The following is a 71,392-nucleotide window of genomic DNA, read 5'->3' on the forward strand; positions in this document are numbered from 1 at the left end:
TCAAGCAGGCAATAGACTTGACTGCTTACCTCATGCAGTGGCAGTTTCTTCAGAGGTACCACAGGAAAGAAGGTCCCTGTCCAGCTCTGTATGTCTGTTTTTGTTCTATGGAGTCCTCCAGAATGATCTTTCTGGATTGCTGTAATATTGATTGAGCGATAAGCTGAGCTATTCAGGTGAGACTGTGTTACTGTGTGTGTCTTAAGGGACTCAGGGGCAGCGCTAATCTTCCAGGTCAGCTGGGGAGCCTGCCCCACCCCTCCACAGTAGTTACAGCGCTAGCGTCCCACCCAAGGAACTGTCTGCAGATTTGGGCCAGGAGCTAGGGCTGGGCCTTAATGAGTTGGGCAGAACTGTTTTTTTTTTTTTTTTTTTTTTTTTTGTCAGTAGAGTTGCATTTTTTGTTTGAGGACTATAGTGGCCTTGGCTTTCTCCTCAGGTGTGGCAGTCTGGTGTGTAACCTCTGACTATGGTTGTATCCATAGCTAAGCTTGACATTTCAAGTTCAGGCCCTGACACTTGAGAACCTCCTTCTTTCCCGGGGCTCTATTTGGCATTGAAACTAGAATACCTGTGCTCTTGGAGCTTTATTCTTAAGGCCCATGAGAGGGGACAAGGAGTCTCTACAGATAAGCCTGTATGTGTCTGGCAGTGTCCTGGGCCAGCCACAACCCCGGCAGCTTTGAACTGGTGCTTGGCAAGATCTGAAAATCAGGTCTTCTCTGGAGCCCCCAACCCCAGTCACAGTCTCCATACCAGCTCCCTGGGGCCCAAGTCTGGATGCATGTTCCCTATGCATGAGGGCAATAAACAAAGAATAGAGAATCCCCAAGTGCTCTTCTGAGCCCGCAGGACTCCTGGAAGTCCCAGGCACGGCCAACAGAGAGAGGATGGGTTAGGAATCTGATCCGTTCATTGATGGTCTTTAGCTAAAGAATCAGAGGAACTGGCCCTAAGACTCCACATGGACATGCCCATCACTGGACCAGCCTGGCTGTGATCTGGACCAGCCTTTGAGGGTTTATTTGGATCTCGAAGGGACAAGAAGAGCTTTGGCAGCTTGCAAGGCAATCCCTGCAAAGTCCAGTGGGTGTCTGCACATATGTCTCCTGGACCTCTTTCTGCCAACTCCTGCATCCTAGAAGAGATGCTTGCCTGGAGAGACGTCCTTACAAGAGATGTCCTACCTCCTTATCATGCCTGTTGGCCTATACAAGCAGTCATCACTTTATGGATGGAATCCCAGCCTGCCTGGGCTCAGGGACAGAGGCCCCTAGGTAGGACATTTGGCAGCCAGAGGTCCCTGAACTAGGAAGATGAAAGACATAGCTGGCTTGGCCTGAGGTTTGGGGGTTGTATATCCTGGGCTTTCTTGAAGTACCTTTCTGCCTCATCTGATCCTTCCTGGGTGTGCCTAGCACCAGGTGCTAAAGCCACAATGGTGAATGAAGCACATTCTTCATCCACACAGTGGTTTACTGAGTGTGAACCAGCTTTCTGTCACAAGGATACCCTAGAAAACTGACTTACGAGGAGGAAGGGATTATGTGGGGTGTCATGGGCTTCTGTCTCTGGTTGGTGAATTGTGGTGTTCCACAGGGAGACAGCTTATCGTGGTTGGGAGTTCGTACCAGAACAAACTGGTTTCATGTCATAGAAACCAGGAAACAAAGTCAGAGTGACAACCAAGAGTTAGGGCCCCCACATCCCCTTCATGGACACACCCCATGATTAACTCCCTCCTACTAGGCACCTTCTAGAGATCCCACCAGCTCCCATTAGCACCGCAGGCAGAGGAGCCTTAACCACAGGTCCTTGGGGGGGCACCCCAAATCTCAGCTTCAGCAGGTGCAGGTAGTGCGAGCTACGGGAAGTTCTCTCCTGGTGAGGTTTATGGGGAGGACCACATTCTGGGTTTACATCTTTAATATTCCATCCCATTGTCCTCCCAGTTGGTTGCAGTGTCCTAGAAAAGCTGGTAATTCTGAAATCAGATTCCATCTGCCAGACGGTTATTTATGCCAACGAGCAGCACAGAAATCTCCATCCTGTTCTGTGTCCTAGTTGCTGCCCCAGACGCTGTGGTTTCCATCCAGTGTTGGCTTCAGAGTCAGGCTGTGTGGCGGGGGTGTGAATGGCAAGAAGGGGAGCAGCTGTGGCCTGGGCTCTGAGGACTCCAGACATGTGCACTCTCGTCTCCAGAAACCCGGTTCACCCCGTAGTTAGAGGGGGGCCCTGTCTGCTGTTCCAGAGGAACACCTGGGCTTCTCTAGCCTCTGTGCAGGCTGCAAAGGCCCCCAGATGATAGGATGTGACCTTTGTCATCTCATCAGGGATAGCTGGAGTGGGCTAAGAGCTGGGATAGGATGGGGGCAGATAGGAAAGGGGGAGGCTATGGGCTGACTTCTAGCCCTCGAATTCATATGCTATGCTCGAACTCCCAGTGTAACTGGGTTTGGAGATGAGGCCTTTAAGGTTAAATGGGGTCATGATGATGAGCCTTCTTTATCTGAGAGAAGGAGGGAGAGACGTTAGACATATGTGTGCACAGAGAAGGGCGGTCACAGCTGAAAGTCGGGAAGAGGGGACTCATCAGAAACCAACCTTGACAATACTTTGCTCTTGGATTTCTAGGCTCCAGACCTGGTGTCTGAGCCCCTCAATTCCATGGTATTCTGTTAGGGTGGCCTGAGCAGCCCCAGTCCTGGATGCTGCAGGTGACTCTATCCAGGAGGCTAGCAGATGCTCAAGCTGTCTGGAGGGTAAGGTGAGGGGTTGCCCCCTGGGATGTATTTTTTTATCCTTTCTATTTATTTATTTATTTATTTATTTAAGATTTCTGCCTCCCTGCCACCGCCTCCAATTTCCCTCCCCCTTCCCCAATCAAGTCCCCCTCCCTAGTCAGCCCGAAGAGCAATCAGGGTTCCCTGCCCTGTGGGAAGTCCAAGGACCACCCACCTCCATCCAGGTCTAGTAAGGTGAGCATCCAAACTGCCTAGGCTCTCACAAAGCCAGTACGTGTAGTAGGATCAAAACCCCAGTGCCATTGTTCTTGAGTTCTCAGTAGTCCTCATTGTCCGCTATATTCAGCGAGTCCGGTTTTATTCCATGCTGGCCTTGGTGAGTTCCTGGGACGTATTCTTGAAGGCTTCAGCAGCTCAGACTCTGTCCATTGGCTGTCTGATAGGCAGCCACAGTGTGGAGCCGAGGGCTCCCTTTTCAGTCCTCTAGGTCACAGCGTGTGTGTGTGTGTGTGTGTGTGTGTGTGTGTGTAGACATCCCATGACTGCTTTTCTGGATGAAAGAAGATCTGACCTTCCAGGTGGAAAGCATTCTGGAATTCACCTCTTGGACATCAGAGGCTGGACCCACAGGTAGGTCAGCTGCTTGTGGGAACACTTGGCTAGTGACTGCTGCCACCACGCATGGTCCCTGGTCCTTGCTTTATCGTAAATGCACGGACTCATACTCCTTCACCAGGACACAGGCCTTCGTCGTCACATCTCCTGGCTCTGACCTCCGGCCTCTTGTCAAGCACCACTGTGATCACATGGAAGCCGCCGAGATGCTCCAGGCTAACCTCCCCATCTCCAGATGCTCAGCTTAGTCACATCTGTAGTGGGCCTTTGGCTATTTAAGATCATACATGTAGTGCTCTGAGGGATCGGAATGTGGGCGTCTTTGGGGGAGCTTACTCAGTCTGGAAGCCCTTTGTCATGAAGTTCATGTCTAGGGTCTCTTCTTGAGATCCAAATGGTCCTAGGGGAAAGTTTATGTGGAGATAGAGGTTCCCCATCCACCTGCCTGTGACCTCCTCCTTGGGTGGGATGACAGAGACTTACTTCTTACAGAGACGTCTCTGGGCAGGACCCTTCTCTGTGGCTACCTCGACCACCTCATTTCTCCATTCTCAGGGAGAGCTACGTCTACAAAGACAAAGGGAAGACTTGACTTTTAAAGCGAAAGACTTGGACCAGACTCCATCATAAATGGGCAGTGGAAAGAAGGAACCGCTTCAAAGCCCTGGAAGCTAAGAGTTCCCTTCATGTCCTAGGACTGTCACCTGCGTCCAGTGTGAGGCTGGCTTTCATGTGGGCAGGGAACTGGTCACCAAAGCTAGAAATTCCAGATGGGAGTACTGCCTGACACTAGCTTTACACACACACACACACACACACACACACACACACACACACACGGAAATATTCTGGGCTCACTGTAAATAGGTATCGTGTGGGATTTCTTTTGGTTACAGGTGGTATTGTTTAGCTGTAGAAATAACCTTTAAAGTTCAGATAAATCTGAGTATGTTAGAATGAGTTCAACGCATTGGGCTGTGTGACCTTGTCCTTCCTGGGCCTCCATTGCCATGCCGATAAAATTGAATCCACAAGAATTGTGGCAATGGTATCCCTAAAGTGACCACGAGGCAGTGGATGTGGAAGTGTTGTGTACAGGAGGGTCAACCTCGGAGGAGAGTAGCTATCTGTGAAGAAACACAAACAGGCCAGAAGCTCTCAATCCCTGGGAAGTTGGCGACCAGGACAGCCTGCACCTTGGTGGTAGCACCCAGGGACCACTTCAGTGTGGTAGGCAGTATTTTCACATAGTGGGATGACCAGCTCTTTCTGTTTTAGTCTTCTCTTGGAGGACCCAGCACTACGTAGGCAAATGAGAGCAGCCTGTAGGACACCTTACCCCGTGAGTAAGGCACAAAGGCACCACTACAGCCTTCCTGAATGGCCTCTGGCAAGCCTTTCGTTATCTCTGCCTTAGTGTGGGCTGGCTTCAGCGACAGGCTGGTAACCAATAGGAAAGGCAGCTCAACAGGTCATCACCTCTGAAGTTGGGTTGTGGGGGCCTCTTCCATCCTTTCTTGCTGAGGAGGCAAGAAGAGTGTTGTGAGCTGCCATGTGGCAGGGCCGTTGTGGCGAAGCTCTGAGACTGTCCTCCAGCCCACAGCTAAGGAACTTGCCCCTTCAGTCTGTGAGCCTGGAAGTCCTCCAAGCCAGGCAAGCCTCGTGGTGACGTCAGCACAGGACAACTGCCTGGGGACACGGGTAGTATTTGTGAGATGGAACTGTGCTCACAACTGCCGGGTCATTTTCCCCAGCCTCTCACGTGTTAATTTTGATGCTGTGGTTCAGAGCCTGGTCTGTTGCATCTGTGTATCCCAGCCTGATATCCTCCAGCTTTTTTGTGTGTGCTGGGGTTACAGGCCTGTGGTGCCACACCTGGCACCAGGGGTCCCTTTCTGAGAGGGCGAGATAGGAATCAGGACATTGAGGAACTAAGATGGACTCAAACAGTTAAACGAAAGCAGTTTTGTCTTCACAAATCACTGGTGGGAGCCGTTTTTAGAAACCATCCAGTCTCCTGGAGGAGAGCGGAGGACAGAGGCCCCTCCCTCTGGCAAACATTCCAGCATCACTCAGGCATTGCTCTCCCTTTCCTTCCTCCCAGGCCCTCACCTGTCTCCTCTACGCTCCCTCCCAAAGCCTGAGAGGCACCAGGCATTCTTATTCTCAGTACCTTAAGAGGTGACCTTTTTTTGAGGTCAGCAGGGTGGGGCCTGATTCAGTATGACTGATGATCTACAAAGGGGGAGATTTGAAGCCAGAGAGACAGAGAGAGAGAAAGCAATGTGAAGACACAGAGGGAGAAGACAGCTGCCTACAGGCCCAGGAACCAACTCTGTTGGTACCTCAACCTTGGTCTTGGTGCCTCAGGACTGTTAGACAAGAGCTTTTGTTATTAAGCCCCTAAACTGTGGCTTTCCCAACATAGCCTTAGCACGCTGAAATCGACACCTCCCAGAAGATGCAGACCACACATCTAGCCCCAGGAAAGCACAAGTCCTTTAGGATAGTGGAGGGGCTCTCTCTCTGTTCTCTCTCATTTCCTCTTTGAGCAAATGCTGGCTTCTGGTGAAGTACTCTTGGCAGGACCCTCTCAGTGGTGGACAGCAATGACATCAGGGAAGGCTGCCAGGAGACACGCATGATTCTCTGAGCTCTTTAGAGGCTGCTACATCACCATGAAAGCGGGGCGCGTCCTCCAGCTCTCTGAGCAGCAGGGGTGTTGTGAGGACTCAGTGGATAACAACATCTGTGGGATGGATACCTCGGATCCACAGCATTGAGGATTGCTATGGCTATGCCTGTGCTAGGACGCTATCTGAGAATGATGTTGAGGGTCACAGGGGAGTGGGAGGTAGGCACTCCTTCAGGGAAAATCTGGAACTGTCTTAAGGGGCTCAAAGATGGGAGGCCGATGGCCATGCTCCAACCTGTCGCTGGGACTGTCCTGCTCTGAGTTCAGGTTCATGGTTACCAAGTGACAGGAGGGAGCACGCTTATGTTTTTAACCTTCTCCTGAGAGCTCATATGAAAGGAAAACAAAACAAAACAAAACCCAAAGGACCACTTGCTAGTGCCTGTACCGTGAAAGGACCTTTATGTTTGATTTATTTTTCATCAGTTTCTATTATCATAATAGAATATCTAATCATAATATAAAGTAAAAATACTTACTCGGTCTCAGAGTTATAGAATTTTCAGTCCATTATCAATTGTCTCTGTTGTTGTACTTGATGGATGGAACTGTGACAGAGAAAGCCCCATCACTTCAGGGCCAGGTGTGGGTACAAAATAAGGAAGAGACTGGCATTCCATAATCTCTTTTGAGGGTACATTCCCCAGTGGCTTAAGTTGACCCCAAATCTCCCACCTTCTGAAGTTCCAACCATCTTCCAGAGCTTCAAGCTGGGGACCAAGCCTGTGACACATTGGGCCCTTGGAGGACAGGCCTGATGCAAACATAGCAACATCTTATTTAATTTTCTTGTAATGAGTCACAACACAGTTGGCAGGGTTAAGTCACAAGAGTTGGAGTGCCTTGGCCATAGCCATTCACCAGAGCTGAAATTTTGAATTTTGATCTGTTATACAAAGCATTTAACACACGCATTCACACAGTGTGTTAGGAGAACCAACATGGCACTTCCTGCTTGGGTTTCTCTAGCAAACACAGTGTTCAAGTTTTTATTAAAACAAAGCAAAGCAAAGCAAAGCAAAACAAACACCACCCCACCATTAAAATGATTCAACCTGAAGAGTTCCTGTTCAGAGACCTGCAACACGGATTAGACCTGCACTCTGCATTCTTCTCCAAGAAAACATTTTCCTTTCCTTTTCTCCTTCTTTTCCTCCACGTCTCTATCCAACTCCAAGGAGATGGTTGCACATTTTGCTCTTTCTACTTATTTACACTTACAAAAGGATCCTCTACTTTCTTCATATGCAATTTCTGGCATCCTAGCAAGAAAGCTTCCCTTTCTAGCCTGTCTCCCTGCTCTCTCTCTCTCTCTCTGTGTGTGTGTGTGTGTGTGTCTCCTCTGTCTCTCTCTCTGTCTCTCTGTCTCTCTCTGTCTCTCTCTGTCTCTGTCTCTCTGTCTCTCTCTCTCTCTCTCTCTCTCTCTCTCTCTCTCTATCTCTCTCTCTCTCTGTCTCTGGAAACAATGCCACAGTGTAAAGTTAAGCCTCCTGACTTCTGTCCTCTGGACATCAAAGACCATCTTTTTGCCTTTCTTGCTCCATCCAGAACTTCCTTGACTTGTATTTATGTTCAACATTGAACCAGCCCCATACCCAGGCTTTAGAGTCTCTTCCAGTTGGTCGTAGCCTTCAATTCTACTCCCTCATGTCTAGTGATGACCTACGGAAGGCCAGTGTTGCTGCTTCAGAGGTGGGGGTACAGGAGGGGCAGGCATGGCTTGGCTTCTATGAACACACAGGGAGAGATCAGGAATTAGAAGGGTAAACTTGCAAGGAGAGACCTCCTACTCACAGGGAAGGTGGGAGTTCCTGGATCTTCTGTAACTTATATCTGCTTTTTCAAGGGCAGAGAAGCCTCTCCTTGACTGCCTCGGTAACCCGGGAGACAGCTTGTGCATCTGGTCATAGCAGGAACCTGGAGGATGTTTGAGGAAAACAGTAGATTCATGTCTCTACTCTGACAAAGTTAGTCATTGGCACACTGCAGGGAACCAATATTGTTCTGCTTGGACTTTGAGGGAGAAAATAGAGAATTTGGGGCCTGCATACCAAATTCAATGCCAATAAGTTACTTAAAATCAAATTTTCTGCTTAGGCCTAGGGTTGTAGTTTAGTATAGAATGCTTGCCCAGAATGTAGACGGTCCTGGGTTTAATCTCCAGTACTGCTTAACACTGGCAGTAGTGGTGCTTGCCTATAATCAGCACCATAAAGGAGGAGGGAGATCAGGGGTTCAAGATCATCTTTGGCTATGTAGCTTGTGCTACATGAGACCCAGAGACCCAGTTTCAAGAAAACAAAACAAAACAAAAAAATGGCTCTGAAGTTATCTTCATTAGTAAAGTGCTCCCATAAACATAAAGCTTGATCCCAAGAACCCACATTGAAAAAAAAAAACAAAGCTAAACAAAACAAGAACAAAACCAAACCAAAAAGGCACGCTAGCTCAGACCGGTGGTCCCAGGGCTAGACAGGGAGAAACAGATACTTACCCGGGGCTCCTTGACTGGCCTGTTCAGTCTACTTGGCAAAGAGTTTCGGGTCACTGAGAGGTTGTGTGAAAAAAATCAGCTCCTGAGGAATGACATTTGAGGTTGACTTCTGACCTACACACACACAGCATATACAATGCATATTCGTGTACACATCACTTGCACATACATGTGCAAGACACACACATGCACACATACACACCACCACCACCAAAACGAAAATAAATGCTTTTCCAAGTACGTAGGTCATAGTTAATGTCAGTTTGGGAGGCATGGGGTGCTTGGGGTGGGAGGCTCTGATTTGGTCCTTCCGTGTCTCAGCCCTTCTTTTCTTTACTAACTATCATGTACCCAGCACTGTGCTGGGGTTATAAGTCTCGGAGACACAGCTGTCTTCCCTGGAAGGTTCACAAGTTACAGGAGGGCTTTTATCCTAAGCTCTGCCCACCACCTACAGAGTCTTTATCTGTCATTTAAGGGTCAAGACACCCTTTGCTAACTCGGCTTTTGCATGGCACCCTTTGCAACTTGCTAAGAGCCTCACAGAGCACCCTGTTTAAATCTCATGATAATCTTACGAGTATGGTGTATTATTTCTATATATTTATATTGGGTGCACACAGGGAGCAATGGGGGCTGGAGAGGAGGGCTCAGCCCTCACTCCTCTGGTTCCGAGGAGTACAAGATCATCTAGAATTCCTAGGGAGAATCACGCCTTCTCTCCCCGAGCCACTGACTGACACTTTGGCCATGGGAGTAAAATAGCATTCATTATCTCGTGACATTTCGAAGGAAGCCTTTACCTCCGCTTCCCCTGAGATTCCATAACAAAAGTTTGTCTGATCTGCTTCTCCCCATCGCCGTGCTCTTTGCCATCCCCGGCTCCTTTTCATCTCTCTGTTTGAGGGCAAACGTTCCCCTGACAGCATTCCCGGGGGAGACCGGGCTTTCTTCCTTTCCCTTCAAAGGGCCTTTGAGCACTCCACTCCGCCGGGAGGATGGGGTATGTTTCATCTTTCAGTGGGCTCCAATCAACCGCTGAGCAGGGAAGGGCACCTTGTGAGTTTCCTTCCCGTCCCCACGCCCTGGATCCCACAGGAAAGAGTGGGTCCCTGGTTTCTGGGTCCCGCGTGCTCCCTGTTCCTGGGGGAGGGCTGCTCTGTTCTTTGGAGCCTGCCAAGGTGGGCAGAGGCTGCTACAGGTGCTGGGCAGTGCAGGAAGCCAGGGCTGAGGGCCACACCCTCTTGAAGCAAAGCCCTGGAAGGACTCTGCAGGGCCCCCAGAGAGGCCTTCATGGCGGTTTGGGTTTCCTCCTCCTTGCCCTCCTGAGTTCTGCCTGTTTGTCAGCGCAGCCTGGGGGCTGGCTAGGGTGGAACAGGGCAGGAAGCTGTTCTCTAAGCCAGAGAAGGACTCTGTGGACTCCTTCCCTGGTTGAAAGATCCCCCCCCTCACTTAAGAGAGCCACAGACTCCATGGCAGTAAGTGGTCTGATACACCAGGGCGCAAAACACAACAAGAGTGTCTCGGGAGATACATTTCCTGCCCCAGTCTGGCATAACTATTTCTGTAGGCAATCAACAATACAGTTTTGCGTACCTTTTGTGGTAGTGTTTCCAACCCAGGCACCAACTCCCTGCAGTGAGGTCAGGAACCCTAGAGGAAGCCTGGAGAGGTGGCATCTGGGAGGGCAGCATCCACTTTTTGTACTTACCTGGGTGGCCTGTCTTAGGATTCCATTGCTGTATAACCACCAAGGCCAAAAAACAACTTGGGGAAGAAAGGGTTTATTTGGCTTATGACAGGTTATGGGTCCATCACAAGGAGAAGCCAAGGCAGGAGCTCATAACAGGAACCTGGAGGGAGGAACTGGGGCAGAAGCCCTGGAGGAACACTGCTTTTTGACTTGCTCTCTGTGGCTTACTCAGCCTGCTTTCTTATGCTGTCCCAGTGGTTTGGGACCTCCCACATTAATCTTTAATCAAGAAAATGCCCTACAGACTTGCCTACAGGCCAATCTGATGGAGGCCCTTTCCCAATTAAGATTCCCTCTTCCCAGATACATTTAAGCTGTGTCAAGTTGACAAAACCCAGTCAGCTCCTGACGCTCTTCTAACTTCCCAGTGGAAGCAAGAGATTTCAACATTCCCTACCACACACAGGTCAGACATACATAAAAATAAAAATTGTAAAAATGTGTCGCATAGATATAACATCTGCATTCAATAATGATTAGGATTTCGGGGCCCCTGTTTTATGTATTTGCAGGTGTGTGTGTGTGTGTGTGTGTGTGTGTGGTACCTGCATGTGAGCGAGCAGGTGCCTGCACCCACATTCATGCAGAGGCCAGAGCACGACACTGTCTTCTATTGCTCTCCACCGTGCTGTCTTGAGCCAGGGGGAGACTCTTCTTTTTTTGGCTAGGCTGTCTGGCCAGGGAGCTCTCAGGATCTACCATATTGTATCTCAGTTTGGTCTCTTTAGGGCAATTATGAAGGAGAGATTAAAGAGGCAATTAATTCAATAGATATTAAATACCCACTGTATGCTAAAAACAGGCACTTTGAATATAACTAGATTAAAACAAAAATTCCAACTTTTAATGTTAACATTTGAAATGAGGAATCAGCTGACAAAGGGAAATATATATATTTATATAAAATATAATCTATATTGTGTGTAAATATAACAAATATATATATATAGACACAAATATTTACATATATACACATGTAGTCTCTGTTTTGGCTCAGTGGGATACAGCTGTGAACTGAGGGCTGAACAGTCTCCCTGTTCTATGGAGAATGTACTTCTCAGGGTATATGGAGGCTGCCCAGCAGAGCACGGTTGGGAGGAAGAAACAAGAGCTCTGATGTGGACTTTGAGTCCCCACCCTGCTCTTGGCCTTCATCTTAAAGTTCCCAGGACTGAGAACTGAGGCTCAGTCATGGGAATCACACAATTGTGTTGCATGCAGGGGCTGCTTGTTTTTCCCGGCCGCCTGGTCAGCTCAGACCCGAAATAATCACACAGAAACTATATTAATTAAATCACTGCTTGACCCATTAGCTCTAGCTTCTTATTGGATAACTCTTACATATTAATTTAATCCATTTCTATTAATCTGCGTATCACCACGAGGCCGTGGCCTACCCGCAAAGTTTCAGCACTTCTATTTCCAGTGGCGGCTCCATGGCGGTTCCCTGACTCCGCCCTTCTTTCTCCCAGCATTCAGTCCAGCTTTCCCTGCCTACCTAAGTTCTGCCTTGCTATGGGTCCAAAGCAGTTTCTTTATTCATTAGTGGTAATCACAGCACACAGAGGGTAATCACACATCACAATAGGAAACAAAATTGGTTTAGTTTGGGCTGCGATTCTGTCACTTGCCTAATATACTCCTGCCCCAGCTTGTGGACTCCCATTGAGGACTTGAGTAAGGCAGAGTAGGCCACGGGGGACAATTTCCAACAGGCCTGTGAGGAGCACAGGGCAGCTGGCTGTGTGAGCAACTGTCTTAGCTTGAGGCCAAGGTGCCAGGCCATACTGGGTCTGTGCCCAGGTGATTGTGATTCAGTCTTGTAAAATGCCCTTCTCAGACCAGCAAATACTAGAGTGTCCCAGAGAGGGTCTCCAACCAGTGACTCCAACTAGTCTGTCCAGTGCCCCAGGACCTCAGGGAGTGAGCAATGCGGGACTATGCCATAACACCTTTGGTTTGTACAACACAGCGTTAGATTTCTGACCAAGGTGAGGGAGAGGATAATTTGGCTATTGTCCACATCTGCTGATTTGTGCCACAGGAAAAAAAAATATTACTTAGTCTCTTGAAGACTTAGTTTCTCATGAGTTAAGTGGAAATAATGTCTACTGTGTAGCAGTTAAGATGAAATAAGAACCACCCATGTAAGCAGCTAAAGCAGAATGGTTGCTTATTATTCACGATATTAACCCAACCCTGACTACAGACTGCATCCTACATTGGGTAATTTGATTATTTTACATGTATGTGTGTGTGTTTTTGGATAACTTCCATGCCACTCTATTTTTCTTTTTTGAGATAGGGTCTATCATTGTCCTGGAACCTGCCAAGTAGGCTGACGAAGAGTGTTGCCTGAGTTCTAATTAGTCTTAATAATAAAAAACCAGAGCCAGACATTGGGGCAAATGCTGAAAGATCAGAGAGAGAAAGGAGCAAGCCACAGACAGCTCTTACCTTGTTAATTCCTCAGCTGACAAAGGGCTGAGCGCGTGTCTCTTTCTGCCTTATATTCCTCTCTCCACCCAGGGATATCACTTCCTGTCTGTCTGTACAGACCTCCAGACCTCTGTGGTTAAGTAGCGGGTTACTCCACCCTCTGATCTTCAGACAAGCTTTCTTTGTTAGAGCACAAATAAAATCTCTACACAGGGAAGTCCCAGGAATCCGCTGCCTCTGCCTCCTCAGCACTGGTCTTATCGGTGCACGCCACTACACTGGATTTAAAAAAGCAAAACAAAACATGGATTCTGGGTATTGAACTCGCATCTTTGTACTTACAAGACACTTTATTGACTTACACATCTCCCAAGTCCATGAAGCAATTATATTCTGTTCTTAGACTCAGTTTCCTTCTGCTGAGGTCTGGATCTGACTAGGATTACAAAGGCAAGTTCATTTGGTAACTGTTAATCAGTTCCAAAGGAAAGCATTTCTAGAGTGACAACTCACTAATTTATGTTGAACCCTCCCTACAGATTGGTGAGGCAAGTGTAATTCAATCCACTTTTTATATCTAGAAGCAAGTTTGAAGACATAGAGTGTACACATCAGAGACAGGAGCTCAGGCATGGGCCTGGTGGCATAGGCCTGTGTTCCCAGTTCCCAGGAGGCTGGGCCAAGATGATAGTAGATTCAAGACATACACAGGCAACAAAAGTTAGTGCGAAACCAGCCTGGACAATTTAATTAGGCCTTGTCTCAAGATACAAAGGGAAAGGAGGGCTGGGTTGTAACTCAGTGATAAAAACATTTGCCTACCATGTATGAGGTCCCAAGTTCATCCTCTGGTACTCAGAGGTGCTGGGGCTTGGGGTGGGGAGAAAGAAAAAGAAAGATAAAAGTAAAAACAAGTTCTTTGCCTGTGGAAGACCTCATGGAACACTTCTGGCCACTGAGTGAGGGAGGATAAAAAGGAGGACTTCCTGTCCTGCTCCCTGGGGAGGGTGGGGCTAGAGTGAGGAAAAACCTTCACTGTGAGACGGTTTCTCTTTTTTAAAATTATTCTTTCTTTTATTTTATTTTGTGTGTATGGGTATGTGCATGAATGTGTGTCTGTATACCACACATATACTTCGTGCTTGCAGAGGCCAGAAGAGAGAGTCAGAGCCCCTGAAACTAGAGTTACAGGGGGGTTGTGAGCCCCCTTGTAGGTGCTGGGACTCAAATTTGGATCCTCTGGTAGAGCAATCAATGAAATGCTCTTAATCTCTCTAACACTCCCCCATTAAATTTAGATTTCTATTTTCCATTTAAAGAAACTAGTCCATTGAGGAAAAAATTACCTAATTAGTAAGAATCCAGACATGTCTTTGATTTCAAGTCTAGAGGATTTTCCACTCAGAACCCTTTAGCTGTTCAAAATGTTAAAATTACACATGTGTGTGTGTGTGCGCGTGTGCGCGTGCCACGCGCACGCAAGCTCCTGTGCATATGTATGCAGTGCCCACAGAGGCCAGAAGAGGGCAGTGAATCTCCCAGGACTGGAGTTACAGGGGATTGTGAACTCCAGACCTGGGAACTGAACTCTGGCCCTCTGCCAGAGCAGTAAGCTCTCTTAAACACAGAGTCATCTTTCCAGTTCCTTCTTTTTGTCTGTCTGTCAGTCCATCTATCCATCTAGCATCTATTTATTATCTATCTGTCTGTCTATCTGCCTATCAACTATGAATATGCCCCACGGAGTCAAAATTGGGCTGTCCATGTATGAATGGGTGTGGGGACAACCACTGGAGCGCAGTCAACTTACTAGCGGCCACACCCCCAAGCAAGCGGACCCCATTCTCTAGCAGCTATCAATAGTGCTTCAGCTAGAGTGGGGGCTCACGAGGGTCTCCCCACTCGACCTTGGGATGTTGACTGGTGAGATCTTGGACAGTCAGCCACTGTGAGTTCAGTTATCCAGCCATCCTATCATGTCTAGGAGAAACAGCTTCACCTTCATCCTCTGACTCTTCGAATCTCCACCCATCTTTGGAGATGCTCCTGAGCCTTGTGGGAAGGACGGGTGACACAGATGTCTAAGTACTCCACAGACGTGTATTTCTTGCAATGAGTCCACTTGTGAGTTCCTGTGTTAACTGTAATCCAGCGCACAAAGAAGTGTCTGAGGGCTCTATTTGGGTTTTGAACCTGCCAGCCTCCAAACCGGAACTGTGCAACCAGTTCTCTTGCGTTCCCAGCTTGCCTGCTCATCCTGAAGGCTACCAGCCTTCCTAGAAGTCTTGAAAGGTATCTGTCACGCATAGATTACTGCATATATAACGTTGCAGGTGTGTGTGAGCTTCCTTATGCAAATATTTATATGCACACCTTCATAGCCACCTACCTGCCTGCCTTTGGTTCTGTTTTCTGAAGAATTCTGCCACACCCGGGGGAACTGTGCCGTCATCAAGGACCCAGGGGCATAGCACTGGCACTGGCTTAGCTTTATTAGATGGCTGGAGTTTGGGTACTGGGACAGTTGGGAGGGACAGAGTACAGGCTTCCTTCCCTGTCCTTTCGGGTTTTGATTCTCTTGTCCTGGGAGCTTGGTGGGCTGATCAGTCTCCTCTTTCAGGAAGGCCGTGTTTTAATTCAGGCTGGCCTCTGGACACAAGCCTGCTTTTTCCTCTCTAAGCTGCTTCGTAGGCTACCGGCCAATTCCTGGCCACCCTAAGGGGGGATGAGCCCTGAGGCGGCAGACCTGTCTATGTTCCTGGAGCTGTCCTCTGCACACGTGCACACACACACACACACACACGCACACACACACGCACGCACGAAACCACACAACCAGTCCACTATCTAAGGAAAGTGTTGAGAACTAAGAGGACAGGGCATGTAACACCCTCATAGGCTGGGAGGAGTTTCGGGACAAGTGTCTGTCCCTGGACAGAGGGTTTAAAATCAATTTCAAACTCCTTTCACTCTTTGCCCAACCTGCCCAAACCCTCTCCATTGAGGGAAAGAACACGAGACTCAGGTAGGAAATGAACTGCCCTGTTCCTGTGTCTCCTTGGAGTACGTTGGTTTGTTCATCTATAACATGGGGGTGCTCCCAGGGCCACCAGAATCAGGGCCTGTATTCCTGGGTTCCACCCTCCATCAGCTGGGTTCCACCCTCCATCCTTAACAAGCCAATCAAAAAAGCCAAGTTAATGGAATGTGAGTGAAAGTTCCCAGGAGAAACCAAGCCTTTCACTGAACCTCCTGCAAAGCCTACCAGCAGATTGACACTTCAGGGGTGTGGAAAGCCGTAGTGTTTCAGGCCCATAGCCTGATTACAATTTGTCTTTAGCGCTTTTTTTAAATTGATTTTTATTGAGCTCTACATTTTTCTCTGCTCCCTTTCCTGTTTCTCCCCTCCCCTCTTCCACCCTCCTTCAAGGTCTCCATGCTCCCAATTTACTCAGGAGATCTTGTCTTTTTCTACTTCCCATGTCGATTAGATCTATGTCTTTAGCGCCCTTAATAGCCATTCTTTGCTTACTCTTGGGTCTGGCCTCACATGCTTGCGATTATCAAGGTAAAACTTTTTTTTTAACTTTTATTTATTGTGGTGTTTCAGATGTAATGTACCCCATAAGTCTCGAGTATTTGATCCCCAGTTGGTGGTTGTTTGGGAAGGATTAGAAGGTGTGGCTTTACTAGAGGAAGCAATTTGAAGTTTTTCAGAAGACTCTTTTAACTCTCCATCTCCTGCTTGTGGATCGAGATGTGAGCTCTTAGCTGCTGCTCTGGCCACTGACTGCGATGCTTTAACTCTGCCACCTGACTGTCATCTTCTGGAACTGTAAATCCAGCCACATGCATCCTTTATAAGTTGCTTTGGTCATGGTGTTTTATTATAGCCATAGAAAAGTAACTAATATATTTACTGGGTTATGTGTGTGTGTGTGTGTGCGGGTGTGTATACGTTTGTGTGGGTATATGGGTGTGTGTGGATGTACAGGCCATGGTGCTCACATGTAGGTCAAAGGATAATTTACATGGGTGGTCCTCTCTGCCTACCTTCTAGGTTCCAGAGATCACATTCAGGTCATGACTTTATAGACTACTGGTTTCTGTAATCAAAGTCTAAGAGTATCCTCAAATAAGTCTAAGGCTTGTGGCAGACATGTCCTAGCTTTGCTGGAACGCCCTACCTGATACGTCCACCAACGTGTTTGGAAATGTCTTGATTTGTGATTTTCTACGTTCTCTGTGATACAGCTTCATGAAACTGCTGTCATGTTGGAATATGAAATTTGGGATAACCCGAATCTGTGCTTTCAAGCCACAGTCACTCATGTTTGGCTATGGAATAAATTCTTGTCCCCTTTGAGGTAAGAACTGTGGTTTTGCAGAAAAAGATTTCTATAATGTGGCTATGTTGGGAAGGTGGAGAAAGACATACAGTGACCATCCATGTTAGTCCTTGGGATCCCAGCATGGGGTTTAGGTTTAAGTAGAGGGCCAGCAGTTTGCATGGCTAAGCAATCTCAGCTAAGGTATGGTCCTGATGGGCACTGACCCATCACTGTCTCTGCTCCAGTCTCTCCTACAAGATGGTTTGACAAGTTGTAAATCTCTTTCTGGGGACCAATTCTCCCTCTGACTGGTGCCAGAGTTCAGCATTTTCCTTCTCCTGACGTGAGACTCCTGGGGTGAGAGTCCAGTTCCCTGAAGTGCTTTGAAGAGTCTGCTAGCCAAAGGGAGGGGCACAACTGCCTGCTTAGAATATACTCATTCCTGCCAGACAGGCTGGCAGCAGGGGCAATCAAACATGCTCTATAAGTTGACATGATGTCAGTGGATGGACTTGATTATGCTAAACAGGCATTGCTCCTAAACAATTCATTGCTACAGCTCTGGCCTTTCATTTTACTTATTCAAATTTCACTTTATTCTTTTATTGGTATATGTGTCTATGTATATATGTGTATGCAAGTTCACATATATTTATGTGCAGGTACATGTGAAAGCCTGACGTCAGCTGTGTTCTTCACCATTCTTCATCCTATGTTTTGAGGCAAGGTCTCCCATTCAAACCGAAACCTGCCAAGTCGGCCAGTCTAGCTAGCCAGTTCGTGCCTGGGATTTCCTGTCTCTGCCTCCGTAGTGATGGTATTGCTAGGCTCTATCTGCCTAGCCTTTATGTAGGTGCCGAGGATTCAAATTCACCTCCTCACATGCACACGGCAAGCATTTTACCCACCTCCTCTGTCCAGTTCTGGTCTTTTAATATGCATCATTCTAAGGAAGACTGAACATACTTTTTAAGCATTATGTTAAAAGGTAGATTCTGCTTTGCTAGGACTGGACAGGCTTGGCTTCTACACTTCCATACTAATAGGTAATGTCCACAGTTCTAGTGCAGAGACTGAACTACGACTTTCACAGGAAAGGAGGAGAAATCTTGTAATGGGTTGAGAAGAAACAGCCCTGGAAGTAGAACAGAAATATGAATTTATTAAAGCAGCTCACAGTTAGAGATGGCCTGTTGGCCACAAAGCATAATTTTCATCTTGGAGAAAACAGAGGGGAGGGAGACAGAGATTCAGAGACTCTAGAAGTCCCAGACTGGTCACTTCCTGGACTTCTCTGTGGAACAGCTGCCGTTGGTCTTGTTAAGAGAGTCGGTACTCCCCATTCTGGAGCCCACGTTGTTTAGGATTCTGTCAATTTCTCCTGGGATGTTTTGCTTCTCTTCATTCTCAGTCTCACGGTGATAGAAGTAGTTGAAATTGGAGACAATGACAGGTACAGGGAGGGCAATGGTGAGGACGCCGGCAATGGCACACAAAGTACCTACAATCTTCCCTCCTGGGGTGATTGGGCACATGTCACCATAACCTACAGTTGTCATGGTGACCACAGCCCACCAGAAGCCATCAGGAATGCTAGAGAAATGGGATTCTGGTTCATCAACTTCAGCAAAGTAGATGGCACTGGAGAAGAGGATGACCCCTATAAAGAGGAAAAAGATGAGCAGCCCCAGCTCTCGCATGGATGCCTTCAGTGTCTGCCCCAGGATCTGCAGCCCCTTAGAGTGGCGGGAGAGCTTGAAGATGCGGAAGACCCTTACCAGGCGGATGATCCTCAGGATGGCCAGGGACATGCTCTGTTGGGTACTCGGCTCTGTCTCCTGGACCAGCTCTGTGATAAGGGTTGCAAAGTAGGGGATGATGGAAATGATGTCGATGATGTTCATGATATTCTTGAAGAAGTCTGTCTTGCTGGGGCAGACCACAAACCGGAGCACCAGCTCAAAGGTGAACCACACGATGCAGGTGGACTCTATCACGAAGAAGGGGTCAGTGAACATGGTCTGGGAGAGGCCCGTTTTGTTTGTGTTAATACCGGGGTCTCTGACTACCTTCAGCTCCCTGTCCTCTCGGAATTCTGGGAGCGTTTCCAGGCAGAAGATGGTGATAGAGATGACTACGACCAAAACGGAGACCACAGCCACGCCACGCGCGGCGCTAGAGCTCTCAGGGTACTCGAAGAGAAGCCAGAACTGCCGGTGGAAATCATTGGTCGGTAGCAGCGTTTCAGGGTCCTTGATGAAGCCTTCATCCTCCCGGAACTGGTCCATGGCCTCACTACCCAATTCATAAAAGGAGATCTCATCGGCGAAAACATCAATAGGCACATTGGCTGGCCGTCGTATTTTCCCACCGGACTGGTAATAGTATAAGATTCCATCAAAACTAGGTCGGTTTCTATCAAAGAAGTATTCATTTCTCATGGAGTCAAAAAATTGCATCCTTTTCTCCCGGTCTCCCAGGAGTGTCTCTGGGAATTGATTGAGAGTTCTGAGCTGAGTCTCAAACCTCAGCCCAGCAATATTAATGATCACCCTTTGGTTTCCTTCATTCAAGACCACGGGCTCAGGCCCTGGGGGATCCACGAACTCTCCTGGGACCTTGGAGAAGGCTGTTTCGAGGTTGGTGCCGTCACTGATGAGGACTCTCCAGCTGGGAAAGGGACTGCTACTAGGTCGGCCTTTGGGGTCAAAGTCTGTGGCATAGCCTGGCTCTTCATGGACGTCATCTGCGTTATCGAAATTGACCAGAGCAACCTCCATTTCTTTCCAGCCACACACATCCATTCTAGGGAGTCAGAAAAGCAGCCTGGAGGCCCCCAGTCTTTGCTGCCTGCTGGAAGCTGTGGGGAAGGAGAGGTTTATTATACGGGAGTCGGAGAAGGATACAGCTGGTTCTTGACTACCGAGGCAAGATACACCAGTGCATTAAACAATGATTTAGCCTTGGCTTGAGGAGGAACGTTGTGGGCTTTCAACAACGTTCACTCCTTCATATCACTTTTGTGTGTACAAACTACTAATAAAAAATTATGAAGAGCAAAGTGTCCCCAGAACAGGAGGGTCCTCAAACACGGTAGTATAAAGGAGGTTACCATAAAGAGAAGGCTACCCATCCTTGATAATAAAAAGTGTAATTTTGTAATCATGTGAAGCCCATCATTCTAGCCAGCACTTACCCACACCCAGTGCCATTCTTAACTCTTCTCTTATGCATCCAACAGTCAGTCCCTTACAAATCCCTTTTGTTTACGTCTTTTTTAAAAAATTTATTTATTTATTATGTGCACAACATTCTGCTTCCATGTATGCCCACCCACCAGAAGAGGGCGCCAGGTCTTATTACAGATGAGCCATCATGTGGTTGCTGGGAATTGAACTCAGGACCTCTGGAAGAGCAGTCAGTGCTCTTAACCGCTGAGACATCTCTCCAGCCCTGTTTACATCTTCTCAACACAGCCAAAGCTCTACTATTTTCTGTCAACTCCATCACTGCCTCTTGGACCAGGTCTGGGATTCCATTAGGAAGAATTAGAGGATGGAGGCAGGGTGGCCAATCCACCGTGTCCTTGAGCCCCTTGGCTCGAAGAAGGGCTTTGGGGGTATAGTTAATGTGATAATACGTGACATGCTTGGCAGCAGGATGATTATATTTCTATCGCTGTGTTTGCCGACTTTTCCACATTGCAGGAAATTTAGAAGTCACTAGCCAGTGGAAGTCTTTTTGGCTCTAGTCTGAGGTGAATAATTTTTAATGGAAAGCAAATAAATAATTCTCTCTCCCTCCTCCCTTTCTTTCTCCCTTCCTCACCCCCTGTGTGTAGGGGCATTTGGGGTAGGGATAGGACAAACACACACAGGCTTGGATAAGTATGAACATAGATGGACATTCTCTCTTTAGGTTCCTTCCAGCTTCGGTTTCTATCAAAGAGCACTGTAGCCAGTCAGGCTAGAGTGAGTGTGGAGGGAGAGGCAAGTGACCCAGCCTGAGGTGGCATCTGTTGTGACCGTGGCCTTGGAATAGTTACATTACAGGGGACAGGGAGGTCCTGCTGTGTACAGTGTTGTAGTTTCTTCAAAGTGATTTTACATTCCCTTGTTCTACTGAATGGCAACAGAAGGTTAGAAGACAGCTCTATTGTCTCCCAGGGGCAAGTGACTTCCTATAGCCCTGTAGCTAGCAATGCCGAGTCCTGTGAGCTCTGTGGTCTCTTGGCCCAGAGTTATCTCCACTACCCCACAAGGGGCTGGAGTGTGGGGAGCTAGGCTTATGGGATTCCTGGATATTAGTGCCCTTTGGTGCCCTCCGCCTTTGCAGTCTGTGTCCGTGAATGTCCAGGATGCAGAGCACATGTGTGGCCTTTGCTGGCTTGCTCATGTCAACGAACCACCACTTGTATATAGACTGCAGAAGTTACAACCATGAAGGCACCCTGCGTGAAGCTCAGTGAGGCACAGGGTAGCTGGAAGACAGGATGGAACTGGGTGTAAGACTTCTGAGAACAGAGTCAATTGGTAGGCTCCTCAAACTCTATACATGAAACCCTAAAGTGTTAGCTGTGTGGGTGAAAGGGACTTGGCTTGGAGCTTTGTTCCGCTACTTAGGGGATATATATATATATATATATATATATATATATATATCTGACTTTTAGGACTTTAGTTTTCTGATCTATGAAATGGGCGAGAAGAGCAATAATCTCAACTCATATGTACACAGTGAGCTCTCTTACTGAGCCATCTCCCCTTTCCCTCAGCATAGTCTTTGAGATTGGTTTTGGTTCTTTCTCTGGATTCACAGCCTGAGGGGGATTATTCTCTGGGTGGGGAAAGGGTCCCCAGGGAGGGCAGAGCTGAGGATATTTGGAGCAGTTTCCACAGTCTTGCTTGTTGGTGTGAGATTCCCCATGACGTCTAACGAACAGTAGTCTTGGCTCCTATTCCCTGGGCCCTCCAAGGCCTTGGCAGAACTGCTCTGACTCCAAGAAGAGCTTTTCCTTCTGGCTGAAGGGATCGTAATGTCTGACTCCTCTCAATCTGTTTGCTTGCATGGGATGGTGCTGACTGCGTTCAGTGTGCAGATGTTCCTATGAATGAGCATTGAAATAAAGTGAATTATCTCTAGAGGAATGGATTTTCTCACACCACATAAAGTAGACCTCACCCTTGTATAAACTGGTGTGCCCATACCCTTATCTAATCTTGGTTCTGTGGTGTGTGTGTGTGTGTGTGTGTGTGTGTGTGTATGTGAGAGAGAGAGAGAGAGAGAAAGAAAGAGAACTTGCTGGGTCTTGCTGACCAGTCAGCCCAGAGGAAGAAATGGTTATCTCCATGTTCAGTGGTGATCCTGTCTCAAGGGAATAAGGCAGAGACAGATCAAGCCAGACTCTAGATGTCCCCTCTGCTCTCTGGCATAGGGCATGTGCACCTGAATTCACAGGTGTGAACTCCCACCTCAAAAGAAAAGGTAAAACCAAAAAAGATTATATTGCAAATTGCATAGGGTGTGGCAGTGAAATCACTTTGTAAGTTGTAGGTTATCTTTAAATGTAGGTAACTATCCCCTGCCCTCTCGTCCTCCCTTCCTCAACAGTACGGCAAACTCCCAGGAAGAAACACGGTTCATGTGAGAAAATGCAAAAGGAGTCTCAGCCCCATACCCTTCCCATGTGCTCTGCCTGACCATCTCTACACTGTCCACTTTCCCCTCTTTGACACCTTCCCAGCTCGTGTGGAGACAGTCTAGAACCTGCCTTAGCCACGGAGCCTGCACTGGCCGGCCCAGCTTCAGCTGCCTCCCTGTGCTCTGGCCTGCTGCACGGAGTACTCTGGGGCCCTCCATGTCAATACCCACAGGCTCAACCTTAGCATCTAAACTCTCTTACAAGTGCCCAATGTTTAGGCCTTGTCTCGCAGGGCATTCTTCCTGTTTGTTTCATGTTCTTGAAGGACAGAATTTACCTTGGGTTGCTACCTGCAGTGGACCAGGATGGACAGCATCTCTTCCAACAATGCAACCGCACTGAGTGGTTATTTGGTAAATATTCTTTATTAAGTGGGTGAATAGATCCAGGAAATTCCTGAGGGCAGGGGCCCATGTCTGATTTCACAGGAGTCAGCCCACCTAAGAGCTCAGTGAGCGTCTGGTGACTGAACGATCAAGGGGTACGTCTGAGTGGCAGGCGGCATGCTGGGCTCTGAGCCAGGACACCTGGATTGTCTAGACTGCTTTGGGATCACTAACTGCTTGCTGCATCTCATCAAGCCTCTGTGTTGTCATCTATGATAAGAAAATAGGCTGAGTCAAGGGAGCCAGATAGCAACATATAGAATACTTGCATGAATACAAAATCTCAAAAATGCCAATCCACAGCAGCAGAAAGCAGGGAGGAAGGGAGGAATCACAACGTGGGTTCCACTGACCTCTTAGAGGGAGGGTGACTCTCCTCCCTACTGTGGTGATGGACCACAGGTGTATACACACACCAGGAAGCACCAGGCTGCATGCTTTAAATCTGGCGTGCATCATGTTACGTCGCTGAATCCCTAAGGATAAAAGGAAAGAGAACAAACACGTGCATGTTTTGCCGCTGGTCTTGAAGACCTGGGTAAGGACCAAAGGAAGTGACATGAGGTGCTTTGCAGGCTGCGTGGGCTGCACGTGTGCTCTTGCGTGGAACTCATGGTGCCCTGCTCCAAAGCAGCTCACAGTGTAAGGGCTCAGCAGAGATTTCTTAAATTTTTTTTATTTTGAAAATTTCACATACAAGTACGATCCTTACATTACTTTTATTCCTCCTCCTCCTCCTCCCCCCATGTTCCCATTCTCTCTCAAGTTCATGACCTCTTCTGTAATCATTATTATATAAATATAATCTATATAATCTACAAAGTCTATTTCGTGTTTAGGGCACATGTGTTTAGGGCTGTTCCGTTGATCCTGAATATCCTGGAGGAGCTTATCCCTGGAGAAAACTGATTCTCCCTCTCCAGGAAGCTGGTGCTTTACTGCCTATTGCTCTTTATCAAGGGGTGGGGCCTTTTGAAAATTTCCCCACCCACGATGGCATGTCGACCGGTGTGGTCTGCATGCAGATCTTATTTAGGCTGTCATATTGTTGGAATGCTATAAACTTTGTTGGGTCTAGAAGACACCGTCTTGATAGTTGGCTTGGATCAGCAAATACCGGGACCCGGGGCTGACTGTGGTTTCTGGACCCCTGGAGGAATGGGCAGTGAGGACATCACCCTATCTCGGGAATGTCTGAAATGTTAACGCAGCCTCTGGTCACAGCAAGCTGGCCCTCCTCTGCCTCATGGTGTGGGAAAATCCATTCCTCTGGAGATAATTCACTTTATTTCAATGGTCATTCGTAGGAACTGAGGTTGGTTTTGGTTCTTTCTCTGGATTCACAGCCTGAGGGGTGGTCATTCTCTGGGTGGGGAAGGGGTCCCCAGGAAGGGCAGAGCTGAGGATATTTGGAGCAGTTTCCACTGTCATGCTTGTTGGTGCGAGATTCCCCATGACGTCTAACAAACGTCTTGGCTCCTATTCCCTGGGCCCTCCAAGGCCTCGGTAGAACTGCTCTGACTCCAAGCAGTGCTTTTCCTTCTGGCTGAAGGGATCGTAATGTCTGACTCCTCTCAATCTGTTTGCTTGCACGGAACAGTGCTGACCGCGTTCAGTGTGCAGATGGATCTCCTTCCCCGTGGCGGCGGCAGGGCACATTTACTGTGCTTCCACCTTCTGGGCCACCACGTGTGCAGGCCGCTCTTCTAACCTTGCCTGAAGGGAAAGTTTTCCTGGAGGGGACAGGTGGAGACACTTCTGTCTTCCTGAGCACTCTCGAGAAGTTTGGCTCTACTTTCCAGGGCACAGTACTATGGGTTCATGTTTTCTTTCCAGAGGGTGGTCTTGTTTGTATCCCACAACTTTTAGCACTCAGTCGAGCCCACTCACTGTCCTAGGGCATCTCGATGCAACATCTTACTGCTCCTTCCCCTAGTCAGACAGACTTGCTGTATGGCCCCAGGTACATCTACTTCCTGAAAAGTCTGTCTGATCTATTTCCACTGCTTTTATGCAGACCATAGTGTTCCCAGGTACTCCTGTACTCTATAACACTTCTGGAGTTGTGGTCTAGGCATAGATGTTGACGAGTCTTTGTGGTGTGATGGTCTCTGTCATGACCAAACCTGGAACTTCCTGCATGTGCCACCACAGGCTTCTAGAACAGTCACGCAGATGTCTGTGGCTGGTGCTGGGGCTGCAGGTCTAACTTGGCAAGGTCACTGAGCTGTATTAAGCAGATGGAGTCTGAAGCCCATTCCTTGGCCTTTCCACACGGGTTGTCTTTGGTTGCCTAGCAACGCAACACCTCCTCCACAGTCAGGTAAGGCAGCAGCTGTCAGGGAGTCTGACAATGCCTGCAAGAAGTCATCCGCAAGGACAGCTGCGTGTACTGTGCCCCAGGCCCCCAGGCCCCAGAGAGAGGCAGCACACAGATGTTTGTCACTGGCAAGGTCAGATGTTTCATGGCTCTGGGTGGAGGGGACCAGGGAGTCCCCAGGCAGGACTATCTTGGAGTGGGTTTTCATTATCTTGGGGAGTTTTAAGTGGAGGGTTGCTTAAAAAGGAGGTAGAAGACAGACTGAGGTGCTGCTTCTACTGGACAGGAGAGGGCGCTGTTGTCTTGCTGGAAGCAATTCCTGACCTCTGTGATCTTCACGGTTAATCTTCCTCTTTCACCTTCTGCAGCCATCTAGGTGCGGGTCTTGCGGATCCTCTCCAGGCTGGCTCTGCAGATTGTCCCTTTCTTTTCTGGAGACAAACACTATCATACTGGGTGACTGTGAGCTCAGGCTCAGGGAGCTCTCAGTTGCGGTGTGACTCTTGCTCCTGCATTGGCCTCTTGCTGCCTGTTGCCTTGGGTTCCGCAGACCTAAGGCGACTTTCTTGCTCCCCCCTCAGGAGTTGGTGGAGAGGCAGTTGTGTTACACAGGCACAAATCACACACTGCGTGTGTATTGGGAGCACAAATCACAGAGCATCTGTGAATGCTGGTGTGTCAGCTGGTCAGAGGTCAGGGTCAGGGTGAGATTGATCCTTTCTCCTTTCCCTCTCTGCACTGTGTTCTACATTTACTGGTGCAGTATCAGAGCCCTTCCCGAGGCTGCCTGTGATAAATGTGACCACCAGGGAGGAGGAGGCCACAGACGCAGACTCCTGTGACCCGATCTCTATTCCCCTGTGCTATGATGAGACTATCTTCACCTGTCCTGCCACAGTGGATGCGGCGATTGCTCTGGGTGCCTGCACTCAGATCGACAAATCATATCAAGTCCATACATGGTTGGACCCCAACTGTGTCTACTGTCATAGGCAGGGATCCTAATCTTCATTTAGCCCAGGGAGGTACTATGTGTGACTAGTCCATGCTAGGAAGCTGTGACTCCCACCTGGGTGTTTTAATTCCAAACTCAACACTCTTCCTATGATTCTCTAGTTCCACAATAGTGGACCCACTGGCATGGGTGAGGCTCATGTGGGTTCATTCACTCTGCCTGGGAACTCACACACACACACACACACACACACACACACACACACACACACACACAGAGAGAGAGAGAGAGAGAGAGAGAGAGAGAGAGAGAGAGAACATGCACACACATGTATGCATAGAACTACTTATGCCACACATGTGCCTTCTTGTGCATGTACTCATAGACATAAATACACCACATATATAATTACCAAGACATCTGAGAAAATCTGCAGATACACATGGGCAGACTCTCACACCACCCACACTGCACAGATGTTTCTATTCCAGGGGTGCCTGACCCCTTTCTCCAGTCTAATCATTTTGCCTCTTGGGAGAGAAGCATGTTCTGTCGCTTGGAGCAATTGAAAAAGACAAGGAGGATCGGAGGGGGCTCAGATGGCTGCTCACATGGCTCTCTGCCTTGTGAGAGCAGCAATGGGCACAGCGTAGGCAGCATGTCTCTCTCCCCGTGAGGACTGCTCAAGGACAAAGCTATCTTTCTGAAGGGATGGGGAGATGCAGGCAAGAGCTCTTTCATTTAAACCCTGTGCAGCAGCAGCAAGGCTGAAAAGAATGAGCCCAGGATAATCATGCCAGCAGCAATGTGAGCCTTACAGTTTAGTACTGGTAACTGTAGGGACTGGAATCTCCTGGTCTTGGGGAAGATAACGTTGCTCTGAGAGTCAGCTAGAGGTGGGGAAGGTCTCCTGGAGCCTTTTCTCTGGACTCCTGGTTTTGTGTATTAAGAGACATATTGCCTCCCTGTTTGCTTGGGAGAGAAGGGTTCATTTACCTCTCAGGTGACAGGTGCAGTTTCAAGATGCCAGGGGGAACACGGGGAGGCCTTGGGCTTGAGATACTGCAGCTCTTGCAGCTTTGCTGGCTCTAGAAGCTGGGGGCTGGCTCATTAGAGCCTGCATCTTCACTGAGGCAGTTTCTGTTTAACTCAGTGACCAAAATAACTGCGGGCTGTCTGTCTGTCTGTAGAGTTTGCCTGTTGGCTACACCTCAACAAGGTCATGGGAAGGGGTGGAGCCAGAAGGTGTCCTGCAGAGAACTGAGGCAGAGCCCAGCACTGTCTACACACCAACACCTCTTGACTTCAAACAGGTTCCTGTTCAGACTCTGTATCCAGTTGTTTGTCCTCTCAGGGGTTTAGATAAGCCGCAAGAAACCTTCCTGCTGCTCACCCCTACTTAGCTGCCTCAGGTAGGACAGGACAGGCAAGTGAGGTGGGGGTGATGTTCCTGTAAAACTTCTCCTGCCTACCCCCTCCCCCACCAAATGTGAAGCTGTTTCTAGCTATTCCCAAAGAATGCAAGAAAGAATATTTCTAGGAGAAATTATAGCACTGGGGACATGTCTATTCAACTCTCTACTCCTGCCTCCCTTGTCATGAGCCGGTGATTTCACAAAGCCATTTTTGTCAGTTGGAAAGGAAGCATGTCCATGGACTCCAGGGATATGAGCCCCGGTTTGGTCTCTGCCTCTTGTTATCTGTGCAACACCAGGGAAGTCACCTGAGCTCTCTGCATTTTTTCTTTGCTGTTAATAAACACCTGCCTGCCCACTTGGGACCCATTGATCTGTGTTGACAGACAGACAAAGTAGACTTGCCGTATCGGCCAGATTTGCCCAGGTATGAAGGGTCTGGAGAAATTAAGACGCAAGAAGCCAGCTACTTCTCCACCCTTCAACTCTGGTGTCCCATGCAGGTTTGTACAAATTCACAACTTCTAAAAAATTTTTTATAAATTTTTTATATTCTTGTTTTCATTTTGAACTACACAGCAAGCAGACCTGAGATGGGAAGACTGTTATTATTGTCCTCATTTATAGATGAGGACGCTATTCTCTAATATACTTCCTACCTATCTAGAGTGGCTAGGGTAGTAGGGGGTGTGGCAGGGACCATACTGTCCTGTGTTTGCATCTGAGCTTAGCACTTGCCAGTGCAGCTAGGAAGCCTACACCAAGGTTAGGGTGGGTCCTTTCATCTTTCCAGATCTGGCAGCATGTTGCAATTCATCATGAGTAAATTAACCTAGCGCCACCCCGTACCCCTTCCTTCCTTCATCGCCCTATGAGGCAGTTTGTTTAGCATTGTGGTCACACGCATGGATGCTGAAGTCAGCCAGCAGCTCTAGTTCTGTGAACAGCTGGTCCTGTGGCCTTGTGCAGGCTGCTTCATCTCTGAACTTCTTCCTCTCTGTGATGGGGAGGCTACTAACGTGAATTATTAGAACAACTCTGGTGTAGGAAGTCCTTCTGTTTATGTGTTGCTTTCATTAGTTGAATAAAGAAACTGCCTTTGCCTTTTGATAGGGCAGAACTTAGGTAGGCATGGAGAAGACAGAACTGAATGCTGGGAAGAAGGGCAGAGAGGGAGACACCATGGATCTCCTGCCTGAGATGGACACTGGTTAGAATCTTACCAGTAAGTTACAGTCACGTACACAACTCTGGACACATGACAGGTATTATAGTAAAAGTTGGCTGTAGTATTCATTGGAGGCAGGGCCTTGCTGCCTTGGCCTACTTATTTATAGAATCCTTATTATCATTGTTATTATTATTATTATCATCATCATTATCATCACCATCATCATCATTTGATACAGGGTCTGGCCATGTAGCCTGGGTTGAACTTAAACTTGAAATCCTCCTGCCTCTGTGTCCTGAGTTATGAGGTCACAAGTGTGCTCCCATTTCCCAGTTGTTGGCTTGGTTTTGGGAGTCCTCCTAGGGCTGTCCCTTGCTCCTGTGATGGCCTGAGCTCACTGTGTCTTTCCCTTCTCCTAAGGTATGCCCTAGTCCACTACTCCGGAACAGGCTTCTTCTCACCCGCCATCTCACTCCGCCATTTTCAAAGTCTTTTATACCTGCCTTCATGATGCCTCCTGATGATCCTCCATGCTCCCTTTCTTACCATGACCTGTTCAGACATTACTTTTCGTTTAGAGGTCTGCTGAGGGCTCCTCAAGCCTTTCTGCCCCTCCTATGAACTACCAGGGCACTCCTCCTCACGGCTGGTATGGATCCTGGCATCCCAGGTAGAGCTCTGCAGGGACCCATTTGCAGGGGTCTCCCATGCTGTGGTGGGACCTGGAGTCAGTTCTAGCTGTGTGGACACATGCGACATCTATCAAGGGGCAGAGGGGAGGAATGAACTTGGCTCTTGCTCCACTGGGCAACAGCCAGTCTTCTCACATGATCCTTTGTTTCTCTTTCCCTGCACAGGTGACCCAGGACCAGGCCAGCAAGACCTGTGTCCTCATGTTGACACTGGATGCAACATGCCAAATGCTGCCATCTCCTTTTTTTGTAAGAACTTCCAAGCTTCTCTACAGCTGTGTTTCAAAACTATTTCGCCTCCCTCTTCCTTCTTCCTTCCCCCCACCCTTCTCCTTCTCCTTTTAAGACAGGCTTTCTCTATGTAGCACAGTCGGGCCTTGCCTCACCTCTCTTGTTTTGGAATTACAGGTGTATGCCAATATAGCTGGCTGTTCTCAAGATTTCTTAAGCTGTGTGACCTTGGGATAGTTACTTCTTCTCTTTTCTTTTAAATCTCCTAATCAGTAAAGCAGGCACAGTAACAATGTTTGCAGAGAGATTTGGGAGACGGATTCATATCCTTGTATCACCCCAGGCCCTAGAACAAGATGTCATCTCAAACACAGAAGAAACGCTGAAAGAAAATACTTGTTGAACAATTCATTGCTTTGGACACAAAACCACCATTTAGAGAACAAAGCTTCTATAGTAGAATTGTAGGACCTCTGTCTATGGCAGTGGGGTGTACGGAGGGAGTTGTCAGCATATGTCTGGCAGAACACACTGGAGTTAGTGTCTTCTTGGATAAAGTTCTCCCTCTAGCTCCTAGGTCTGCTCTTCTGTTGTTTTGCATGTGGAGCACCGAATAGGGAGCTTATGGAGGGTTTTCTTGGGGGGGGGCTCCTTAAGCCGCAATAGGACTCAAGAATTTCTGAAGCAAAATTGCACAGTGGGTGAGGATGTGGTGAACAGCTATGCTTTCTTCTCACAGAAAGCCAGAGCCCAGGCTGAAGCTAGTGTTCTTGGAATGCCTTGAGCTAAACAGCTGGGAAAGCGGACCAGAAGAAGAACGCAGCTTCCTAAGAGCATGCCGGGAAGTGAGCCAGCTTGGCTGGCTGACACTTGTTGCCATGCATGCAATTGAATTTTCCCAGAATGCCTCAAGACCTGTAGGAGAATGCCACTTGGAGCCTGGTATGGGAGTCAAGATTCAACTGAAGAGACTGAAGAGTGGGCAAAGGGAAAAGAACTTGGGGCAGCACTTACCAGCAGGAGTGATGGAGGGGAAGGCGTGTCTCGGTCTGTGTGAGCCTCTGCAGCTCTGGAGGGGTCAGCTGTCCATAGCAGGAGGGATGTGCTGGTCCCAGGGTCCACAGGAGGACTGGCAGGAAGGATCCGGATCAGCAGACGCCTGGGATTCAGAAATTCTATCCCTTGGGTGAAACAGGATCTCTCTGGCCCTCTCTCTGTGTGGAAGAAGATCAAGAGAGAATATCCAGCTCTGCTGGGCGGGCAGGGTGCAGTCTGCAGGGGCAGGGCACAGGGTGAACTGGGGTAAGGGCAACCAGCAGCTTCGTTATGGAAGGCACACACATCACCTATTTACCCCGAAGCTGAATTGGTCATTAATTTGGGATATTTCCTAAAGCTGGTGATAACAAGCAGGTGATGGAGTTAGGCAGTGGTACTGGGTCTCTCCACGTGAATGCTAGCTGCCAGAAGACCTTGATGTGAGAGGGTTTGGGAGTAAACCTAAGTTGTTATTGTTGCTGTTATTATGTGTGTTTGTGTGATATGTGAACGTGTGTCTGTGTTTGTGAGTCAGGAGTTGGTTCTGTCCTTCTGCTGTGGGCTCCTTGGACTGAGCTCAAGGCTTACACGAGGCAAGCGATTGTGGGGGTGCTTTGAGATGAGCAGACGTAAAAATCGTCTTTCTTCTGTCAGCAGGATAAAGTCCTTTACAGTGTATCAGCAAGGCTCAGCTGTCAGTTCTTGACTTTGATCTCCAGAATGGCGTCCATGCCCAGATGGTGACAGAGAAAAGGCCTTGTCTAGTTTGCTGGACACTAAAGGCCTACGACAGATGTGAACTCTGGGTCTAGAAACAAACAGACCAACTGCTGTTGGTGGCACTTAGGGTCATCACCAAGTTGAGAACACAGCCTGCACACTCCCCTCCTGCCTCTGACCCAGGCCTCCTGCCATACTTTGCATGTAATGTAATTTGGTGTCAAGTGTCCCTCCTTCTCTCGGTCCTAGTCAGGCTATGGCATGGCTCACCAGTGATACCGGGGTTCCTCTTTTCCTGTGGAAGTCTGGGCTCCATCTGGATGGGATTCATCTGCTCTTCTCTGGAAAATTTCATTCAGATTTTAGTCTACCAGGGGTGGTGAAGGGCTGGAGACTGTGGCAACTTATTAATTGGCTACATTTTCATTTATTCAAACTGGCCGTGTTGGCTAAAGTTCTCCAGAGGAAGAGAACAAACTGAATGTAAATGTAGCTCTAAGAGGGGGGCCTTATTAACTTTAGGAGGGACTTTGTTAGATTGGCTTGCACAGATCAGAGGTTGAATGGTCCCACCGTGGCTGACTACAGACTGGAGATCTGGGGAGAGCAGTAGCTGCTCCAAGAATCTAGAAGCCTCAGGACAGGAGAGACCAATGATGCAGCCCCAGTCCCAGACTGAGGGCTTAGAAATCCCCCAGAGCATCACCGGGGCAACCCTCTCTTCAAAAACTGAAGAATGTGGAGCTTGATGACCACAGGTGACATCAGCAAATGACACATCCACTCAAGAAGGGTCAAGTGGGTGTGTGCTAGTGAGCTCCCCTTTCTGCCTCCAGTCTACTAGACAGTGCCGCCTGCTTTTGGAGTTCACGGACCAGTATGTCCACTGCTTTTGGAAGCCTTCTCACAAACGTACCTAGAAGTGTGCTTCTCCAGTTTTCTTAGGCATCTTTCAGTCCAGGTGATAACTAAGATAAACCATCACATTAATTACTGGATGCCGATACTGGGCTGGATGTTTGAGTGAGAAGGAGCACAAACCTGAAGTCCTTTCAAGGTGCTGATGGTCCAGAGGGCATCTCAACAGAAACATCAGTTTTCTACTGAAGAGATGGGTACCATGTCACCAATGACCTCAAAGGGTCCTGCTCACCCTAGCCAAGCACCATTGGAATAACAGCTGAATAAAAGGAGAGAATAGAGACCCATGAGGAGCAGACTTTCTATGGGGGGAGAAACCCCCACCTTTCTCATTTCTTATGTCTTCTCTACTCTCTACTTTTTTTTTAAATCTTGTTAAAAGAATCAATTGAAAAGAAAAACCATGAAAATATTTGAATTGCATGCGCAAACACATTCCCAGGGAAAATCCATAGGAGACAGCCTGGAGCTGATCACAGCCCTCGCGGAACACGATCCCCAGCTGTTAATATTTCAAGCACTTACAATCAGCAGATACAGAGTCTAATGCTCTGTCTGTGTCAGTTCATTGAGTCCCATGGTAAAAGGAGTGCTTTCTAGTATTATTCCAGTTTTACACGTGGGGAAACTGAGTCACCAGACAAGTTCAGTTGCTCAAGGTTTGGAGACGGCAGAGCTGCATTGGGAATACAGGCTTGAGGACACCAGCTCTGTGATCGTGGTCTGAAATCGTGGACTGCAGCAAGGGCAGCAGGTGGTTGTGGGGCAGAGATGGGGAGCTAAGTTTGCCTGAGGGAGGCGGTGAGAGATCCTTTGCAAGTGTGCATTTGAGTTGGGGTAAAAGTGATCCAGTAGGAGGAAAGGGTGCAGGAAGAAAGGTGTTGCAGAGAGCAGAGAGTTTGAGGGTGATGCAGTTAAAGCCCAGAAGAGCATTCTCCTGTGACCCAAGTGTGGAGCAGAGGAAGGGAGGTGTGTATTCTGGAGTGCTGGTGTGAATGAGAATGACCCCCATAGGCTCATAGGTTTGAATACATGGCCCTCAGTTGGTGGAAATGTTTGGGAAGGATTAGGAGGCGTGGCTTTGTTGGAGGAGGTGTGTCACAGTGGGTGGGCTTTGAGATTTTTCTTTTGATTTAATAAAATTTTATTTTTCCAAATGTACAGCTGATTGAACCTGTTCATGCATCTTCACCAGCAGCTGGGGTATCTCCACCCTTTGTGTTTCTGGTATAAATTACTTGGGCTCTGTGCTTTGAAACCAGCTTGATAAGCCCTTTACTAAGGAGCTCCTGAAGAGCTGCCCTGGCCAAGGAACCGTGAATCTTCAGTCTCTCAGAGACCACGGCTGGAGTAATAAGTTTATAGTTGGGCACTTCCTTACAGAGTTTGTCGTATGTAGCCTTGTCAAACAGGATTAGATTGTTGAGCTTGTCCCAAACTTTGCCTTTGGACCACTTCTTCTTTTTGCCACCGGACTTATTTACTGGGTCTTTGTCTTTTTTGGCTGACTTTCCGGCATCTTTCTTCTTGTCATCCTTGGACGGCATGATGAAGTTCGGAGAGTGGCGACGACCACTGTAGCCTCCCTAAGATGTTGGGGAAAAAAGGAAGCCTGGCTCGCCAACAGCCCCAGAAACCTCAGCCTCCTGGGCTTTGAGATTTTAAGACTCCCACCATCCCCAGTATTTTTCCACCCTCTCCCCCTTTTCTCTCTGCCTCTTTCTTGTGGATTGAGGTGTAGGCTCTCAACTGTTTCTGCAGCTATGCCTTTGCTCTGCCATCATGGACTTCAACACTGTAAAACTGTAAGCCTTATTAAGTGCTTTCTTTTGTAAGTTGCCTTGGTCATGCTGTTTTGCCACAGCCACAGAAAACTAAGACAGGTGGATGGCATCTACACAGGCTACCACATACTCAGGACTGATGGCTTGGGCTTTCTACCAACTAGAATGACTGCTGGCAACTACATAACTTGACTGAACCTGAGTCTGGAAGACCAGGGAGGAAGGAGTTGAGATCCAAGAGGCAGGGCATTCACACCTGGGAAGGGTGTGTCCTTGTCAGTGTCATTGCCACCATCAGCATCATCTCATCCAGAGGAAGCTTTTTGCAAAGTTCAATATTTATGATAGGTGAACAAAGGATAGAATCCTGAGTCCTGACTGCTTGGCCTCCTGGTTCCCTATTCCTTGGTGTTTGGCCCGCTTCTTAGAACACAGTCTTCCCAGTGACAACATCATGGCTGTTTCCAGTGTTGCCTGGGTGAGAGGTCTGACCTCCTTGATCACATTGCCCCTCCCCATCTGGATATATCTTCTGTTGTCTTTTCTGCAGTAAGCAGACAAGTGACGTGGTCCCATTTTGTACTTTCCTGAGAACCTGATCTCCTTGCTCTCCACACTGACCTCTGGATCTTTTACCGTCCTCAGCCCTGGAGCAGGGCCAGAGGCCCAGTGCCTCTGTCTGACCAATTGGACACTGAGCCATGAAAAATGAACTCCCATATCAGATCCTGAGACCTCTCGGGCTTCCATCTAGGCTTGGCCTTCTGATCCAAACTCTAGTTCTCCAGTTTCTGGGGTAAAGGGAAGAGCAGTGCCCTTGGGAAGCCCCCATTACCCCAACTATTATGTTCTTAAATTAGACTTGGATAGGAAAGGGAGAGGAGGCCTGAGGGGAGGAGAGAGTGAGTTCAAAGGTGGAGAAGCCAGCAGGAAATTGTTTTCTGCAAAGTCAGGGAAAAACTACCAGATCTGGATGTCAGGGTCACATTTCCATTTTTTCTGTTCAGGACCAGTATAGACGGGCTCCAATCTCTCTGCATCTGAAGGCATTTGCACACCAAGTAGGTTCTTTGCATGTAGACACATGTGTGCTAAGCCCCTCCTGTATGTCCTGGCATTGGGCTCAGTGCTGGCTGGCATGGAGAGAACAGAGGGAAGCAAAAAGCAAAAAGAGATAGGTCCGTGCCTGGGATTTAAATGCAGAAATAATATGAACAATTGCTACTGAGTCACAGAGGAGGAAGCTAAACACAGGAGGGGTGGGAAGATTTCATTTCTCAGGAGCAGCTGATGTTGAGCCCAAGGATAGATGGGATCTCTCGGAGCAGAGAAGGAGCTTGTGTGCAGAGCAGAAGAAGGCAGATTGAGAAGGGTGTTCTGGGCATGTGTGGAGGAGGGAAGGATGCACTTGAGCCTAGCTTCTCTGAAGAGATCCAAGCTCGGGAATCTCCAGCCTGCCTATGTAATCCAGTATCACAGACTCGGGAGCCCTGGACTCAGATAAGGCCCCAATTAGAATTCTAATGGTGTGGTCTTGGTGCTCGTCTTAGCTGTTCTGAGTCTCAAGCCTCCAACGCTGAAGGGAATTTGCTCTCTTGCTGGGTGTTTTTTTTTTTTATAACTTGAGGCTGAAAAAAGTAATGAGGTCACAGGTAGTTATCCATGAGCTCTGTTTCTGCTTCTGCCATGAATCACAGAATCTGAGACTAGGAATTCAGGATGGTCTGCTTCATCCCTTTCTCAGTGTGGAAGCTCCTTTGCAATCTCATGGCTGGGTGCTGTCCCCTGTGTAACAAACACAGCAACCTGGGCCACAGTCAGGAGCCCAGTAACCTCTATGACAGCCATCACTACATTCACCCTATGCTATAGAGGGGATGGGAAGGCAAAGAGTTGAGAACAGTGGCCACTGGCTATTGATACAGGGTAGGAAGGACCTTATGAATCATTGATACAATTCCTGATTTGTACAGACACAGGGGGCTGTGACTCGCCCTAACTCACCCCGTGAGTTTCAGGCAGTGTTCTTCATTTCCATTTCCCAGAAGACTTTGGCTTAGCTGCCTGCGGTCTAGTGACCAGCTCAGGGCAACTGACCAGTCTTTGCAAGCTCTACCTCAGGATGTGGAGGCTGCATCCCTGGATACACTGTGTGCCCCTCTTATCACTAATACTGGCATACAACCAGGCAGTGTGGACTGGGCCAGGCAGTGCAGAGTGTTGTGTCTCGGATGTGGTCCCTGAATAGTCAAGGAGCCTGGGCCAGAGGGACAGAGTACAGTAGGTTGGTGGGACAAAATGTAGGAGTAGCTGGCAGAAATTTTAGAAAGGAGATTATGTTGAGGAACCTTAAAGTTGTTACTTTAACTGAGAATTTAGTATTGGGGGATAGCTGGGCACAAGTAGCTCTCTCTCTTCACCATTTAGGTCCCCAAAGATGTTGGTGTGTATACATCAGTACAGAAGGGCCACTTGGGAATATCTCTGTGATATCACTCATATTTCATCTAAGGGAAGGACAAGATAGAGCCTTGTGCCGGAGGACCTGACCCCTGCAAGGTCCCCAGATGTAGGCTCAAACCCTAGGGACAGAGAAAGGCTAGTATGGCCTGAAAGAGGCTGTTGGCTGTGTAAGGTGGCCCAGCTCTGTGGAGAAATGTCTCCAGACCCTAGGGACCATGCAGACTGTGGTATCCTGCCTACCTCCATCTTGTCCAGTCAGGCTCTACCAGGTGGAGACTCAGTGGTACTGGCTTAGAGGTAAGACCTTGGAATATCGGAGGCTATTTTGGGTCAGTTTTACTATCCAACATGAAGTGTGGCCTCCAGAAATCCTGTTAGCCTTTGTTTGTCTCACCTGCACACTGTGGATAATACCCCTGTTCGGCTTTTCCTACATTTTTTTTTTCATTTGGTTGGGGCTTTTTTTTTTTTTTTTGGCTTAAAATGAAACCTGTGAGACACAGTACCAAAGTGACTGACTGTCTCATCTTGTTATGAGATCCATCATCTGCAAGTCCCCCACAGCAAGAGGCTGTCCTTTGCCTCCATTTGTGTCCCCTATGTGTTTAGGATAGGGCTGTGTCCCACTGTGCAGACCAAGAGAGAGGACGGGCCACAGCTAAGGCCAGCCTGTGGGGCTCTGGCAGTCAGCAAGGTTGCCGAGGAGGGAACAGCCTGGTGATGGATGACGCTGCCAGCTTTTGCCCATCTGGCAGCCCGAGCAATCTGCATAAAAACAAAGACAGCTCCGGTGACATGAAATATTGATGCCCTGAGACTGTGCAGAGTGGTGTCTTAGACTCACCGCGAAGGCCCGGCTCCTGACTGCAGGATAATGGCACCTCCTGTCTCTTTAGGTTGGTTCCAATGGGCTGCAGGGAGGGAGAGCCGCTATGGTGGAGAGGGCCATCTGGGAGTCTTGATAGACAAACATTAGTTTTGAGTTTCAGGTATTACTGGCTTTAATCAAACTGAATTGGAAAAAATAACCCATCATGGATCAGGTTTGGATAGCTCAGTTTCTAGTCCAGTGGTTCCTGCATATCACGATAATTGTATTACAATTCATAACAGCAGCAAAATTACAGTTTTGAGGACGCATTGAAACAATTTTTATGATTAGGGGTCGCCACAACATGAGGAGCTGTATTAAGGGTTGCAGCATTAGGAAGGTTGAAAACCACTAGAATCTCGTCTGATGGAGGCAGATGGGGGCTGCATCTCTTAGCAGGCCTAATTTAGGGGCCTCTCTGACCCTCACAAGAAGCTCCTTGTCTAAATGACAACCTTGGGAGAATAGCAGGGTAGGGAGCTAGGGACCCGGCTCTGGCAGAGATGTAGCATGGGGAAGGGTGTGGCCATGGGAATGCATTGTCACCAGAATGCTGGAGAGGGCTTACTCATGGAAAATATCCATTTAGCCCTGAATTCTTTTTGGGCGGCTCCTGTCTCCACTCATTCACAGATTTTTCCAAGTGGTGAGTAAGGTTGGAAGCCAGATCTCTGGAACCCAAGTGGGAAAGGAGAAGTACTTTAGACACTGGAAAATAGTGGGCTCTTTCCTCGGGCAAGGCCAGGACCTTTTTTGCTCTGGCTTCCCCCAGGAGGGGTTGCAATCTCCAACCTGAACTCTCTTCTCGGCTCTGTCCCTGCAGGCATCCATTCTGGTCCAGACCCCTCCGTCTCCATCTGCCAAAAGCGCGTGAACATTCAACACGGGCCAGATTCCTACTGCCAGAGCAGGCTGGTCCTAATAGGTCTCTCAGTATGAGCAGCTCCAGGCCCCCAGCCAAGGCTTAGTCATCCTTGCTTCCTCAGTCCTGGCACAAGGGAGGCACCTGAAAAGGTTGCCTGAAGAAGGGGGTGGCAGGGAGCCCAGGACTGACCAACAGGACGAAGGGAACACCCAAGGCAGCTAGCTAACACCGGTAACTCCTGTTGCGGAGGTTCAGTGGGAAAGGGGTCTCCTCTGAATCTAACAGCATCCTTCTTGGGGCTTAGCAAGAATTAACTGGTTTCCTCTCTGTCTAGGAGTCTCACCTTGCCAACGGAGCTACAGCACACAAGTCATCTGGGTGTTTTGCTTTTTAGTTTTTATTATCCTCCTTTTTAAAGAGAGAGGCACACTAAAAACATGGCAACAAACAGAAAAATTCAAAGAAAACAGCTGTGACGTTTGGAGCGAGTTGAGTCACACTCGAACTTTATTAGTGTAGATAAAGCTGCCTTGGCTGGGTTGGAGTGAGAGGGGTCTGCCTCTTTATCCCGTGAGTAAAGAAGGTCAACTGTGCCCCGCCCAAGCCTACCCCTTGATCTGGCATTTCCCAAGCAGCAGGTGGCTCTCAGTGAACACAGGCTTAAGGTTCGCCTGTTCTGAGACATCTCTGTTAGGCCATTGTGAACAGTCTAAAGGACCCAGATGCCTTTGGATCATTTTCCTTCCTTGCTCTTAGTGGTCTAGTGCTTTATCAGGGTGGGGATGCCAGCCTATTTCTTAGCAAATTGGAGGGTATGTGGGCAGGGCTTGGAGAGAGAACAGTTAGCTACATTACTCTCCTTGATAGGAAAGATTCCTAACTCACAGTTTGAGGCCACAGATTTATCACTCAGTCTTCATACACACACCATCCAGAGTGGCTGCTGCAGTATGCAAATCTGATCTGTCACTCTCCTTCTCAAAATTCTTCAATGACAGCCATCTGCTATAGGGCAAAACTGTTGTTCCTGAATCTTGGCTCCCTCTTCTTTAGTCTCACAGTTCTTAGCAAGGCATGACACTGCAAGAACTAAGACCACATTCCTTGGCCTCCCTTAGAGTTTTGGTCAGCTAACTGCCGGTGGACCCTTAGTGAAAGGAGCAGGCCCGGCTAACATTAATTGACCCATAGGTACACGAGCAATTAAAAATGACTGACTCAAAGCCCGCTGAGTCTGGGGAGTGGACTATCAAGTGTTTTGTGATCTCAAGATACATATTCAACAGAGTAAGAAAGTAATAGTCAAGATACTTGACTAAGAGAAAGGGAAAGCCAACAAAACTAGAAAGACTCAATGTCAATGAACAAATGAAGGAATGGCACAAGGTAACACATGCGCACACACACACACACACACACGCACACGCGCACACACACACACACACACACACACGCACACACACACACACACACCCTTCTCCCAAGGATACAGAAGCTGCAGAGGATGGTTGCACAGCCGTGTTGTTTGGACACGACAGGCCCACTGCACACATGAACTCCCAGAGGAACTTCCCCATGGAAGATCTGACTGTTCAAGGTCAAGGGAATCAAAACTGAAGCACAGATGGGAGAGAGGTTCAAAGTCCCTCTCTTAGCACAGCAACTATTGGCAGCTGATGGCTCAAGGAGGGTCAGTTTTCCCAGGGATGCATCTGTGGGTAGGTTGCCCATGCTCCAGAGGATGGTCCAAGACCTGCACATATGCTGGCAACAGCAACCAGGCTCAGTGGTTAGAAAGAGGGTTTGTGAAGTTGGGAGGGAGATGTGGTGATGAGGTCTTGGAGGAGTTCGAGGAGAAGCACTAGGGGTGGATTAATCAAAGCACATTGCATACATGTACAAAATTCTCCAAGACTGAATAAAAACATATATAAAAGGAAGACAAATTAGAGATCACCAGTGGTAGAGAGGAGGAGAATCAGGTCTGAGTGTCTGAGCCCACCTAAGCTCCCCTGGATGGAGCTAAGGAGTTTGAGAGGAGTTGATCCATCAATGGTATGAGTCTTAATGATGCACGTGGCCATTTGAACCCAGTAACATAACGAAATATTTTAATTTCCATACCTTGAGTGAGTTCTCAATGTTTCTATCATATAGATGAAGGTTCTGTGTTCAGGTTGAATGAACTTGGGAACCATTGGACAGTCCCAGTTCTTGTGAGTTAACTGATATTCTGATCTCACTCATTGTTATTCATGCAAGGCTGGTGTACATCCACATGCACAAAATGACCAAGTGTGACTGAGGGTCCCAACAGAATTTATCTGGCTTATGGCCAGCTTGTCAAAATAAAAGGTCCTTTGGGTGTTCTGCCAGATGGTGTTGCATAGCCTCTGGATGAATACCCAGCATTCTGTGTATTCTTATGGCTACTGATGTTACCCAAATGTACAGACACCTCAAGTGAGACTAAAGGGTGTGTATTCTTGGTTGTGGGCAAAGACACTGGACTTGACTTTCAGCTTCTGTGACCTGCTACCTACAGCAGCTTCTCCAGCCCCTGTAAATCAGTTTGTCAGCCCTGGCATATTTTTTCTACTTCATCCTTCTCTCCTGTTTTTTCTTTTTGCTTTACAGCTAGGAGTATTGGGGCCTAGAGAGTTAATATAAGTTGTCTAAATCCAAATAGTTCCTGAACCTTCTACATAGGAGATTCCCTTACGGATGAGCCACCGATTTGTTCGCACCATGGTGCAGCTGATGACTCAGGCAGGCTGGCCACATGCCCCTCTGAGGGCAGGAGCCATGCCTAAGCTTAACACCAAGAACTTGCTGTGCACGAATATGTCCAGGGTGTCAGTAAGTGCTGTGGACTAGTTGAAGTTTGGGGCTGGGGTACGGTCCCTATGGTTTCTCTGACCTGGGTTTGGCTGTTTGGGGCTTCCCTTCCGTCATCCACTCTCCCACACTGAGTTCTTGGCAAGAGCCATCCACTTATTTTTGCTTCATTACCTGCATCACTTTTACCTGGTCCCACTCCCGGAAAGGCAACGAGAGAAGCTCTCTTGATCGGGGAGCCATGGGAATTGCTTCCCTTTCTATTTCCTACTTTCCCCTTCCTCCTGATATGTTCAACTGTGGCACTGAAAGCTGAGGGAAAGCTTAGACAGTAAGGCAGGGGAGAGGACATTTGTGGGACTCTGGGCTCAGTGCGGTGCTGGCACCCAGTGAGGAACTGAGAGTTAGAGGGCCCTGGCTCTGGGGTGCTTAGCAGAACATTTTCTTTTCTTTTTAGGCCCTAGATCTTCATCTATAAAACAAAAATGTTGAGATTCTTAATGGCCTCTAGCACTAAAATTCTGTGGTTTCATTTTTGAACTCACCAAAACTGTCTTGGGCATAAAAGCCAAGAAACTGGACATCTCATCCTGATCATGTGGGGCTGTCCTTGGTGCTGAGATTGTGGGCATTGCGTCATTGGCCATGGGATGACCTGGGGCTTGGGGTATACACACACACACACACACACACACACACACACACGCACGCACGCACGCACACACACACCGGAGTGTCACTGAAAATTTTTAGCAATTCTTAGAGTTATTTCTTAAAATTTTGCTTTAACCAGCAGGCCATAGGCTTTGGGCTTGAAGGTCTTTAACAGAGCTATTTAGTGTTAAAGAATTTGATTTGAACTGTTTGTGGACTGTTTGGCACAGTGCCTCCCAGGACCACTCTGGAATTTGATGGCATGATAGTAGATTCCAGAAGTTTAAGATATTGCTCAAAATTTAAGCATGTATCATAGGCCTTCCATAAGTCATTGCAATGCTCCTGAAATCATAATATTTTGTTATATGTATATAACACACCCAAGGCTATATTTTGGCTATGACAGTGCTTTAAAAGTCTGATGTCCACCTCTGGGGTTTAGGACTTTGAAAATATAACTCTGGTGTCGGTAGAGTCTGTTTGGTGTTTCTTGTGTTGATATTGTAAATCCCAATGAATGAGAAATTATCAGATTTTTTAAATAGAAAAAATTGCTCAGAGGCCATGCCTAGACTGTGTTATGAGCTCATATTTTGAGGACAAGGTGATGGAAGATAAAGCATCTCAGCAGGGGGCCCTGCTGACCGTCAGCGGACAAGAGTTACAAAGGGGAAAATGTCACACAGAATGTCCTCTACCCTAAGGTATTTAGTGGGGCAGCTGCTTTGACACCGTGTTGAGACAGTAGTGGTGACAGAATGGGGATTGTCACATGAATCACTCTGCTGATACTGAACATGAAAGGAGGTCAGTGGTAGCCTAAGAGACCAAGGGTTTGCAAGGTTCCTACAGTTGTGGGGAATGGTCTACTTTGGGATGTCCCTCCCACCAATCAAAGACTCACTGAAGTCTTTGATTCCCTGCCTTTCCCCTTCCTGTAGGATGGAGCTTCATCACTCCCCTAATCAGAGAACTCAAGTCAAGGTTCATCCTGGGAATTCAATCCAGGAGGTGTTCACCGAGCCTCTAGCATGTACTTGCCTCTAGGTTTGTGCTTGAGGTCCGTGGATTTGAAGACTAGTTGGGAGCCAGCCAGAGGCTCCAGGAGGAAAATAGTGGGAGAAGGACGGGAGGAACGATAGTTTGGAAACTTTGGGAAGAGAGGTGATGGTACAGAACTATGATTGGGGACTCTAGAGCTAGCCCGTCTAGGCTCAAGGTCCGTCTTAGATCTCAAGAGTTATGTGAATGACCTCTTAGCTAGTCTAAACACATCAGTAAAAAGATAAGAAATGGTACTCTGACTTCCCAAGGTTGTTGGTGGGATTAAATAAGATAATTTATGCAAAGAGTTTAATTGATATTTGTGAGTGGCCTTTTTGTTACTGACATACGATCTCTATACCTTGTGGGTTGCTCTACAATGACCACTACCTCTAAGATCCACATGTTCGACGCCCCCCGCATCTCTTTCCTTGGAGTATGAAGTCCTTCAGTTTGGTCTTGACAGTTTCTTATCTCCATCAAGGATCCATTAGAAATCTTGTCACCTTACCATCTGATTGACAGGTTTGACTGGTGCTGTAAGAGTCTTTGTCTCTGAACCTGGAGGGCTGCCTCTGTGTAATCCACCTCACTACAGTGCTCAAGGGTGCCTTCCAGCCTCTGTATAGCCAAACACAACGCCTTACACCTTTGCCAGGTACTGTTTCTACATGCCTCAGGATGAGAGACAAAGGGGCCAGCTGGTTATAAAACTTAGCTCCTAAGTGGCCTCTTTAGTTATTTTTTTGTCCTAATCAAATATGGCTTTTCATCCTTCCATCAAACAAGACATTCTAATTATGTGATTATAGCTGATCTTTTAAAATCAAGACAGCAGTTAAAATCATTTCTCTCTCCTCATTGTCTCAGAATGTTCTGTCATTCAGCTGGGTGAAGAGGGTGGCTGCTGGGGCAGCACTGTGTCTTGTCCCCTTCCCCTTCCTCTTTGTCCTTTATGCATAGGAAATGTCTATCTTTCCCTGGCAAGGTCCTTCTCCCCACTTCCCCCCAATCTTTTATCTCTATGCATGTACCTGGGTTATAGGTTTCATTTGTTTTCTTCTGCTTTGAAGCAGAATTAATCTGGGGGAATCTATCAGATTTTCAGACCTAAAAGCCAGCTACCTTCTGTAGCATCCTTCACTCTTATAGACCCAGGCTGCATGGATGCAGCCAATAACAATGATTGGAATCTTTAGCAAATCAGCTACAGATGTAGCTGTGTTCACAGTGCTGGCAACTCCTGCTTACTTTCCCTCTCTAGCTGTTTCTAGTTCTCAGAGTTGCATGTGATAGCGTGTTATATGGTCTCCTTGAGTGTCTCACCCAGTCCCAATGCTTCTATAGCATCCTGGTCACCCCAGACCTTCTACCAGCCTGGAGTTCTCTCCTGAGCTCTAAGCTTGTGCTCTTATCTACCCATGCCATGCCTCTACTCTGATGCCAAGCAGGCATTTTAAACCCAGCTTTTCTAAAACGCATCTTTGGACATTCCAATAGAACCACATTCTCTGGGCATCTTCCCAGTCTCAGTGGCAGTGCCATTTTTAAGTTGTCTAGATTAATACTTCTGGGGGGGCCCTCAGCCCCTCATTTTCTCTTCGCATCTGCTCTACAGAAATATTGCTCTACCTAAAACACACGCCCAGGGTATGACTAAGTGTGTCCCATGCATTCTCCTGCTGTGCTTCAGACTATTGCCTGAGCTGTTCTAGTAGCTTCCTGACGGATCTCACTCATGTTTCCTCCCACTTCAAGTCCTTCGATATCCCCCATGATAGTTGGTATCCAGTCAAAGGCCTTTCGACAGCCATGAAACTTTGTTTGCCTTTCCTAGTATAATTTTCTGCTATAGTCATAAGCCACTCTGACCAAAAGTAGCCTGGGAAGGCTACTTTTACAGTCTGTCATTGACAGAAGCCAAGGCAGGAGCTGAAGACAGAGGCTTGAAGCCGAGACTGTGGAGGAAGACTGTTTTCTGACTGTTTCCTGGCTGCCCCTCGGCTCACACTCAGCTTCTCTTATGTGGTTCAGGCCCACCTGTCTGGGCATGGTACTTTTCGCAGTGGGCTGGGCCCTCCCAGATGAATTAGTACTCAGGAAAATCCTTCACAGACATACTCACAGGCCAGTGATAGAGGCAATTATTCAAGTGAGGTGTGTCAAGTTGATGTCCAAGATTAGCCACCATATTCCCAGACTCCACTACGCATCTTCTCCGGTTTTGTGCCACTTGCTTATTCTTATCGCATTCGTCTCCTTGCTGATCCCTAAATATCCCAAAAGCCTGTGCATTTGCTGACCCCTCTGCTTGGAATACTTGATGTGTCTGATGCCTGCTCAGCCACTTCCATCAAGCCTTCTCTGCTTACTCATTCAGAGATACAGCCCTCATCCCTCTTCTCTCTATTTGCCTTCTTTGTACTTACCATTTACACAATTATCTTAGGTCGTTTTCTTAGTGAGACCAGGACACAGAATTAGTCATTTGTTGATTGAATTGCTCTGAGATTGCCATTTAGTCATTTCATCCCACCATGCTTCATGAGCCTTGTTTAGTGTGTGAGGAAACTGAGGCACAGGGAGATTCAGGATGCCCCATATGACACAGGTGTTGGGGACACAGCTGGGGCCCGTGTCCAGGCAGCCTGAGCCCATGTGCTTCACTGGTGGACTTTTCTATCAGGGACTGCCATGCTGCAGGGACCTGGTATGGTTGGTCACTGCAAACCACAGCCACAGTGGATGCTCAAGGGTTGTTCTTACCTAGTTTGTGAGAAGAATGTCTTGGGGCCCAAAGAACCAGAGTTTCTGATTTGGAAGAAATGAGGCATAGCTGTTGTGTGTCAAGGTAGATTCCTGCTCCTGACCCCTCTCTGAACTTCCTCACAGAGGTAGCTCTCAGATGGGGTCAGCTGTGTCCCACCGCCCAGCCTCTAGGCATTCCAGATGCCCTTTTCCTCAGCTTTGCAAGTGACATGTCGCAGGTCTTGGATTTGTACCTCAGAAGCCTCGAGACCATCTATTACAGTGACTGTATCCTTGGTCTACTTCCTCCAGCAGACTGGTTGGTGGTTTCTGAATACCCCCTTACCTTTGTAATATCACTATTGTACCCACCAGTCCAGTGATCACGTCTTGTCTTCCTCAATCCATTCGGGATCTCAGGCTGGATTGATTCTTTGCTGGGCCCTCCTCTGCTGTAGCCATTCATTCAAGGAAGAAGCATAACAAACACTTGCTTAGGGTTCCCTCTGAGAACTTGGAAATGTTCCTCCAGCTCCCCAGGGATCAGAATAGGGACAGAAGAGAGTCCTTCTTACTCCCTATCCTGGCTAGGTCCTTCTACCACAAGGCCAGCTCTCTGCTCTACCAGGGCAGGCTCTGTGGTGTGCCACAGGGGATTCTACAGGATCCAAGGCATCTGTGCTGGTCTGGAGATCTGACTATTGTCTTAAGCATGTCATCTGAGGACACAGAAAGAGACCTGGGCTGGGTTTTGGTTGGACCATTAACTGAGATGTGTTGGGGTCAGCAGAAGAGAGCCTACTGAACTGGGCTTGCTTTGTGGGCAGCAGGATGATACTGGCACCTGAAAAAGGGAACAGATAGAAGGGTCAGAAGGTGACTTTGGCCATGAGAAACTGTTAGGGGAGAGCTAGCATGGTGGTTCAGTAGGTAAAAGGTGCTTGCTATCAAGCCTGGTGGTCTGAGTTGGATTCCAGGGAACCACCTAAGGGTGAAAAGGAGAGAAAGGACGTCAGCAAGTTGTCCTCTAACCTCAAGGTAGACAAGGCAGCTCTGAGCAAAAGGGCTTTGGTCCCCAGCCTTTCCAGGCCAACTATATCCCCAGTGGTGTATGGAGGGAACTCACCTCCCTACCTCCTGTACTGCTAAGGCCACACAGAGTGCTGGGGCTTAGGGCTTCCAATAGGATGCTGTAGATGGATGCGGTTTCATCTGAATTCCAGACGAATGAGTTTCTTAAAAGATAACTGTGCCTCATATAGTATCTAGTACATCATTATATCATATTTGTCCTTTACCTAAAATTCAACTTTAACTGGATGCCATTAGATATGTGTGTGCATACGAATGTACACACACACACACACACACACACACACACACACACACACACACACACACCTTTTTAATGAGATCTGGCAACCCTGTATGGACTTTGCCATTCATTCACTGGTCTGCTTGTCCTAGACTGCCTTGGACAGTTGTAGTGCAAATTGGTGTTGGCCATGCCTAGGGATCATAGGGCTGGGTCAGTGACTACCTTTGCAGTGGGACTCCAAGACCTTTCTGAGTCCTGGAATCTAATTTGGTATGACAGTGAATGACCTGATATTCCAGTATCTGCATGTGGTCATTTGATAAAAAGACCAGGAAGCTGACTGGACTGCAAAGGCAAACTTGGCTGGCAGCTTATTGGCTGCCTGAGGGAAGAATGTGGCTTGTATCTTTGGGCTGTGAGGTCAACACAACAGAACAGTGTCATAGTTAGTTTCTGTCAACTTGATATAAACCTAGACATGACTGGAAAGAGGGAATCTCAATTGAAGTGTTGCCCCCATCAGTTCGACTTGTGGGCATGTCTGTGAAGAATTTTGTTGATTGTTGATGTGTCAGGGCCCAGAGCACTATGGGAAGTGCCGTCCTTTGGCAGGTGCGCCTGGCTTGTATGAGAAGGCAAGCTGAGCAAGCAAGAGAAGGCAAAGCAGTAAGCATTGTCCCTCCATGGTTTCTGCTGCAGCTCTTGCCTCCAGATTTCTGCCTTGACTTCCTGTCTTAACTTCCCTCTGTGACCTGTGAGGTGAGAAGAACCCTTTCCTCCCCAGGTTGCATTTTTGACATGGCTTCATTACAGCAACAGAAAGCAGATTGCTGCAGAAGAGGGGAAGATGTGAGAAAGTCTCTTGGCAAATGCAAAGTGGTTGTTGGTAAGTATTAGCTGACATGTTTCAGGCAAAGGACAGAAAGTACCAGGGAACCTAGATAGGCCCAAAATGTGAGCCTATTTCCACCTTGTCTGCTGGTCAGAGAGTTTGGAGGTTGCTAAAAATTGTTGACAACAACCAGGGCTACCCACCCTGACTCAGGATGTGGTTACTTGGTTCTTTTGACTTTAAGATGGCCCATACAACTAGATCTATGCTGACAGATGATCAGAGTATGCAAGCATACTTCTGCTCCTTCTTCTAATAGGAGAGGTTACCTGGGGAGTGGCTGCTTTCAGGATACTTGGTCTAGTATAGGTTCACAACCTAAACAACAGAATACTAAACAACAGAATTTCCTGCTTCCTGCTGTCTGGAATCCAGGCCACTTGGAGGGCAGTGGGTACTAGAGCAGGAGGGCAGAGAGATGGGGTACTGGAGAACCTGGAGGAAATAAAGGAACACAGGGACTTGGCTGTGTTATATGCTGAAGTGAGGAGGAAGAAATCATGAAGGACAAAGGCAATTTTGAGTACTATGAAGTTGAAAGAACATTTCTTTGTAACATAAAAGAAGGCCACTATAAAACGAGGACTGCATTATGATACACATAAGAAAATACCACTTCCATTGATGCCAGGCAAAAATAAAAATATAAGAGATATACCAAAGCGAGATGAAAATTGAAAGGAGTTTGTCTATAGAAAAATAGACACATGCACACAAAACCGAATGCTATCATTAGCATATTTTATGGTTTAAGGTGATTGTGTGTCAAGTTGACAAGAAGTGACTAATAGTCACTGTCAACTTGACAGGATTTAAAATCACCTAGAAGATACACTTCTGTTGTAGAAGGCCACTTGTTCATTTCCAGCTGCTCAGCCCCCAAATAATCACACAGAAACCGTATTATTTGCAATACTGTTGGGCCAATAGCTTAAACATATTTCTGGCTAACTCATATCTTAAATTAACCCATCTTCATTAATCTGTGTATCACCACGAGGCTGTGGTTTACTGGGTAAAGTTCCAGCATCTGTCTCCTGTGGGGCTACATGACCTCTCCCTGACTCCACCTTCTTTCTCCCAGCATTCAGTTTAGTTTTCCCCACCTAGCTCTGTTCTGCCCTGCTCTGCTATAGGCTCAAAGAAGTTTCTTTACTAACCAATGATATTCACAGCATACAGAGGGGAATCCCACATCACACGTCTGGGCATGTGGGTGGCGCTATCCCCTAGGCTGGCGTCCCAGTTTGAATAGAACAAACAACAGAAGAAGATCAGCTCTTCACCAGCATTCATTTCTCTGTTTCCTGACTTTGGACAGTCGCCTCACAGTCCCAACACATACTTAAATTGTGATCTCAAATGCATATTTTTTTCTTTAAGTTGCTTCTGTTTGGTATTTTGTCGCAATAATAGAAGCAACCAATTTAGTGTATAAGTCTTTATGCACTGTTGTGTCTCTTGCTCCAAGTCTACAACCTGCCCACCTTCTCTCTCTCTTCCCTGTTGGCCCCTTGAGGGTGTATCTGAATTTTCTACAGCTGATGGAGGAAGTTACAGCAAACGTTGTAATTTAATGCAGTTTTATTCTCTTATTTTTAAAGATTTACTTATTTTACTTTTATGTGTATGGATGCTTTGCCAGCATGCATGCATGTACATCCCTTGGGGCTGTGGTTACTGATGACTGTGAGCCACCATGTGGGTGCTGTTGGATTAAACTTGATCCTCCGCAAGAGCAACAAGTGCTCTTAGCTACTAAGCTATCTCCCCATCCCCCAGCTTTATTCTCTTATAGTTCTGTAGGTCAGAAATCTGGATCTCACTGGGCTGATGGCAAGGGGTAAACATTACTTCTGGAGGCTCAAGGGCAATGGCCTTACTCTTTACAGCTTCTAGGGGCTGCCTTTTCCAGCCTCCGCCTTCAGACCCAATAATGGGGAATCTCCAAATCTCTAGCCCTCATTCCCCCTCTTCAGGAATAGTCTCCAGGAAGACTATTGCAATTGTGCTGTACCTATTGGATCATCCAGAATGAGCTCTCCATTTTGTGATGTTAAATGCAATCATGTTTCCAAAACCTCCTTTGCCATGTAAAATACCAATGTGTTCATGGGTTTCTGGGATTGGGATGGGGACATCTTTGCATTTTTTCTGTCTCCTGCAGGGTCCGTGTGCACAGTGTGGACACTGACATCTTCTGCCAACAGATGTCATATGGGACTGGTGATGAGCAACACGGTAAGACCTAACCTTCAGAGGATGTGTCCGGTGAAGGGGCCCATGTGGGCCATGGAATTGGGTCCCAGGGCTCTGTCGAGTGGCACAGTTGTGAGCAGAGGACCTGGGAGAGGGGATCAGAGCAGAGCCCTCGCAGGCCTGAAGCTCAGGATATGGTCTCGCTTGGATGAGCCTGAGGGTGATATAGGATCAAAGAGGTATAAATCGATACCAAAAATATAGGGTTCCTAACCTGAGTTCAATGGACTCACTAAAACTGTGTGTGAGTTTTGAAGTTTTGTTGTGAATGTACATTTTGTCATTTTCATCAGATTATGAAGATGATCCAGACAATGAATTCCCATGACTCTTGCCTCCCTGTTTACTCTCATTGGGCAGAACTGACCCTTTCTGAGTCATTCCCTGTTCTCCTGCTCACAAGGACACAGGATTCCACGTGCTTCAAGTGCAATGCTCGTCAAGCTGCCTCTGCCCACGGGAGCCCCCGAGGTGACAACGCTGCTGTGGAGACGACCTGTGCAAGTTAATGGCGATTAGTGGAGGTCCAGCCTGGACCAGGGGAAAAGGAGCACCCTGGGGCTGTTGGAGAAAGTGTTATTTTAATTTCAAAGGCACTTTCTGTGCCCTAATCTCACTTGCCAAGCAGAATGCAGGACACAGAATGCAGCTCAGGAACCAGATGGGAGATTGACAGTTTGGGCCTGAACAAGTCCATGCTGACCCTGCTGCTTGATGTGAGCCAGGGCCATGTTCTGCTCTGAGGTGAAATGGGGGTGGGGGTGGGGGTAATAATAGCCATCCCGTCTGCTTTGCATTAAATTGAGCTGAGTTTCTTTTCCCATCAATTTCCTTAATATATAAGGACATTTTAGAACTTGGGAATACACTCTTGTCCTATTTTAAATGTAGAAATACTCTGTAAAGAAAGGAGAGAGAGAGAGAGAGAGAGAGAGAGAGAGAGAGAGGCGAGAGAGAAGAGGGATAGAGGGAGAAACAAGGAGAAGAGAGGCAAGAGGAGGTAGAAAGGAGAGGAGGTTCCGAGAGCACATTGCAGTGTCTTGCACATTCTTCTCTTCTGATTGGCTGCTGCCAGCCGCTTGCCTGACTGAGCTCAGCCACCTGAGCTCAGGAAGAGGTGCAGTGTGTCCAGGTCACTGTACTTGTCAGTGTGTAGGAAGCTCCTCTAATGAGGCCCTTGCTCTGGAGCATCTGAGGCGAAGGAATAAGACAAAAAGGGCACCAGTGGCCACGCGAGCTCAGATGATAGTGTCCAGCCAGCCTAGGGAACCTGTGCCTAGCTGGGAACTCACACTCCACTGTTGGCAGAGTTCCAGAGATCCCAGTCAGCTCCGTCTTCAACTCCTTCCTGGAAACTGGGAAGGGCTGTCTGTGCCTTGTCTTCAGCTGTTGAGCCGCTCCCGAACTCCTGTGAACCCTGAGCTCCTCTGTAGGGGCAAGGGCTGTCTGTGCATCCATCTTCAGGAGTTGAGCCACTCCCCAGACTCCTGTGAATGCTGAGCTCCACTGCAGGGACTCAGCTTCTTTACCGTGGCCTGGAACTTAGTCCCCTTAGAGAGGAGCCAGGAGGTATTAAGGGTGAGAGCTAAGGACCAGTCATAGGATTTTTATTTTTTTTCGAGATGGAACTTGAATTTCTTTCTAATTATCCTCCTGAAAGTATCTGCTTCTGAGGATGTAGATCGTTCTGGGGGAAGCTGAGGCAATTATGAGACATCTACTGTACACTGAAACTTTCCATGGGGCCTTTGTGCTTTGACTGACTGGTGAGAAGGACCATTCAGAGCTACCCGTTCTAGCCTCTGGTCAGCACTGATTGGATGGTCTCTGTCTTGGTAGACTGAAGCTTTAGGAAGGCCTCAGGTGGCTTCCAAGAGGGGATGGAGTCCCACAATGTCCCGCTGTCACTATTGTCTTATTGTTAGTGCCCAAAGAACAGATGGGGAACTGGGTCAGGAATGGTGAGAGGGCGGTAAACACTGCCCAAATTATCCAGACAGGAGCCCTGTGAGGACATGACCCATGCTCTGGTTAACTCTGGGCCTCTTCTTGGAACCCACATGGAACATGCATAGGAATTCCATCTATCTGTATGAACATTTCCTGAGTCTTATCTGCCACAATCATTCTCTGTGTAGAAGAGTGTTTATCTGCATAAGAGTTTTGCCCAAAATTCGGAGGAGGAGTTTTAAATGGGCTGGGTATGGTGTCACACACCTGTAAGCCTAGACTTAGCTTGAAGTAGGAGAATCTGTAGGTCAGTTTGGGCTAGTCAGTTCCAATTCCAGGGTAGCCTGCTAATGATCAGAATCTATCTTCCTCCTCCCTTTCCAAAAGGGAGCGTGTGTTTATTCATTTACTTGACAATGATGGATTAAGGATCGATCATGCACTTTTTTTTTTCATGTGAAGTTAAACAGCAGGCAGGAACAAGAGTCCTTGATCTGTGAAGCTCATTTTCTAGTCAAGGAGACAAGAACTGGCCAAATACTCTTACAGATGGCAAAGGTAGCCTTCAATGGATGTTTTAAAGGCAGAGCTCAGTAGGATGAGAGAAACATTCACAGAGAATGCAAGGCTTTGGTCCAGAGTAAGTGGTCCTTTGACGGCGTTTGGGAGGGATGGGGGTAGAGTACAAGGGAGGTCAGGTCAGTGAAGGGCCAGGGCTGGAAAAGGCAGAGGGGACCTTGTGGTCAGGAGTGTCTCAGTGGTGCTCAGGAAATGCTAAGGAGGCCAGCGGAGCTGGTGGGCAAGGTGAGGGGGAAGCAGGATGTGGAGCCCAGAGACAGAAGGGGTGGGGAAAAGGAAGAGGGTACAGAACCGGGGGGGGGGGCGAAGCATCCGGTGATGCCTAAGAAAAACAGGAAGTCATTCAAGGGTCTGAATCAGGAGGGACAACACCTTCGGGGTTGGACCCATGGTAGGGAAGAGGAGAAGGGCTCAAGCGGGGACCAGGAGAGGGGTAAATGCATTGTCTTCCGTAGTTGTGGTGGCAGTGAAGATGTAGAAAGACGAATGAAGGCAAGAAATATTTAGAAGACAAAGTCAGCAGGGCTTGGAATATGAGAATGAAGAATGGATGCTTCCTATTTCACAAAACATGCCGGTAGCTCACTGTGCGAAGTCTTTGGAGAGGCTGAGTATATTTGAAGATATTTTCTACCGTAACACAAAACCCAACCTCCGGAAGAAAAGTATTATTAAGGTTGGCTAATTTGACAGCCCCATAATGCAACAAAAGGACGGGTTTTGCTTCCTGCTTCCTTCTTCGCTCAGGGATTTTGTTGTCAGATTGTCTTCCCACAGGCAAGAGAAGGCTGCTGAAGTTCCGGACATCATACACAGTCATGAGTTTATGGGCACCTGTTAAAGTAATCCTTTTCATCTCCCCTCCGACTTCTCTTCAGAGTTCCTTGTCTAGAAACCTGTTCACAGCATGATTCTTGTGTCAATAACTTGCGTGAGTCAGGATCACACCAGTTTCTCTGATTAAGGGATAATTTCAACAGAAACAGGTTCTCTTGCTAAAGATGACCAGGGGAGTGGATTTTTCAAAGTTGACTGAGGGTGTCTGCCATCTAGAGACAAGAGAAACCTCTGAGCTGTCCTTAGAGAGGGCAGCCCGTTCCAGGTTGGACCACCCCACCCCAGTCCAGCTGTTGACTCAGGCTTTTTCTTTGGCAGACCTAAGGTTAGTGGGCTTTGGAGTAGGAAAGGCAGCCTTCAACCCTGTTAAATTGGGGTACGGGTCAAAAATATAGATTCCAGTTTCCCCAGTGCCCATCTGAATAGGGATCTTGCGAGGGAGCCAGGACTCTGCCTGATAGATGGGATCAGTAGGGATTTCAGGTGGTCTAGCATTTGGGAATCTACACTAGGAGGAAAGCCACACCTGGAGAGGAGACTTGGTCTATCCTACTTCCCAAGGAGAATAGGTTACTCCCAGTGGGTGTTAGGTGGAAACCCTACTGCCATTCATATATACCCAAAAGGGTTGGAATTTTGGGGATCACCAGCTTGGGGCCCTATTCCACGCTCAGGTCTCATTCCTCCCATTCCAAACTCCACTCTCAGTGTGTCAAGTGGGGCCCTCTCCGGGCGTTGCCCTCTTCAAACTCCGCCCCTGAGAAAGCCCACCAAAAGTCAACCCCTTCTTGGGGCTGCTTGAGACCATACCTATGGGCTACTTAAGACCTGGTAGCCATATTTGCCAAGTGATACCTCTCTTACCATCCTGAGGGGGCCACGCTGGAGTGCTTTGCTCAGATTAAACCTGGATTTAATAATCCGGGCTGATTGATTTATTACATCGGCGGCAGTGGATTTCTATTATCCGGGGATTCAAAACTCAACAGTGGGGCCAGTAGGGAGCAGTTCAGGCATAAGCGTGAGGTCTTCGCTCGTGCTGGTGGGGAGGGACCATGATTCCTGTGAATCTATCTGAAGCACAACACACCACACTGCAGTCAGGTCTTAAATGACGCTGGCCTGAGGATTATCTTTGCAGTGGCAGAGATGGCAAATGGGTGCACACAGAACCTTGCGCAACACGGAGACACAGAATTCCTCTTAGCTCAGCCTGTTTATCTCAGCAGCCCTATGGGGTTCTGCTTTCCTTCCACTTTGTGACGGTAACAGGACAGGTCTGCCTTGAGGACAAAGTTAAGGGCTTCCTATTCCCCCAAACACAAACTCCCTGAGGTGGGAGAGTCGGTCCTCCCAAGAGGCCATTCCCAGATGCACAGGGCCAGCAGGGCCAGCAGAGGTCACTGCGTGGGTACAAATGTGGATTGCCGAGCAAGCTGCTCTGTGGCCGCCTCCACATCCTCGCTCAGACGCCTCCTGCAGTCCGGAGCTGGGCGCCCAGAGCGTGTTACAGTTTTTGTCGTGTTGAGAGAGGCCGGTGGCCGTGGGCGGCTGGTGCCGAGTGCAATATGCCTGGCTGTGCGCCCTGGCCCCACTCTTCGACCACCACGCCCCTCCCGCGCGTGATCACCAGAGATCTGCCTGGGCCCTGCTGCCATTTTCACGGTCCAATCTGTACCTCCCGGGCAGCCGACACTAGCTCGAACCAGAGCCATAAACCCACAGCCTTTGCTGCCGGAAACTCACCTGACGCCATCATCAAAACGGTCATGTAGAGGGCTAGGAAAGTGGGCTAGTTGTATTTTAGAGTAAGAATACCCCGAGCTTGTGGCCGGCCTTGCAGCAAGGGCACTAAACACGAAGGCGGCCTGCATTTGAATCTGCACCATTCCTTTTTCCGGGGGCTTCTCGATAAGTTAGTTATTCTCCTCATCCCTGTCTCCTGGCCTCTGCTGTTGTGCAGTGAACTTACCTGCCTCATGGGGGTGCTACGAGGCCCCGAATAGCAACTTTGGGGGCTTAGCATGGCACAGGGTCAGGGCTGTTCCTGTGATCTACTATTGATATTAATGCCAAGATCTCCCAGTTCCCAAAGTCTGCCAGAGGAAAGCGAGGCTCCTTCAGTCATGCTCAGAGCTGGCCATGGAGCCTTCAATGAATCTCACTGCAGCAGGAAGGATGGGATCTCACAGGGCTTCCCTTCCAACCAGAGGCAAACATCCACATGCTGCCAGAGAATGGTCCTCAGGGTAAGGATCATGGGTCTGTGGGTCCTTGGTGCCTTCACCAGGGTCTAAGTGAGAGGTCAGGAGGGACCCGCGCCTTTGCTGAGTGCTGTGAAGTCCTGTGTCTTTGGTTACATCCCTGTTTCCAGCAGATGGGTCTAGTCTTTGGAGAACTCTGCAGGTCCTTCCTGTGGCTGTGGCTCCCTAGGCCTCCCTGGTGCCTAAGCCTATTTGAAAGAGCTCTTTGTACACAGCCATCTGGGAAAAGAATGGCAGTTGGAATGCCCCCGCAAATGCCTGCCAGCATCATCCAGCCCCCTGGGTGGGTGAGGGCCATCTAGCCTGCCAGGAGCATGATGCTCAACTGCAGACCAGATTCTTGGGTTCCCACGCATCACGCGTGGCAGGGCTGCCCCCTCTCTGCAAAGTGTGACAGAAGGGAGCTATGGACTAGGAGTAAGGAGGCCTAGGTCGTTCTTGGGCACGGCTCTTAACCTCTTTGACAGTAGGATCTTCATTTATACAGTATTATAGTGAATAAACACACACACACACACATACACACACTCTCACACATACACACACACACACATACACACACACACACACACTTCAGTACTTGGGATGGAATCCAGACCATTGTGTGTGCTAGACAAGTGTCTGCCATTGTGCCAAAAACTCAGCCCTCAAACAGAAATGATGGGGTAGCTGTCCTATGTGCTCCCCAGAAATTCTGGAGGGACTGTACTCATAGGACTTTGAGAGAAATACAGGACAGAAGTAGGTGGGCTAGAGTTCCTGCTGAGTTATTAAACTGCCATGGAGCCTGCCTGGTCATTTCTGCGGGCAATCACGTGGTTGCTAAGGGAGGGCATGGAGGAGACAGATGGAGGACTTGGACCTCGGAGAATCTCTACTCTCACTCATTTGGTTGGAGAAGCAGAGCACTCAATCCCTGCATACAGACTTCAAAGAAACCCACAAGCATAGCTAAACATCCACCTCCAAATGCATCCAATATTTCCCAACTAGCGACAGCTGAGAGGTCAAGTGCCTCAGACTCTGGATTCTTCAAATTTGGGAGAGAGTAGTTTAGGAAGACTTCTGGAAGAAGAAAACAAACAGGTTCTTAAAAGGGATGAGTCAAGGAAAGGGTCGAGGGCCATGGTGGTGGTAGTGATGGAGTCAGAGGCCAGGTTAGTTAAAGTTACAGTCAGCCGCAGTTGGAGAGATTGGATTGTGGTTTCCTGGTTAACAGAGGTACTGAAGAAAATGGTGTGGAAGGAACAGTGAGCAGATCTCCTTACTGGTGCTGTCAAACAAGGGCCAGAGTTAGTTGAGAAGGAGTTTGCCTGGGTAGACTAGCTCAGTCAGCATCATCAAAAGGCCTAGGTTAATGTGGCCCATTGCCACAGGTTAGTTTCCTGAAACAAAGATTGTCATGCAGGATGCTGACTGGACAGGATGATAGCAAGGCACAGGGGCCAGAATGCCATTCCGTGCTACAGTTAGGGTTCCAGCTGACCCGACAGGGGGTTCTGAGAAAGTTGGCTCTTCTGAGAGGTTCCTACTACAGACATGATGTCTTGTCCATCAATCAGTCACGGGATGGGACTGTCTTTAGTAGATGCTTGTACCTGTTGGGGTAGGCAGTTCTTGTAGAGGGGGCCATCTCTGAGTGGTCAGCAGCCAAAGGTTGGCAGAAGCTGTGGGTATGAGAGGTCCACCCTACAAGCTGGCCTGGTTGATGCACACTCCACTCCACTTGGAAGGGCTCTTGTAGTGTTCAACCCTTCTGATTAGGCTCTATGACCAATGCTGACCTCTTGGAAACTTCTAGGGCAGGACCATTTGTCCCCTTTTCTCTCCTGTTTCCTTTCTTACAGGAAGAAGTGGATCTCAAGACTGTTTGGTGCAACAATCCTCAGCCTAATGAAAGAGCATTTTAGACGCATCCACAGGCTTTTATCAAAGCCTCAGTAGATGATGATGAGCCGACCCTCTGCCACCCAATGAGGACCAAAAAATAAGCCCCATTTGCATTGTGGTGGCTGAGCTTTTAGAAAAGGATGAAGGTACCTTTGCCCTTATCTCACCTAGGTTTCTGTGACCAACCTTCTAGTCACTGTTCTATTGCTGTGAAGACATACCATGACCAAGTTAACTTGTAAAATTAAAGCATTTAATTGGGGGCTTGCTTACATTTTCATCACAGCAGGGAACATGGGGGCCCACAAGCAGACATGGTGATGGAGAAGCAGCTGAGAGTTCTATATCCTGGTTTGTAGGTAGCAGGGAGAGAGACAGACATATAGACAGATAGATCAGGGAGAGAGATAGACATATAGACATTAGATAGGCAAATTGGATCTGGCATTGGCTTTTGAAACTTCAAAGGCCATCCCTAAACTCACACTTCTACCAATGAGGCCACACCTCTTAATCCTTCTAATCTTTCCAAAGAATTCCACTCCCTGGTGACAAAGCTTTTAAACATATGATCCCATCAGGGCCATTCTTATTCAAACCACCACAGCAATCTATACCCAGACTGTATCTCTCTATCTGACTTGTTCTTGTTTGTCCTAGACCCCATTCAGGTACGACTCTCCTCCCATCCCTGGAAAAAGTGCCGCGGTGCTGAGAAAATGAGTAAATGTATAAACAGTATTCAGAATGGTGCCGGACACCTGCTGAGACCCTCAGCGATGCTACTTATGGTCACTCCCTTCTTCGACACACTGTGCCCTTCACCATCCTTAAATAGCCCCACACTTTAAAAGCTTGCTTACTTTCCCTTGGTAAGCAGTTAGCACATCCTTCCTAGCACATACCTTCTAGCACCGTGCCTGACACAGAGTGGATGATCAATAACAGCGTGCAGAATGAATGGAAGCATTGTACTTCTGGTGGTAGAGTTGAAAAAAATAAGACTCCTTAAAGCATATTTAATCAGGGCTACTTAGTGGTGGTTCACTGACAATGGTCAGCTGTGGTACCTTGTTGTTTAATAATTGCTGAATATTGAGTCAATGAGTTAATATCAGTAGATGGTTGGTTTGGGCAGACAAGATGGATAGATCGAAGACAAATAGATGGATAATAAACCATGTGGAAGAAGGCCAGGGTTTGCAGGGCGGGAAGGATGGAGGGTGGGAAAGAAAGGACAGTAACATTTCACAGCTTCCAAGCCAATCAGGGATGAACTGGGGAGGGGACCCCCTGAAGAGCCCTTGCGGCCCCTGTGATCTTGCTTAGGTGAGAAGAAAGAAGTGCTGCCCCTGCAGGTCCCCACCTGCAGGGAGTGTGTCTGCAGGGAGGGTGCTCAGGTCATTACTCACGGCTGACACATCCCCGAGGTCATGACAAATGCTCTGTGCTGAATCAGGAAGAGATGGAGAGCGGGTGGATGGGCTTTACTGGAGAAAGCCTAGAGACAGGGAACCAGAAGCCACGGCGCCAGTGTATTAAGGGGACTGGCAGAGAGTCCCCCGAGGAAGGAATCAGGGCCCTGGACAAACACCTTGTAAGAAGCTATGGAGGCTCTTACTTCTCAGAGAGTATGGTTGGGTGCATGTCTAGTCTCTGTTTCAAGGGTGGGATAAACAGGCAGGTGGTCAGGTTGACAGATAGGCAGAGAGAGTTTGTTGGCAGACTCTTGAGTGGGGTAGCTGGGGTTTGTTGTTGAATTGGTAAGGGACCACACTAGTCAATTGCTTCACTACTGTGATGAAATTCTCAACATAAACAGCTTAAAGAGGCCATTTTTATTTTGGTTCTTGGTTTCAGAGAGTTTGGCCCAGGGCCATTTGACCCTGTGTTTCTGGGCCTATTGTGAGTCAGAGAGAGCATCACAGTGGTGGGAAAGTGTGGAGGAAGGAGCGGCTCCTCTCTGGTGGACAGGAACCAGGGCTCAGGGAGGAAGCTGAGAGAGGTATAACCTTCAGAGCCACATCCTCTCTGATCTCCTCCCTCAGTGAAGCTCTCCCTCCTGAAGTTTCAGGGGCCTCCAAAGACGGTCTTACTAGATAACTATGTTTTCAGCTTATGAGCTAGTGCAGGGCATTTCATATTGAAACCACGACAGGGATGCTTTAGTGCAATTAGCACCAAGTGCCATGGAAGAGCGAATTGGTAAGAGGCTAGACAGCGACTATCTCCTTGTCATACAGAACCCTTGATGGTGGTTCTGCAAGGGGCAGTACAATTTCCCTGGAGACCACAAAACATCTGAGGGTTGTAATTCTACCTAGAGAGGAAGGACTACTTTTTAGAGCATGCGTGTCCAGGAAGGAGACATATTCTGGTATCCTGCAATGAAGGACAGCTCTGTATAAGCAGGAATTCTTCTGGCTCCAAAAGAAAAGGTCGTATCTTCTTTAAGAAATAGAGTTTATTGAAAAGGATTGTTTTATACTACTTATTTGTGGTGTTTTGTTCCCAAGCTTGTTCCCCTTCACACACAGCCTGCTAACACAGCCCCCTTTCACTTCCTCTGGAAGATCTGGGGTTACTTGCCTTTAGCTTGGGGACAAGAGCTGGAAAGTAGGTGAGAAATAACTAGACCATCTGCCTGGGGTCTGACTCCCTTCTGCAGCAGGAGGTTTGACCACAGGGCTGGAGGAGGTGGGTTTCCAGGAATTGCACAGGGGAGTTCTGTTCTTCATCCTCTAGTTTTCTTTGTGGCCCCCCCCTGGTGCCTGACTCAAGGCAGAATCTCAGGAGGGTGCGGACTAGGTGGGGCTTTCAGAACTGTTGCCACCATATAAGGGTCAGGAACTACTTTGTCCCCCTCCCCATCTTGGTTCCTTCCCTTGGCTCAGGACTGGGCTGTTCAGCGCAGCTTGGGAGGCAGGGAGGGAGAGAGGGGGAGTCTAGCACCACATGTCCTGGAAGGACAAATGTGAAAATATAAAAAGCCTCTGGTCTTGGGGCCAAGTCACACGGCTGGGTGGCCTGCCACCTTGGCGGTTGAGTTGTCAGTTTCTGGGAGGGTTGAAGTTACAGCTTAAGTTGGGGGCAGGGAAAAGCTGGCTCATAAAGACAATAGCTCTGAGTTGGGTCATTATTGTACTCTCCTGCAGATGTCTTCCAGATCCAGAGGAGGAAACTGAGGCTCAGGGCCATGGCTGGCCAGGCATACTCCAACTCATACTATGATGTGGGAGTCCCCTCTGAGTGCTGTGATTACCATAAATGAATAAAGAAACTGCTTTGGACCTATAGCAAGGCAGAAATTAGGTAGGCAGGGAAAGCTAGGCTGAATGCTGGGAGGAAGAAGGGCAGAGTCAAGAGAGATGCCATGGAGCCGCAGCCAGAGTCAGATATGCTGAACCTTTGCCGGTAAGCTACTGCCATAGGGCGATACACAGATTAATGGAGATGGGTTAAATTAATATGTAAGAGTTATCCAATAAGAAGCTAGAGCTAATGGGGCAAGCAGTGATTTAAATAATATAGTTTCTGTGTGATTATTTCGAGTCTAAGCTGGCTGGGCAGCCGGGAGGAACAAACGACCCTTCCTCCTACAATACTAGAGTCCTTTGATTCCTTATCTAACCTTTTTTTGTCTGCAGTGAACCCTTATTCTTCTTTTCCTGGCAGACAATAGTGATGGTAACTGAGGAGGAGGCAGTTGCCCAAGGACCTTTCCCTGGAGGGTTAGGTGGAGGTTTTGGGAAGCCTTCAGCATCTTTTGTAGTCCTCTGCATTTGGCCTGGGAAGGACAATGTGTGACCAACCACCTTCTAGGGCTGGTCCAGGGGTCAGGCACTGGCTCTGGTACCCAGCAGGACCAGACTGGATGTCTTGAATGAGCTCAGTAAGGACAGCTGGCTTCTGTAATGACAGGCCATAGTGCAGCCTGCAGGAGTTTAGTGACATTCTGGCTGCCAAGTCTTTGGGCCACTGGGAGATAGCCAGAGAAGAAGGGGCAGCTTGGTTGGGCTTGGAGGAGGGTTTTGGGCGGCAGGCTCCTTAATAATTACTCTCATTTCACTTGACAAATACTAGGCACCCCAAAGGGACATGGGGGTACAAAGCTCGTTATCTCTGTCCCTCTGATAGTCAGGAGCCTCTACCTCTAGCTTCATCAAGAACACCGCTTAATGCCCATAGATTGCCTTTAGTCTCCCCTGGGCCTCGGCTCGGCCAAGCAGCCTGGGCCAAGATGAGAGTGAAGCTGTCAATAATTCATGCCCCATCTCCCCTTGCTTCCCCTGCTTGACTGACTGTAAATATTTCACAGGTTGCAGTGGGCAGAGATGCCCAGCAGAGACTTCAGGACAGGAATGCAGGTAGCCTCCTCTTTCCCAGAGCTCCTGACCAGACCTTGGTAAGGTGAGCCCCTCCCCCACCCGTGGCTTGATTAGGCTAGACTTCTATTCTCTGCCAGAGACCACAGTGCAGGGCTATATCCTCTGTAAGCTGGCTCCTTGGAACTGCTGGTGCTGGGGAGAGGAGGTGAGGTAGGAGCTGCTCCAGAGGAGCTCTGGAGGTGCTCTACTTTATTCTTCTCTCATCTCTCATACTTCTCAGGCATCCCCATCTTCAGCATCCTGTATCACCGGCCCACGTTCAGCCCTCAGCCATTTTCGTCTTTCTGGATTTTTAGTCAAGTCGTCCTGTGACGACAGAAGCTGAGAAGTCTTTCTGAAATGGGAACCCAATTGTCCTGCTTCTGAGCTTTCACCCTTCAGAAGACCTTAGGAAAACACCTGCTTTTCTCATGTCAGCACATGTGGCTTACACAATGTGGTGCCTGAGCCCTTGAGCCTCTCAGCCCGCCGTGCATGCTGTCATTATTCACCTTTCCTGTACCCACAATCCAGGATTTGGTCTAGTTACAGCTCTGGCATGGGATTCTGGGGTGCCAGTTTCAGGATTGTGTGCAGCTTCAAGATGTTCTGGTGATCGCTTTGCCACCCTAGGGGCAGATGTACACTCCTATATGATATCAAGTGAGGTGCTTGACAGAATGAGGTCTAATTTCTAGTTTGGCCAGTGGTTGTCTGTTACAGTGGCTGGTGACCTGTTCTTCCCAGACTTGGTGCTTCTGGAAAGTAAGAGGGCACTGCTCTCTTCAGAGGGTAGCCAAGAGGCCAGGAAATATGGCCTGAAAGTGCACAGTACAGTCTATGGAAGGGTATGTGCTTCACCCTCGGTCTTTATGATGATATCATGAACTGTTGGCTGTGGAATTTCCATTTGTAGGTAGAAAGATACCATCCTGAATACAGTGTAGGAAATAAAAACGATGGGTGGAATTACTCAGTATCTGCGGGGATCCAGAAAGATGAAGGGAAGAAGGAACACTCAGAAAGAGGCTGCACACGGAAGGCCCTGCTGGAGGCTACTAAAGCCCGATTCTATCTAGTAAGTCTTCCCTGGGAGAATACAGACTATGTCACAATGGGCCACCCAGGCACCCACCGAGGAACTTTCGTTTGTGTAGGATGCAGGGTGGCTTGGAACTCACCTGTCCAGACAGCCTCTTTGAGTCTCAGTTTACCACTAAGGCAATACCTGGTTCTAAGAAAGACCAAAAACCAAGACCAGCCATGTTCCACCCAGGGAGGGATGTCCCTTAGGGCAGCACACACCCATCCCTTTTCACCAGGGAGGAAATTCCCAACGTTCTAACCATTGTAGATAGGATCACCTGCCAACACACACCCATTGCTTTTCATCAGGACACCCCTAGACAAATGTCAGCGAATCAGGGGTCCTAAACCTTAGAACTCTCTCACCTCTACCTTTGTTACTATAAAAACTGAGCCCCAACTGAGCTCGGGGCTCTAAGATCATTCCAATATATTGGACACATGGAGAGATTGAGTTTGCAAACTTGAATGCAATCTTGTGCAACCACTTTGGAAATCAGTGTTTTGGTTTCTCAGGAAATTCGGGATCAACCTACCCCTGGACCCAGCAATATCACTCCTGGGAATATACCCAAGAGATGCCCTATCATATGACAAGAGCATTTGTTCAACTATGTTCATAGCAGTATTATTTGTAATAGCCAGAACCTGGAAACAACCTAGATGCCCTTCAATGGAAGAATGGATGAAGAAAGTGTGGAATATATACACATTAGAGTATTATGCTGCGGTAAAAAACAATGACTTCTCGAATTTTGCATGCAAATGGATGGAAATAGAAAACACTATACTGAGTGAGGTAACCCAGACCCAAAAAGATGAACATGGGATGTACTCACTCATAATTGGTTTCTAGCCATAAATAAGGGTCACGGAGTCTACAATTGGTGAACCTAAAGAAGCTAAGTTAGAAGGTGAACCCAAGGAAAAACATATAGTTATCCTCTTGGCTATGGGAAGTAGACAAAATTGCCGGGGAGAAAATTGAGATCTTGGGGGTGGGGTGGGATGGGGGTAAGGGGAGATGGGGAGAGAAAAGGGAGAAGGGGAGGATGGGGGGAACTTGGGAAAAAAGGATGATTGGGATAAAGGAAGGTTGGATAGGGGAGCACGGAAGCACAATTCTTAGTTAAGGGAGCCACCTTAGGGCTGGCAAGAGACTTGAACCTAGAGTGGCTCCCAGGAGCCCAAGGCGATGTCCCCAGTTAGTTCCTTGGGCAGCTGAGGATAGGGAACCTGAAATGACCCTATCCTATAGCAATACTGACAAATATCTTGCATATCACCATAGAACCTTCATCTGGTGATGGATGGAGATAGAGACAGAGACAGAGGAGCAGAAGGAGGGAGAACATGAGGAAGGAAGTTGGGACCACGAGGGGTGCACCCACCCACTGAGACAGTGGGGCTGATCTATTGGGAGCTCACCAAGGCCAGCTGGACTGTGACTGAAAAAGCATGGGATAAAACCGGACTCTCTGAACAAGGCGAACAATGAGGGCTGATGAGAAGCCAGGGACAATGGCACGGGGTTTTGATCCTACTTCATGTTCTGGCTTTGTGGGAGCCTAGCCAGTTTGGATGTTCACCTTACTAGATATGGACGGAGGGGGGAGGACCTTGGACTTTCCACAGGGCAGGGAACCCTGACTGCTCTTTGGACTGGAGAGGGAGGGGGAGAGGAGTAGGGGGAGGGGGAGAAGGCTGGGAGGAGGGGGAGGGAATTGGGAGGCTGGGAGGAGGCGGAAACTTGTTTTTTTCCTTTTCTCAATAAAAAAATATATAAAAAAAACTTGTGTAAGAATAAAGGCTCTTTGCTTTTACATACAGGACTCAGTCTCCCAGTTGGTTTTGGGAGGACTCCGTGATCTGGGCATAATGGTTGGTTTGCTTCAGATCACGATGGTGGAGGGTTACCTCCATTGTGTTGGCTTTCTGATCACCTGCCCCAAGCCAGCTCACCCATTGTTCATATGTTCCTCGAAGTCCAGGAGCAGAGAGGACAAGATTGACTTCAGCAGGTACATGACTCAAGTTCAAACAAGGAGAGAAGAGAAAACAGTAAGAGAGCATGGTGTTTCCCAAGAGGTAACTCTGAGGCTTGTGGAGGAAGGGTGGCTGTTGTGAGGGGGAAGAGGCTGTGACCTTCTTCTTGATATTCACTCATTTACAAGGGGTCATTGATTGAGGAAACAGAGACAATGAGCAACCAGAGCAACCTAAGGATGGATGACCAGCTCTTTTTCTGCTTCTATCTGAGGTCCAGAGGTAACTTGGAATGAACTTAGGGCATTGGGCAGATGGCTAAGTGGATTGTAGGTACTCTCTTCAGGGGTGGAGAACAGGGCTAGAAAGAGCAGGGCCCTTTTGTTCTCCTTCCAGATGCTACCTTTCTGTTGGGACCCCAAAGGACAGACATGCAGTCTGGAAGAAGCCTGTCTTGCTGATTTCAGGTGGCTACCCCAGCCATGGTTGTGGAAACAACATCAGGACCTAGATACCTCCTCCCCAAAGGCTAGTAGGGAACCCTTGTAAGATTGTGTGTGTGTGATTTTCCCTCACAGTCTGTATATATGTGGGAACAGAGGTATTTGTCTCTCTGTTTCTGATTGTCTCTTGTTGCCTCTGTCTCTAACTGCCTCTGTCTCTGTCTCTGATTGTCTCTGTGTGTCTCTGCCTCTCTCTCTGTCTGTCTCTGACCCTCTGTCTCTCCTCTCAATCATCCCTAAGGAGTCTGCTGGGAGTAGCAGCCCTGAACACACCCATCCACTCATCCAGTATTTCCTAGATCTGGGCTCAGGGAGGAAAAGGAACATGATCCATTTCCCCACGTTGAGATTTCAGCAGGGAAATGTGACTGGAGTACATCTTCAGTTCCGCCCTAGCCGGTTACTCATTTTGTGTCCCTTAGACGAAGTCATTCCACCCCTAAAGCTCAATCCTCTTCTATAATCCTGGGGTGGATGATAATGACCACAGATGCTCGGAGGCCAGGATGAGGTCTGCATAGGAAGGTTCATTGCAAGCAATGCTGTGCACTAGCGCAAGACTTCTGTCCTGTTTTCAACATGTTTACCGCCTTCACCATCACGGTGATCCTTAGTAGGCAACAGTAAAGCTGCCTGCAACGGGGTAACGTTCGCTAGTGTGCTCGGAAATGCCTGTCTGAAGCAGGCCACGTGTTGGCTACATAGAGTAGTGGGTTTAATTTATAATCGGCTTCATTAGAGGTCTGTTGCAGAGGTGGGTTCATGGATGCTTTAACCCACATATCCGCTGGGCTCTCCTCTATGACCGACCAGGGCCTCCCCGGCTATACATAGCTTAGAGATATGAAAGGCTGGAGGCAGGAACTGCAAAGGAAGTAGCAGCTAATGAAAAATTCAAGCTAATTGTTTGTGAAGGAGCCCTGTCTGCCTCGAATGGGATTTTCTGGGGTGGGGAGGGGGATGTGGGGTGGCCTGTGGCCGCTGTCAGTTTGTTGGGTACTTATTTCCTGGAGGCTCCAGGTGAGTGGTAAGCGGGGTTGCAGAGGATGGGGAGCTTCCTGGGCAGGCAGCCAAACTGCATCTGTGGCACCCACATTTGTGGGAGGGAAGGCTGGCAGGGATGCTCTGGCTTTCGCTGGGTTGTGACCCAATGCCCTGGTCTAAATGGCTAGGTTTGTGTGACAAGTCTGTGTTTTGCATATGCAGAGGAAGAAGGGAGAGCAAACTGTCTGCTATAAGTCTCCAGAGTAGTTTAGATCCTCCACCAGGATGTCAGAGTTCCTCTGTGATTGGAGAATGACTTCCCCTCTCTCTAGGATCTAAAGACTACTGGGCAGTGAGTGGCTTTGGCTGAAATGGCAGGAGAGGTGGGCTTACTCCAAAACTGGGGAAACCAGAGGCTTTTTGAGTAGCGAAGGCATTTACTGACATTTTAATTCATTGATACCATGCACTGATGAAGCTGGGTAGCCCCCGCTGAGGCCCCTCGCCTGGGCTAATATGAGAGTGAGAATTATGTGACAGGCCCAGCCAATACCTGAGTGGGAAGCCAGGATGTGGGGAGAGCTGCTGGTCGTGCGGATTCTGGGAGCGGTCCCAGAGGCAGGGATGAAGAGTGCAGAAATTAGATCAGACTACTTGATAAACGGATTGAGGTTGCAAGAAGTGGCCATTAGGATCAGCTCAAGAGTAGCAGGCTGAAAGACAGAGGCGTGCAGGAAGATGTCCGTAAGTGGGCCTGAGAAAGAGGAATACATCATGGAACTTGGGGTTCTTAGAGGCACATAGTCAGCAGAGTTGGCCCCAGAGCATAAGGAGACAGTAAAGGTATAGTAAGGAAGGGTGGTGTTTCCTAAGGTCAAGGGTGAAGGAGACAGCTGATCTCATTGAAGATTTTTCTCAGGGACATGGGAAATTGTAGGCTCTAATTTTTAGCTAAACTGGGCCAAGCTGGTTTTCCCTGCTCTCCGACGGCCTGGCAGGCCTCTCTTGTTGAGTATAATCTGTATCCTGTGATCTCTCCGCTGAGAAACAGGTTTTGTAAGTACAGCATAGTGGTCCAAGCTTATAAGGACCCATGAGGTTTGCAATAGAGGGCCTCTGACTGCACCCTGCTGTGCTACGGCTCCGTGACATCCTTGCTTACTGATCTCCGTCTCTGCACTCCACACTGTTCAGTGTGGTGAAATTCATGCCCGAGTCACACCGTCTATCTGGATTTCATTCTGAAGTCTCTTGGCCTGATACTGGCTTTTCTAAGTTGTGTATTTTTAGTCCCAAGTTTCTTCGTGATTGGAAATATTAAAGATGGGAACCACATTTCTTTTTCCTATGGACCCCTAACCCTTTGGTTTATCTTTGTGGAACTGAGCAGATGTATGGTCATTGAACCCTTTAGAGACTGGAATTCACTGGTAACATGTAGACAACTTTAAGGTGTTCACCTTGGGACTGGGGGTGGCTTGAGAGAAATGAACACCCCTGGTGGGAGACCCCGTATATTCACATGTTCTAGTGAATGTCAGATGTCCTGAGTCTGACATCTTTTTTTCTTTTGCTTTTGAGTCAAAACATTTTACTTGGTGGGTTGGGGAAGCCTGGAGAGGTTCACGCTGCCCCCCTCAGGGCAGATCTTGGGGGTCTACCAGTCATTAAGAGCAAGTCTGACATCTTTTAACATCCTGTTGGGGAGAAATTCTCATCTCTCTGGTGAAAGTGGCCTCAATTGTCTTTATACAGCTTCTTCTCTTGAAAAGCCATCAGTTGGACTTTCTTGCACAGGACTTGCAGCTGCCTTTCCCATCGAAGGGCTCCAGGGACCTTTCCTGGTCCAAGGTAAAGGCACTGTAGTGTGTTTTTGTGCAGTGCTTATGATTGGTTTTTCACCTTTAACCCTTTGGATATACCTGGGTTATATCATGATCAGGGGTGTCTGTCCCTCACTTGTTGAGGAAGCATATTGATGATATACTTCCGACAGCTAGGGAAGCCTGGCCGGAGAGAGTAAGGTTCTAACTTGAGTGGCAGGGGAGACGTGAAGGGGAGGAAAAAGTGGAGGTGGGGAAACAAAGGCCTTATTTCCTGGACAGAGGAATGGCAGATTCACTTATATCAACTGTGTCTGATTTCTCCATGGATGTCCTGACAGAGAACTGAGAATCTGGGTGCCTTCTTGTCAATGAGCAGAAAGGCATCAACTTTGGTGGTGAGGGTGGTGGTTGGTGAGAATGGTGGTTGGTGTGAGGGTGGTGGTTGGTGTGAGGGTGGTGGTTGGTGTGAGGGTGGTGGTTGGTGAGGGTGGTGGTTGGTGAGGATGGTGGTTGGTGAGGGTGGTGGTTGGTGAGGATGGTGGTTGGTGTGAGGGTGGTGGTTGGTGAGGATGGTGGTTGGTGAGGGTGGTGGTTGGTGAGGGTGGTGGTTGGTGAGGGTGGTGGTTGGTATGAGGGTGGTGGTTGGTGAGGGTGGTGGTTGGTGTGAGGGTGGCGGTTGGTGAGGATGGTGGTTGGTGAGGGTGGTGGTTGGTGAGGGTGGTGGTTGGTGAGGGTGGTGGTTGGTGAGGGTGGTGGTTGGTGAGGGTGGTGGTTGGTGAGGGTGGTGGTTGGTGTGAGGGTGGCGGTTGGTGAGGATGGTGGTTGGTGTGAGGATGGTGGTTGGTGAGGATGGTGGTTGGTGAGGGTGGTGGTTGGTGAGGGTGGTGGTTGGTGAGGATGGTGGTTGGTGAGGATGGTGGTTGGTGAGGGTGGTGGTTGGTGAGGGTGGTGGTTGGTGAGGGTGGTGGTTGGTGTGAGGGTGGTGGTTGGTGAGGGTGGTGGTTGGTGTGAGGGTGGTGGTTGGTGAGGGTGGTGGTTGGTGAGGGTGGTGGTTGGTGTGAGGGTGGTGGTTGGTGAGGGTGGTGGTTGGTGAGAGTGGTGGTTGGTGAAAATGGTGGTTGGTGAGGATGGTGGTTGGTGAGGGTGGTGGTTGGTGTGAGGATGGTGGTTGGTGAGGGTGGTGGTTGGTGAAAATGGTGGTTGGTGAGGATGGTGGTTGGTGAGGGTGGTGGTTGGTGAGGGTGGTGGTTGGTGAGGATGGTGGTTGGTGAGGGTGGTGGTTGGTGAGAATGGTGGTTGGTGAGGGTGGTGGTTGGTGAGGATGGTGGTTGGTGAGGGTGGTGGTTGGTGAGGGTGGTGGTTGGTGAGGGTGGTGGTTGGTGAGGGTGGTGGTTGGTGAGGGTGGTGGTTGGTGAGGGTGGTGGTTGGTGAGGGTGGTGGTTGGTGAGGGTGGTGGTTGGTGAGGGTGGTGGTTGGTGAGGGTGGTGGTTGGTGTGAGGGTGGTGGTTGGTGAGGGTGGTGGTTGGTGAGGGTGGTGGTTGGTGAGGGTGGTGGTTGGTGTGAGGGTGGTGGTTGGTGTGAGGATGGTGTTTGGTGAGGGTGGTGGTTGGTGAGGTAGGTGGTTGGTGAGGGTGGTGGTTGGTGAGGGTGGTGGTTGGTGAGGGTGGTGGTTGGTGAGGGTGGTGGTTGGTGTGAGGGTGGTGGTTGGTGAGGGTGGTGGTTGGTGTGAGGGTGGTGGTTGGTGAGGGTGGTGGTTGGTGAGGGTGGTGGTTGGTGAGGGTGGTGGTTGGTGAGGGTGGTGGTTGGTGTGAGGGTGGTGGTTGGTGTGAGGGTGGTGGTTGGTGAGGGTGGTGGTTGGTGCGAGGGTGGTGGTTGGTGAGGGTGGTGGTTGGTGAGGGTGGTGGTTGGTGTGAGGGTGGTGGTTGGTGTGAGGGTGGTGGTTGGTGAGGGTGGTGGTTGGTGTGAGGGTGGTGGTTGGTGTGAGGGTGGTGGTTGGTGAGGGTGGTGGTTGGTGAGGGTGGTGGTTGGTGTGAGGGTGGTGGTTGGTGAGGGTGGTGGTTGGTGTGAGGGTGGTGGTTGGTGGCGAGGGTGGTGGTTGGTGAGGGTGGTGGTTGGTGTGAGGGTGGTGGTTGGTGGCGAGGATGGTGGTTGGTGAGGGTGGTGGTTGGTGAGGGTGGTGGTTGGTGTGAGGGTGGTGGTTGGTGAGGGTGGTGGTTGGTGAGGGTGGTGGTTGCTGAGGGTGGTGGTTGGTGTGAGGGTGGTGGTTGGTGAGGGTGGTGGTTGGTGAGAATGGTGGTTGGTGAGGGTGGTGGTTGGTGGCGAGGGTGGTGGTTGGTGTGAGGATGGTGGTTGGTGAGGGTGTTGGTTGGTGGCGAGGGTGGTGGTTGGTGTGAGGATGGTGGTTGGTGAGGGTGGTGGTTGGTGTGAGGGTGGTGGTTGGTGAGGGTGGTGGTTGGTGAGGGTGGTGGTTGGTGAGGGTGGTGGTTGGTGTGAGGGTGGTTGGTGAGGGTGGTGATTGGTGAGGATGGTGGTTGGTGAGGGTGGTGGTTGGTGAGGGTGGTGGTTGGTGAGGATGGTGGTTGGTGAGGGTGGTGGTTGGTGAGGGTGGTGGTTGGTGGCGAGGGTGGTGGTTGGTGAGGGTGGTGGTTGGTGAGGGTGGTGGTTGGTGAGGGTGGTGGTTGGTGAGGGTGGTGGTTGGTGGCGAGGGTGGTGGTTGGTGAGGGTGGTGGTTGGTGAGGGTGGTGGTTGGTGAGGGTGGTG

At 48.6% G+C, this 71,392-nt stretch overlaps 1 protein-coding gene and 1 pseudogene across 1 annotated transcript; both read right to left on the bottom strand.

The window, feature by feature from the left end:
- Positions 1 to 18,348: 18,348 nt before the first annotated feature.
- On the bottom strand, positions 18,349 to 19,875 carry Kcna10 (potassium voltage-gated channel subfamily A member 10). Its single transcript, XM_075979028.1, has one exon. The coding sequence runs from the start codon at positions 19,873 to 19,875 to the stop codon at positions 18,349 to 18,351; it is 1,527 nt and encodes a 508-aa protein (XP_075835143.1).
- Positions 19,876 to 33,741: 13,866 nt separating this feature from the next.
- Positions 33,742 to 34,184, bottom strand: LOC142853874 (small ribosomal subunit protein eS25 pseudogene; annotated as a pseudogene).
- Between the last annotated feature and the right edge of the window lie 37,208 nt (positions 34,185 to 71,392).

Source organism: Microtus pennsylvanicus, chromosome 7, assembly GCF_037038515.1.
Source record: "Microtus pennsylvanicus isolate mMicPen1 chromosome 7, mMicPen1.hap1, whole genome shotgun sequence".
In the NCBI taxonomy this organism is placed as follows: Eukaryota; Metazoa; Chordata; class Mammalia; order Rodentia; family Cricetidae; genus Microtus; species Microtus pennsylvanicus.

What these genes read in the sequence shown, in the direction of transcription:
- Kcna10 (XM_075979028.1), bottom strand. Translation starts at nt 19,875, where the DNA reads ATGGATGTGTGTGGCTGGAAAGAAATGGAGGTTGCTCTGGTCAATTTC.